Genomic DNA, 72,089 nt, shown 5'->3' on the forward strand with positions numbered 1-72,089 from the left:
CTACAGTTGCCGTCTTCAATGGATCCTCTGCATCAGAAATAGGTGTGTATGGTGTACGGTGATCTTCTCCGACCAGATTGGTAACGTCCCTTGAGTAAGGTGTGGGTCTGCAGACAGAGATCGCTCTAAATCCCGGCACACTCGGGTTACCTCCGGTCTGGTCCGAAAAGGACACCATTCATCATGCACTACGTTTACTGTTCCCATCTCATGCCAGATAATAGTCCGGTGCATCTCTGAAGGACGGAAGACATCCCTCCTGCAATTATGAGTTTACAACCTCCTACTGCTCCAGTGACTCTTAAATCTTCCCATGCCTCTAAGGTAGACTATTTATATGAACTCAATTATACCCCGGCTGAACAACAAATTCACCCAACCAACTTTCCCATCATAAACCCTTATGATGTTTTCCCCCAAACTTCTACCTCGGTCACCAGGAAGATCAGGACAATCATATCTCCTAAAAAGACTCAAGGTCTAAAGGAGTACGTCCAGGCTCCTCCTTTTTCCCAGAACCAGGTTACTGCTAGTGGCAAAGAGCAGTATTTCCCTATGAACATCAGTTCTGAGCTGATCCGGCAATGGATCCAGTTAGGTTACACCCATCTCCATCTTGGTGCCGTCAAAATAGCCGTTACCTTCCACGGTCGTAAAGGTCTCCCAGTAGCCATGCGCCTTAATCTTTTGGACACCAGGTTCCAGAATTTCCCGCATGCGACTATCACGGACGTTCAGACCACTCTGAACGATGGCACTGTTTTCTACACGGTGTATCCCAACTACAACATTTCTCTGCAAGATCCGAACCTGCCTGATGCTTGGCAGTTTTTGATCCAGTTGACAGGTGCGCCTCAGAAAGAGTCAGCAATAGCAGCCACTCTTCACTATCAGGTCTGCTACAGACTCCAAAATCATGCCATGAACCTTAATACTGGTTTCTCCAGTAATGATGCAGCCCTGTTCGTTCAGATTGGAGAGGACCGAATCCCTACTATCACTATGTCCCTCGCCAGATCGACAGAGCAGCCCTGCTCAAACTCATTCCTGAGTCATAGATCACGGCTTACGAGTCTACTCATAACATCCCAGCTGCTACTCCACCTCTGACGGCTACAAACCCTGTTTACAAGCCTCTTGAAGATGGCCGCACACTTGTCACATATCCAAAGCCTGCAGACATGTGCTCAATGATCCCTACGGCATTCCCAGCCTGGATGGACGACGTCGATGATCTCGAAGAAGATCCTCCACCTCCTCCACCTCCAAAGCCAAGGAAGAAAAAGCGCCAGCCAGACTCTCTATGGCTCCGCTACCAAGCCGGCTGTCCAAATGTCGGACCACTTGGAGAAGATCGTGGCAGATACCAGTTTATAGTGGACTATGGCAACCATAAACCCTGCTTTTTGGATTGCTGTTCTCCGCCACCAGCTCAATCTCCTCCACTGGTCACGCCCTACTGTAAACCAGAGTTACCTCCGGCTCCGCCTTCCCCTCCAACGGATCCCCCGTTGATGTTGTGGCAGACTCAGATCCAGCAGCCTATTCCTTATTTTATGGCTTCTAGTTCAGAAGGGATTAGCAGGAACTTCCCTCCCACTGCTGACTATGAAGATGCTGACCGTCGCCGCCACAAATGGAAAATCACTCCCCCCAATGTCCTTGACAACATGGGACAAATGGCTACCAATTCCACAGTTGAAGCACAGCTTAACTGGCAGGCAGAAAATGCTTTGGTCCAGAATCAGTATCTGAACAAGCTTCTTTCCTACCAAGAGCACCATACTCTTACACTCCGTCAGAATGAATCCGACATCCGTTACCTCAAAACACGGATTGAATCTCTCCACCAGGAGCTAATGACTATAGCTATGACGGTGAAGGACTCCTCTTATGCATCCTTTCTCATCTCTGGCCGAGAAAAGGAAAAGAAACTGTTGGAAGAACAGCTCAGGATGGCCCAAACTCAACCATTTCCATCCAGCCCTACTCTCTTCCCTGAATCATTCACAACCCCAGTTTACCATGAGTATTCAGCTCCACATAGTTTTCCCACTGCGATGTTTAAGGAGTTATAGGATCAACAGAGACATCTCGCTTCTCTGAAAGCCAGATCCCATACATCTTACCCTGTCTCTTCCCAACCTGTTTTCCAGCCTACTCCCATTTCCCTGCAAAAACCCATGGTTCAACCTACTTTCCAGCCTTTACCTGACCAACATACAGGACCCCCTAGTTTTGTTCCTTGGGTTCCTCCCAGATCAAAACCAGATATCCCTGATTCCGCCTGTCCTGTTATTCCTCTCCCAAAGAATAACACCCTCAGTACATTCCTCACTCAGTTAACCTTAACTCCACCGAAGACCATACCTGTATTGTCCATAGCCAAAGTTGCCTCTGTTACCTCCTTTTCGGACACGGACTCGTCCACTACTCAGAGTCCTCTACCTGCCTACCAAACCCATCCCCCGGCACCAGATGCCTCCCAGGCTCCAACTGAACCCATTGTTCACAGCAGCGACAGTGAAGTTGACACTGCACCACAGCAGCACCATCCCAGAGCCGCCCCTGCAGCTCCTCATATCCCCCTTCAGGCACCGAATCCTAGTCCTTTTGCCAATCAGGACCCCAAGTAACTATTCACCTTTGATGGTCTCCCTTTTCATAAATGGCCTGAGCGGATTTCGGAGTTTCATGCTTGGCTCACTGCAGAAATGTTAGTTGCTGGAGCCATAGACGGTACTGTTATTACCAAGTTCTTGGCCCGTACCCATGGAACCCTCAGAGAATGGTTTATGGCCCTTGGTGGTTATCGGCAACTCCAGTGGACTCAGATTCCTATTGATGTCTTCATCGCACAATTGTACAATGAGATGATTGGACCCATTGAGAACAACAGACTCAAGGCCCGAGAAGAGTACTTCCAGATGAAGTGTTGCTCATTTCAGAAGAATGATCTTGCTAAGCACTATACACGGATGTTGGACCAATTTTACATCCTTGGAGGATTGGATGACCCAAATATGAAGCAAGTGTTCCTCAATTCTTTCCCTGAGCCTTTGGGCAAAGAGGCCATAAAATCCTTGCACCATTTTGGTCTCCAAATTGACCAAGCTCCTATCGGTCGTCTTTATCAAGAGATCCTTAGTGCTCTGCAGAAGTTGTGTGATCAGCAAGTCTTCTTCAAGCAATGGGAAAAGACCACGCATAGACTCATTGATGCGTGTGACACATCTCATCTTAAGATCAAGTGCAAAGACAAAAACTGTTCTTGTCCATCCAAGAAGAAGTCCCACTTCTCCAAGATCAGTTCCCGGCCAGAAAGGATCCCCAGGAAAGATGGAAATCACAGATCTTATCGGTTCAAACGTAAGCATCAGCATCAACATAGGTCTCAGCAGCAGCCCTATAAGTTCTTCAAACGTAAGAAATTTCGGCAGAAGACCTCTACAAAATGCTATGCATGTGGAAAAATTGACCACTTTGCTCGCAATTGCCCTGACAAAGTTAAGCAAGCCAAACTAATGCATATGCTTGCCCCCTTTTCCATCACTGATGATCCAGATGCAGATGTTGAATCCCTCTACTCTGTAGATGATGACTTCTCCCCGGACTTACTATTTGTCCTTGAAAATTGGGAAGAAGAAGGAGAAGAAGAAGGAGAAGCCTTGGATACCTCTTCTACACTCGACCCCGAGTCCGATGGATTTGACCCCATCTACCCGATAGCCTCTCCTTTATCCCCTCCTAACCCTTCTAAGTCACCAGTTTTTACCATCACCAAGACCCCACTTCCTCAAGCTAGCCTCTCCATATCTCCTACCATATGGGCCCGTCCTATCAAAGTTATTGGTTACTTTGATACAGGTTGTTCCACAACCATATTAGCTCCCCATATCCTTCCTTCTGACTGTTGGAAACCTCATAAGCAGTTCTTCACTGCAGCCGATGGTCAAACCTTTTCGGTCAACCTCATCTCCAAACACCCTATCCGTTTCCAAATATTTCCCTCTCTTACCTTATGTCATACAGTCCTAGGATCCTCTCTTCCCGGTCGTGATGCCCTTATTGGTTTTGACATCCTTTGCCAACTACCCCACCTCCGATGGAGTATACATGGTCTCAGCCACAAGAAGCATTTCATCCCTTGGACAACTGTTCCTAATTTGCTACTAATCACTCCTATTGCAGATATTAAAGCACAATTGTTCCTCCGATGTGGTGCTGAGAATCATGCAGACTTCCTTACCAAGTGTGATCATCCCCTCTGGTAGAACCAGAAGTTCTTCATCCGGCTCCCTTTCAAAAAGAATGAGGATGCAAATCCTACCAAAGCCAGTCACTCTGGTATGAAGCCTGAACATCTCACCAGTGCACGACAAGAAGTTACCCTGCTAGAAGCACAAGGGCTTATCGAGAAGACATCTTCCCCTTGGGCTTGTGAAGCCTTCTATGTGAACAAAAGAGCTGAACAGAAGCGTGGCAAACTCAGACTTGTGATCAATTATCAGCCCCTCAATGCATTTCTGGCTGACGACAAATTCCCATTACCTACAAGGCCTGCCCTTCTACTTCAACTCTCCCAGGCGAAGATATTCAGCAAGTTTGATCTCAAAGCAGGATTTTGGTAGCTCGGAATTCATCCAGATGACAGGTCCAAAACCGGATTCTGTATTCCCGGTGGACACTTCCAGTGGACAGTTCTCCCCTTTGGTCTCAAGGTGGCTCCTTCCCTGTTCCAACAGGCTATGCTACAGGTTTATGCTCCCATTCAAGAACATGCTTTGATCTATATAGACGACATACTCCTCTTCTCCAGTACAGAAGAAGATCATGCTCTTCTACTTCAGCAGCTCTTAGACATCACCATAGCCTATGGTATAATGCTCTCACCCACAAAGATGGAAGTTGCAGTCAAAACTATTGACTTTCTCGGTGTTACTATATCTAAAGGACAATTCCAGCTACAGCCACATATTGGTCGCTCCCTCCTCGACTTCTCAGAAGGCCCCTTCACTCTGCAAGAGTTGCAGCAGTTCCTCAGCATCATCAATTATATGACCGAGTTCTTACCACACCAGGTCCGGTTCACGCATCATCTTCACCGACTCCTCCGAAAGGATGCGCCACCCTGGTCCTTTGTTCATACCCAGGCAGTCAAAGATCTGAAAGCCCTGGCCCAGTCATTACCAACCCTACAGATCCCATCAACAGGACTTCGTATTCTACAGTCTGATGCCAGTGATACCCAATGGGGTGCAGTTCTACTTGAAGAATCTCCAGACAAGTTACGACGTGTATGCGGATACCGTAGTGGCATGTTCAAACCAGCCGAACAACACTACCACTCCACATTTAAAGAGATTCTTGCAGTCCGTCGTGGAATTGAGAAATTCCAGCTTCTTCCTTATTGGCCATACATTCCAGATCGAGATGGATATGACCGCTTCCCAAAGATGTTACGTTCAAGAGCGGCTCCTCGAATCTCGCATTACTACGATGGGCACAGTGGTTCTCCCAATGGTCTTTCACGATTCGTCACATCAAAGGCAAAAATAATATCCTTGCAGATTTCCTCTCTCGGACCAGGAAGAATTTACCATTATCTTCTTCCATCCCTACCCTTTGCATGCCCCTTACCCCTGGAGCTTCCTCATCTTCTTTAGCTCCACCACAACCTGACCCACCTGACCCACTCCTTGACCTCTTACCAGCTCTCCCAGCATCCCTCTTCAGTAATATTTCTCTTCGTACCCTCAGGACCAATAGCATCTCTACCTACCAATCCGTTCTTATCTCTATGGTCCATAATAATGGCCTTCAGTTTGATTGGGTGGTCTGTCACCCAGATTTCCCTTTCCTTACTCCTTTCACCATCAACCCGGCCCTCTTCGATAAAGAATATGTCGTGTTCTTCTGGCACCTTCTTGCTGTTCACACAGTTGCTCTCACTTTCAACCGTCATACTCTCTATCACTATCTGAGTACAGTCTCCACCATCTTCTCTAATCCTATTGGCACTGTTTACTTCCGTCTCCAAAGACCCCAGTGTCTAGCCCGTTTTCTCCGTCTCTTTGCTCCCATACCTCAATGGCTTCTATCCCTCTCTGCTCTTCGGTACTGGTGCCATGGAGAGAGAAGGTCGGATCATAGGCATTACCGTAGGGATCATTGAGCACATGTCTGCAGGCTTTGGATATGTGACAAGTGTGCGGCCATCTTCAAGAGGCTTGTAAACAGGGTTTGTAGCCGTCAGAGGTGGAGTAGCAGCTGGGATGTTATGAGTAGACTCGTAAGCCGTGATCTATGACTCAGGAATGAGTTTGAGCAGGGCTGCTCTGTCGATCTGGCGAGGGACATAGTGATAGTAGGGATTCGGTCCTCTCCAATCTGAACGAACAGGGCTGCATCATTACTGGAGAAACCAGTATTAAGGTTCATGGCATGATTTTGGAGTCTGTAGCAGACCTGATAGTGAAGAGTGGCTGCTATTGCTGACTCTTTCTGAGGCGCACCTGTCAACTGGATCAAAAACTGCCAAGCATCAGGCAGGTTCGGATCTTGCAGAGAAATGTTGTAGTTGGGATACACCGTGTAGAAAATAGTGCCATCGTTCAGAGTGGTCTGAACGTCCGTGATAGTCGCATGCGGGAAATTCCGGAACCTGGTGTCCAAAAGATTAAGGCGCATGGCTACTGGGAGACCTTTACGACCGTGGAAGGTAACGGCTATTTTGACGGCACCAAGATGGAGATGGGTGTAACCTAACTGGATCCATTGCCGGATCAGCTCAGAACTGATGTTCACAGGGAAATACTGCTCTTTGCCACTAGCAGTAACCTGGTTCTGAGAAAAAGGAGGAGCCTGGACGTACTCCTTTAGACCTTGAGTCTTTTTAGGAGATATGATTGTCCTGATCTTCCTGGTGACCGAGGTAGAAGTTTGGGGGAAAACATCATAAGGGTTTATGATGGGGAAGTTGGTTGGGTGAATTTGTTGTTCAGCCGGGGTATAATTGAGTTCATATAAATAGTCTACCTTAGAGGCATGGGAAGATTTAAGAGTCACTGGAGCAGTAGGAGGTTGTAAACTCATAATTGCAGGAGGGATGTCTTCTGTCCTTCAGAGATGCACCGGACTATTATCTGGCATGAGATGGGAACAGTAAACGTAGTGCATGATGAATAGTGTCCTTTTCAGACCAGACCGGAGGTAACCCGAGTGTGCCGGGATTTAGAGCGATCTCTGTCTGCAGACCCACACCTTACTCAAGGGACGTTACCAATCTGGTCGGAGAAGACCACCGTACACCATACACACCTATTTCTGATGCAGAGGATCCATTGAAGACGGCAACTGCAGAGCATACTTAGGCCACATAAGTAGAAATCATCATCATCATAGATAAGAAGCCAAGGAGCAGAGCTCCGTCGAACAGAAGGCAAAAGGGATTACTCACAAGGCTTTGATACCATGTTCAGAGTATTCATTGCGATTGCGGAACTTGATTACAAACAGAGCAGACGAGCTGCTTAAATAGAAAAACTTGTAAATACAAACAAACCAAACCAAGGTTACTAACCAAGGTTACTTTAAGACCTTAGGACAAACCACAGTTACTTTAAGACTTTAAGACAAACCACAGTTACTTTAAGACTTTAAGATAAACCACAGTTACTTTACAAACCAAACCTGATGACAAATACAAATACAGGACAAAATAAGAAAAGACAAGACAAGCACTAGTCTATGTCGAAATCGGTGTCACTGGTGTAAGGGATGAACATGTCCAATGCATTATCCACTTCGAACTCCAGGTGTTCGCTCATGATTCGCTGAATGACTGGGTGCTGTAATTCATCGTTGACGTCCCAAGCTGTACGGGTGCTGCTGAGAAGGCAAGCTGGTAGGGTTGCAGGATCAACATGGTTGTAGGAGCACATGGTGGTCATGAAGGTGTACCATCGTTCTTTGTGAGCCTTGGAATCATCACGGTGAACAAAGAGATCTTCGGTACTGGTGCCATGGAGAGAACCCCAAGCCCATGTTAAAAATGATATGTCAAATAAAAAGAAAGGCCCAACCCATAAACCCTCACTCATCCCCCGGTTCGACTTACATGTGAAAAAGCATCTCAGACTCGCGACACATGGGTGAAAGGAGTCTCTCCTTTAAAGGGCTTACAACCCTATAGAACATTAGAACCCCATCCAAGCAATGTGGGATTAAAGCTCAAAAACAAAAGGGCATACGTTCTTAGTCTGGGAGCGCATTTGGGTGCCGGTGCGACCAGACACATGAGGCAGGATAGGACAGGGTTTGGGTCATTAGGGGGATAAGCCAGTCATTTCGCCCATTCTCCATGTGTCTGGGCGCACCTGCACCTCCAATGCGGAGAATTTTACACCAAAACAAAAACACCCATGGGGAGGACAAAAGTAAGGCATCAAGAAAAAAAAAACATTTTTGAAACTTTCCAAGAAATATGAAATAAGAGAAGTTGAGTTATAGAGAGTTAGCACCAACTTGTTAGATTTTTTGGGCATGAACTTCTTTATTCGTGGACAGCCAAGAGAGGACAGCAGGTCTTTCTTGTAATAAAAAAAAAAAAAAAAAAGTTGAGGTGGACTGATAACCAACCCTATTACAGCAAAGGAGTTTGTTGTCATGGTCCAAAAAATAAGGGATGTAGTTTTGTCCAAGAAGGAATGGAATGGATTTATTTGTTAGCATGCGGAAACAAAGAGATAAGGATTTCTGTAGTCAACAAATTCAGATTATATTGGGATTCTCTTTGCCTTTTCACACACAACACTCAAGGTCAAGGGCGTTTGTTGCTTTGCCTTAATGCTTGTTGGCAGTTTGCTATGGTGGCCAGTGACGGTTTGTTCTCCAGTTCTGCCTTTGGACTTAAGCCGGCGGTCAAAGTTGATCTTAGTCGTGTTTTGTGAAATGTGATTGCCAAGTTTTGATTTATTGTTTATCAAATTCTGGTAATAGACCGTCGTCAGAGATTTCTGCCATCGTCTCTGACATCAGGGGATCTATATCCTCTCAATTACACTGTCCGTACTTGACGTTAAGTACAACTAATAGAGGAGGTAGAAATGACTATTCTACCCTTGTCTGAACACACTGCCCGAGATGGGGTTCATGTGGAGTCCATCTCTCTCTATTAGATGTACTTGACGTCAAGTACGGACAATGTAACTGAGAGGATAAAAATTCGGGGGTGATTTGAGTTTTGTTTGAAAATTAGAGGGTGACGTGTAATTTATTTTATTTTATTTTTTAGTTTCTACCTAATGTGACTTAAGAAAAGAAAAGAAAAAAACATTTGGATAAATATTGCCTTAAATATAAATTTGATCATATTTTGGTACAATAAATGACATTTTTGTAATTTAATCAAAATCCAACTATTTCAAGGAACTTTTTATTTTTTGGTAAGAATTTCAAGGAACTTAATCCATATTGAAGTTTGATCAATGTGCTTAGTGTACAGTAATCTATCGAAAGGAACCATCCATGCCATTCCAACAACCTTGTGAGCTCAACAAATGAGATGGTTGTTGCCCTTATCATGACCCCAGTGACAAATTATACAATAGCAAAGATTGATCTCTGAATAAGGATGTAAGTGAGTAGGATTAAGGCTAGGTAGACAATACATGGCCTTAAGAGAGGGGAGGGGGGGGGGGATGGTTTCTAGGATATTTCGCGTGCGCTTCCATTGGCCCCCGTGCATGCCCAGGGGCCACACTCCCCATAGAGAACTCTCTCTCTATTTATATACTAGGAATACTTGATTTATTTGAGTATTTGAGTATTTGAGACTTTGAGTACCCAAAACTGTTAAGGAATCGAAAATGGATCATCGCTTTGTTAAACAAGACCAAATTCTAGTTTTGGGATTGTTTAATAAAGAAGACGGTTCTAGGATTGGTTCCCTTTGAGACCGAAACTAATAATGTACCATACTGATTACCCAAAACCGTCCCGTTTGAAACCCTTAAATGTGGCCACTGCTAATTTATGGATGGCTGGGTATGTAGATTATCTGCCAACCCTAACCCAGCCCTTAAATATCTGACCTTGGACGGGTAAAAAAAGAATTACACTAACTTAAGGGTTCAACTGTTTGGGCTTTAGACCGGCCCAGCCCACGTCAATCGTCTCTCTAATTTTATGATTTGGGAATGCGTTTTCTGGAATTTTTATCACCTCCAATTCGCTGCCCCCTCCGATTCCCTCCAATCCCTCACATAGGAGCAGAAATGACCACCCTACCCCACCTTAGGCAGTGTGTTTGGGTAGTGGATAAGGAGGTCATTTCTGCTCCTATGTGAGGGATTGGAGCGGGCAGGAATTGGAGGTGATAACGATTCGTATTTTCTGTCTAGGAACTGGTCCCTGCACCAGTGTGGGGCCAATGAGAGCGCATGGAAGCATTTATAATGTCATGATGAGACGATCATTTTGCCCCCTCTCTGTCTGAACACACAAAGGGCACATTCTCTGACAGAATTCTTTTTTCCTAATGATTTTTAATATCAGTGAACCTATAACACCACGTGTCAAGGGCATCTCCCTAGATAAAGGTTCCAACGCATGGGGGGGGCCACCGGCTTCAATGTCTCATTAAATAATGTGAAAACAATGCAGGGTTATATCTTTTCAAATAAAAATAGATTGTGCTTCTCACGTATGCACCCTACCACTTTTTCTATATTGAATCCCTCCATTCCCACTATAAAAAAATATTTAACAAAAGGAATTTCTTTAATTGTAACCAAACTTAGTTATAAGAAACCCATAATATGAAAGAAAATGGGTTCATATTTGTCTACCCTTTCATCTAACAAATATATTGAATGATCTAACATTTTAACCTTTACCATTGAATAGATAGAGAAATTTCTCAGGCTCATTTGGTTGTAAAGGAAATTAAAGGAAAAGAAAGTGAAGTCTTCAAATCTAAAATTCAGTAAAACATGAAGAACGTATAATTGTGGGGATACATGGCTCCTCTATCTTTTGTTTTTTGGTAAGACATGGCTCCTCTATCCATGGAGTAGAATTCGGTCATGTTGTCGTACACATTATTGACATGTCCTTCCTTGTTAAGGAGTCAACAATCTTATTGGTCTCCCAACAAATACAGAAAAAGATCAGGAACAAAGTATGTTGGCAAATGGATAAAGTCCTCTATTATCGGTCAGGCCACCAAAGATTTGTTTGTCATTGAACCCAACTAGTATAAGTTTACGACAGTCCGATGTCACCAGTAAATCTTTGATACAATCCGAGATCGCTTCCAACATATGGCTTCCGATCGCCATTGCTTCACCTACTAAGGTATAAATTAAACAATTTAAATTTGTTACTATATTTAGTAATAATACTTCTTAAATATGATTTTTATTTAATTTTTTAAATTCAAGTGATTTGGATGCAAAGTAAATCAAACAACAAAGGATTTCGAGTCAATGGTTCAAACATGGCAGAAATACTGTCATGTCCCAAACCACTCCCTGGGAGGATTCGGCTAGTGACCCAGATATCCTACGATATCCGTCAATCCTTCAAAATCCAAAAGCAATACTTACATATCACAAACCACATAATGTGGGGAGAAAGATAATAAATATATATTAGACTGCAATGGAAGACTTGAACTACCCATTGATGATTTATATTATTTATAGTAAATTCCTAAATACCTATGTTATATCATATACATCACTATTTATGTTCAAAAGTATAATATTCTGATAATTACATTTCTTAAAAGAAAGAAACTCAAATAATCACAAAATCATCGCTAAACAACAAGATGAAGACAATCTATAGTTCCATCGACAACGTCATTGCCCAAAAGTAAACCAATACCTGTAAAATCACCTAAAAGAAAGATTCTACGAGTGTGAGCTCCACCGAGCCCGTGAATGAAACATAAACCATACATGCAAATGCAACACAACCATAAATCTATACGCATGAGGTTCATTTATATTAATTAATCCACCTAACAACAAAGTTAAGTCCAGGTAAAGGTACTATTACAATCCCCAATACATGTATTCTTGGTGCGGGTTTCTGAACCCTTTTTCGCGATATACTCATTGAGTTGTCGGAGAAGAGTAGTCGATTCCAAAATTCACTCCTTAGTCAACTTGACCAACCCCCTTTTTTTGAAGGACGGGTCCTTGACCAAATAATACCTCCGGATATTAGTAATACCCTAAACATTTGGGATAGTAATTACAAAAAATTCTTTTTTAGGTTTGAAAACTTCACTCCCTTCCCTTTAATTTTCCTTGCAACCAAATAAAACCTATAGATAGTACACATATCAAATTTGGTTACCATATTTGGTTACAGTTGTACCATTCATTTTCAGATGGTCCTCATAATTAAATTAATCATAAAATATTTTTAATTTTTCAAAATTTTTTTTTATAGCATTACAATACATGAAAAAAATATTACATGAAATTTAACAACTGCTTGGATAATGACATGTACTACAAGTTCATTAAATTTGACCTTTAGCCAAACTGCACGCTATGTGAAAGATATAGTTGTCATTATAGGAAGGTAGGTAAGGGGTCCATTGTGGGCAAGGTGGTACCCACCATTCAATGTGAATGTCCAAAACCTTTGAACATAAGGGTCAACCATATTTGACAGCCCACCCATAGGAAGGGCCACCCATAGGAACCCTTCCTATATATGGCTCTATATCTTCCACATGGTTGGCTACAAGTCAAGTTCACCCAAATTGAATTGGCATTGTACATGGGAAAGTAATGCTTTGAAAATCCATTTAAATGTCGAAGGTTTCAAAAACAAATCCTTCTAGATTTCGACCAAATGGATATCAAGGAACTGTCCTAGACTTGTCACATGTTAAGCTCTAGACTTTGCGTTGATTTGGTATACTTTCGATTTCAGTTTCGGATTGATTTCATGAAATAATCAATAAATAGATTCTTGGTTAAGAAATTGAAATTGTTTTAGTTGCAACAATCTGAAATATTTTAGGAATAAGAAATCCTCCATTTGGTAGTTCTAATTCTAAGAATAGATTCTCTATATTTCTTTGAGACAGGCTAGTGATGGTGGCAGTGAAATATAATGATTTTCTTTTTTAAACTTGTCAAATGACACATTTACCCATGTTATTAACATGCTCATTAAAGTGGAGCGCAAACTAGACTTGAAATTGATTTCAATTTAAATATTGAAACAAGTCCTTAGCTATTTCACTATTTTAGATGAAATTGATTTCAAATTTTCATAAATAAGATAAAAAAATCATACCAAAAACCATGATTTCAATTTATTACCCGATGAAATTAAAATAGAAATCATATCAAAACAACCCTTAGATTAAATCATATATGTGTGTGCAACTCCATTTCAACTGAAACTTGACTTGTTGAGCAAGGGATTTTGAGGGTTTACTTGTTCATAGGATTTCAGTTCTATTCAAATCGTGGAAAAATATTTTTGTCAATACCATTACTATCTAGACCTGCTAAACTATAAAAACTTTTTCCTTAGGAAAAACAAAATCACTAAAAGTACAAAAGGAAAATGCAAATACATGTAGGATAAAATGATAGAACTTTGCTCCGAAATTTGGTCTTTGGCCAAATCACCCTTCCACTTAGCAAATATGTGGACTGTATAAGGAGGCATCCTTGGGTGGATTGTTTGAGGAAAAACCTTTCCCTTTTATATATGAACTATTTCTTTACTAAGTTCAATTATCTTTCCAAAGAAGCTAAAGTACATGGTATTGGAGTGTAGTTTGTGTTTGTGCAATCTTCAAATTCAATGTCGCCGTCATCAACATCATCATCGTTGTTGTTATTATTATTATTATTTTGGGCTTCTCATGTTGGTCGTCATCATCATTGTTGTTGTTATTATTATTATTATTATTTTTAGTTTGAGCGTTTCATATTGGTTGAAGTAACTATTCTTCATGTTGACCACATAAAGGTTCGTTATGGAAATGATAGGTCATTATAATATATGGAAGGAAGTGGTCTACATATTGGACATGTATTGCCATAATTCATACGTTAGAAGTTTCATTTTGAATGTTAAAAAAAAACCTAGCATTTGAAGTATGACCATATATCAAATGGAGCTCAAGACATGTACTTTCCTTTGATGGTAGGGAAGTTACAATGGTTTATTAAAAATAAAGGTTAGAATGAGTTCTGGCTCTTATGCTGTGTTTGGTATGCATTCTAAGTCAATTCGCATTCTTGGATGATAAAAACAACTATTTTCATCCAAGAACGCAAAATCGACCTAGAATACATTCCTAGAATGCATACCAAATGCAGCCTTTGTGTGTGCATTATGAGAAACACCATCAATTGTTGTAACTATTGGTGATAGACTGTAAAGCCAGAGAGCAACCCCGTGAGTTTTGGTTCATTGTACTATTGGAGACAAGGAACTCGCAAGAGAAAAGCTACGGTAGTCGGAGATGGGCTGCAATGTCTTGAGGTAACATGATGGGCCCTAATGAAGGAAAGTGATCCTCCACCCTCAATATTTTTCTCTGCCATGAATGCTTTAACATCTCTTTGTTGGAAATTGGGTTTAGGGAAAAAGATTTCTACTTGGTGGTGTTTCCTATGCCCTCTCATAGGGTACCGTGAGATGACGCCTCTACCCCTGGATAGATACCTAAGTGTGCTCATCCATTGGCCCAAACGCTTGTGTAGAGACCATGCAACCAATTCAAGTAGAGATCTCTTAATCAAGACAAGATGATTCATTAAATAACACCAATTCTTACAAAACACGGACTAGATCATAAAATGGAACCAATCAAGTTATTAATTTATATTTTCTTTAGTTAAGTATCATGTAATCTATCTTGGAGAAAGTTTTCCTACACTGAGGGTGAAGGAAAAATATACTCATCTAGGATCATAAATACTCTGTTCCCCTATAAGATGAAGTCGATAATACTCCTATTACTCCCTGATACTCTTCGCATTCCATCTGAACCCCTCAGTCAAGGGATTGACCATGGGTGAAGGAAAACTGCCCCCCTCTATCTTTACTAACAATTTGAATTCACATGTTAGTGCTGACCATGTTCATAATTGCACAAATCAACATGCTAAAGTCAAACATATCATCCTCCCCTCAAGCAAGTTGAAGTTGAATGGAGTATAGGCCAGGCAATGAGATTCCTTAACTTAATAAATTAAAATATTGAAATGAATCAGATAGAATAATAAATACTGCTATCATACAAGGTTCACTTTTTTTATGTTTTTTGGTGCAAAAGTCTCCAAAACCCCCTCAGGGAGGGGGAAGGGGGGGATCGATGAAAGCCACAAGGGGCAGAAACTGCTGTACAGTTCTCAAAAGATCCTCCGGAAAGGAGGACAACCAAAAACCCTGTCTAGGGAAACTGATAGCCCACTTAGCAATAGAATGGGCAATCACATTTTCTGACCTAATTACATGGCGGAAACTACAAGAAACAAACTCATTCTTTAACAAGAGAATATCCTTAACGACAGTAGCAATTTCTCGAGGAGGCACCAAAGAAGCAGACGAGAGGCACCTAACCAACACTTGGCAATCTGAAAGGATCCTCACATGAGACAAGCCTGCTCTTTTTGCCAAGCAAAGGGCCAACCTGACAGCCAGTGCTTCACCCACCAATGCAGGCATCACAACAAGATGGTCAGAAGCAATGAACTAGAGATCCCCCACATGGTTGAGAACAATGCATGCAATCCCTAAGGCTTTGGGGTGGGAGGAGAGAGCTGCATCCGTGAAGATGATGAAGGCCCCATTAGGAGCAAGAGGGTGCACCTCAGGCTGTTGAGGGGGCAGCTGCGAGGAGGAAGTCTCATGGATCAATAGAATGGTTCACTTAGATGGCCAAGGTAGTGACATGTAAGTTTTTATTTGATTTAATCTCAATAAGTTCCATAAGGCAAGAATTCCAAAGAAATTGATCCATAAGAGTTACATATAAAGTCAACCTAAGTTATGATGAATTCTATCCTTGTTGTTCATATCTCTTCTACTTTTGTTAGTGAGTAGTCCATTTTGTGATGAAAACTATTTGGCCTCACTCCACTAGAATCTTTCAATATAGATACTATATATGGTGATTCTCTATTTATTTGTTTTTAATGATTCTAATCTAGGGGTGTAAATGAATAGCCGAAATCCGTTTCCATATTCGTGTCTATATCCGTTTAGAACTGTCCGAATCCATCCGAAAACTAAACGGATGCGGATACGGATAGTCTATAGCTATCCGAAAAGCTATATTTGCATGTAAACGGATAAAATATTCGCTCCGTATCCGTGTTCATATTTATTTAATTTGCATTATCCGAATCCGTCCGAAAGCTAATCAGATGCGGATGCGGATATACCAGTATCCGAGCCGAATCCGATCCGTTAACATCCCTATTCTAATCCCTTCCTTTGGTCAAAAAAATACTGTCATTGCTTCCAGACTAAGGAGAGTGATGAGCATGGGAGAAAGGTCAAATTGAATGTTCAATTTAATATTCCTGTTCAAATCAGTTGAAAGAAAAAAAAAAGAATTCCTGGTTGCTTTATTGCTAGTTCTTCTATTTTGTTAAATTGTTCCTGATATATTTATTTCATTTGATGACTACTGTTGTTTCTATTGTTCCCTTAGACTCGTTGGGCAGATTTTTTTTTTTTTAAGGTAAAGTTAGGCAGATTTGTTGCCATGGTTGTTTGGTGATGGATACTTTTATTATCTTATATTTTGTTTTTGTTTTTGTTTTACTTATTAAGCGTCCAACTTTAGCTCGAAATGAAATTGATGAAGATTCATTATCAAAAGAAAACAAAAACTTTATTTGTTTAAAAGGACGTGAGCCAGTGGACATTAGACATGGTAGCAATCTGCTAACAAAGCAAACATTTCATTTTCATTGTGGAATTTACATTGATATGGGATCAAAATTTGCGCTGCAACTACAAAGGGTCTATAATGTGATGCAAAATTCCACGCCGAAGCACAAGACTAGAACTCGAGACATGTATCTTAAGAAGTGATGCTCTTTTTGTCTTTTGTTTGTTTGATACCATCTACTACCACGGTTTGAAGTTTGAAGAATCGGTATCGAATTGGTCGGATTAGTCGTTTTGTATTCGTATTTGCAGAGGCCGATATAGATTCCTAATGGATCCCGTATCGGTGGATCAATAAGAACCAAAGGTAAAAAAGTTAAAAAAAAATCGATTTTGAAGATAAAGTGTGCAACTCCGCCATACCCTAAATCCCTAATATAAAAAGTAGAGAAATATAGAGAAAAAAAAGTTTTGCACAAAAGAAAGAATAAATTTAAGAAGCAAGAATATACACTTACATGAAGAATCTTTATCTTCTTTAAAAGATCCTCCAAAATGTTGAAACGTCTGATCAAAACAAAAATGCTGAGTATTACTTACAAAAATAAAATGAATCCAAAATTCTCCCATACCGTCAAAATTCGGTACTTCCCTATAATGTTTCCATATTTGATGTCATGCTTTTTTTTCAATTTGTATTTACAAAAATATCCTTATATTAAAAAAAGACCAAATGTTTTCAAGGATGCATCGAGACACATAGGGGTGGGCGAAATGACTGCCCCATCCCCCTAAATGGCCGAAATGACCGGCCAAGTGTTTGGGCGCAGCTTACGTTCCCGGCTAGAGAACAATTGCCCTTAGAAAAAAAATACATAATGTATATATGAAGTCCAGGATTTTAGTAATCGGTATCCAGGTCGGGCTGTATCAATTCGAAACTCTAGATCAGACTGTTCTACCCCTAAATTTTAATAAAAATTTGTTTTATTTATATTTTTACCCTTGGTTAGTACCCTGGGATCAATATTGTATTGGTCTCCACCGCTATCAATACGAATTCACCGATCCAATACCGATTCCTCAAACCATTATATGAACTCAAAATTATCTGATTGGTTGAAGATGAGAAAAAAAAAATTTGTTGAATAAAAGTCAACCACTAAATTTATAAAAGATAAAAAAAATAAAAAAATCATGTGGATAAATTAAAACCCTTTCACTCTTGTTCACACGACTTCCTAACTTTCCTCAATAATGAATTTTTATCGAATCTCTGTTAAAAATGATCAAAAACTCTTTAAGTGGGCCCACCCTTCTGGAATCTTTGGATACCTTCTCATATTAAATTATGGATCTATTATTTTATTATATATATTTTCTAACAAAGATAATCACAAACCCCTTTACTCAAACAAATTAATATTTTCACCGATCGACGCTTTCATATCGAGTCCAGATAGGAAATCAAAACTATTGGTCCATCAATCGCTTAAGCCAACCACAAAGTTATAAAGAAAGAACAAGTTGAGTTCTAGTAGACGTTTGAATATACCCCTTCAAATCTCTTATAAAAAGAACTCTAGAACTGGGAAGTGTTTCAGTTTCAAACTTTTTAGCCTAAGATCCCCTAAATTCTCCAATTCAATGGCGACTAGGGATGAAGGTTTTTCAGATCCCCAACTAGTGAATCGTCAGGGATCAAAGAGGAACCAGAGGAGGGAAGAAGAAGAAGAAGAAGAACAGCTTAGTGTGGAACAGATCTTTGAGAGCAAAGAGGTTCCTTCATGGCAAGAACAGTTAACCCTAAGAGCTTTCATGGTGGGATTGGTTCTTTCAGTTTTGTTCAGTTTCATTGTCATGAAATTGAACCTCACTACAGGTATCATTCCTTCCCTCAATGTCTCTGCTGGACTTCTAGGGTTTTTCTTCGTCAAGACATGGACGAAATTTCTGGAGAAAACTGGTTGGCTCAGACAACCTTTTACAAGGCAAGAGAATACCGTTATCCAGACCTGCGTCGTTGCAAGCTCCGGCATCTCTTTTAGCGGTACGTTTTCCGTTATACCTTAACCCAACTTGTTTTGTTTCGTTGTTTATTTATCGTAGGATTGGAATTTTCCGATGATGAATGAGTTTCGCCGCCGGTAGCGGCGGTTATAATGGTAGATCAAACTGGTAGGATGGAATTTCCATTCTTCCTAATAGGATGGTAAAAAAGTGTACTTACATACACTTGTCAGTTAGTTAGCAGCTTTCTGAGTAATTGTTATCATGCAACCACAGGTGGTGGGAGTTGGGAGTGATTCGTTGTTAAATGTGTTCACGTTTTATGCGAGTTGAGCTCACGTTTTTGAACGTACGAAAACGGTTCACATCCGTTCAGATGGAATCCACCCGATAGGTCTCACGGGGTGGATTCCATACGGTTGATGGCTGTTCACGTACGTGAGCTTGAACCTGATTTGTTTTGTTTCTTGAAAATAGGAAATATGGAATTTCTATCTTTTATTTTTTATCCAATGGTTATGATGTACTCTGGGATGTGTGCCCATGATGCATAAACATTATGTCAGCTCAACCGTTGGATGCGCATTAGAAAGGATCCTCCATAAGGATAAGTCTCTTTCTGTTCACAGACTTCTCGTGATATGTTATAGTCTTTGTGGAGAGTAAAGTTAAAACTTATAAAGCTGTGATAGTGTAATGTTTGACCTAGTGTAGAAACTTGTAGTCTTTTTGGATGTATGTAAATTAATTTCTGTTATTTGTTCTTTTGGTTTTTGAAAACTAATTATCCAATGCAAAGGACCGTCACACCTCCGAAGGTTGAACCCAAAAAATGATCAGGGGTGTGACAGTCATTTTACGTATCCTTATGTCAGAACACGGGACGCCATGTCTGGCGCAATTGGATGACAGATGTTCTTTCTTTGAAAAAACTAAGCTCTTATATGATTTTTGGTTTGATTTTGATTTCCCCATGTTGTGTCTTAAACCGAACCGAAATCAAATCGATTGACACTCCTTATTTCTGTGGGACCCATGATATCTTAACTCTTGGAAGCAAGCGATGTGACCTACCAATTCCCCTTTTGTTTTAGGTGAAAGTCTATGAGTGGTATTGTTCCTATAAGCTGAAAGTGCGTGAAAATGATTTAACTTTTTCGGTGCTTTCTACTTCAACTTGTTGGGTTTGTTAGCTGTTCCTTTCTTAGCGATCTCATCACATGGGTGGTGAGATTCTCAATCCAAACCGGCTACACTTGCAAATATCTTCGTTCTGTTTCGTCTGCAATTCGAACCGGTTCATTTGTCTATACTTTTTTCTCATTCCTGGTCCGGCCAGAGTCTAATCTTGGCCCTCCGAATTGAACCTGGACAAGTGAAATCCTAGAAAATCTGTACAAATCACAGTTTTAGTAATCGGAATTGGGATCGCCCTGAATCGGGCTAGATCAGATGGATTTACCCGTGTTTTTTTTTTTTAAAGAATCAGATTTTTTTACTTTTTTACCCTTGATTCAGACTGATCCATCGATACAAGAATAAGATTGCCCCATACTTCGGACTGATCCGATATTGATTCCTCAAACCATGGAACCACCCCAATTTTATGGGCCTAATTATGTTTCTAGAGTGGCTTGGATCAATTTGATTATCCTATTTTTAAACATTATTTAAATTTGGTTTTTATTACTTATTTTCCATAGCTGCTATCCCAATTAAGAGTTTTAACTTTTCTTTTGACAATAAAAAAAAAAAAATTCAATCACTCAATTTAGCTTTTAATGGCCGCAATTCTAACAAAGTCAAGTTTGAGTTGGAAAAACTGCTCAACCACCAAAAGTGTGAGGACTGAGGATCTTGATATGCTTGACTTTGACATCTATAGCAATTGCATTGAATGGGTCAAAATTGAACCAAGGGAATTGTAGTTTGTGTCACTTTCTTCAAGCCCATGTTCGACCACTGTATTCTGGGATTTCTTTATATTAATTGGTGGAGCTCTTCATGTTTAGTGTGAGACAGGATTTTAGTAATTGGTATCGGTCTCGGCTGATACCGATATGATATCGATCCTTATTGGTCTAAATCGGACATTTTACCCCTAAATTTCAAGAAAAATCAATTTTATTTATATTTTTATCCATAGTCAGTACCCCTGGATTGGTATTGGTCTCTACCGATAGCGATACAAATATTGGGTTGAGGGATTTACAGAATCACAGGTATGTAAGGGGACAAAAGGTCTCCCTGATAACCGATGGACCGGTGAAAACCTGCTCAGATAACATGTAGATATCTAACCTTAAAGCTCGAAGTATTGGGTAGAGGGACTCATAGGTGGTAAATGAGGGGACAGAAGGTCTCAGAGGTAACCGAAGTGAGACTATTCTCTTAAAAATTTCTAACCAATGCCTAAACTAGGCATAACTAAACCATACATTTTATGCTTTTGAACATGATTAATTAGGACATTTCTTTACATGTCTTGTTAATAGGTTTGGAAACTTCATTATTGTTAATGGTGTTATATGGTTTAATTTTAATGATGATGAACAGGTGGTTTTGGGAGTTATCTCTTTGGAATGAGTGAGGTTATAGCAAAGCAATCAACAGATTTTAATGATGCTCAAAATGTTAAAAACCCACAAATTGCATGGATGATTGGGTTTCTCTTTGTTGTTAGTTTCATTGGCCTCTTCTCTGTGGTTCCGCTTAGAAAGGTAATTTCAGTTAAACCTTCAAACTTGAATTATTTTTTCTGTTGGGATTATATGGTTTGATCTTAATTTTATTTTATTTTTTTGTTTGTTTTTGTTTGGTTTCAGATCATGGTCATTGACTTTAAACTAATCTACCCAAGTGGCACTGCTACTGCACACCTTATAAACAGTTTCCACACTCCTCAAGGAGCCAAAATAGCTAAGAAACAAGTCAAGACTTTGGGCAAGTTCTTCAGCTTCAGTTTCTTGTGGGGTTTCTTTCAATGGTTCTTCACTGCAGGAGATAATTGTGGATTTGAATCATTTCCTACATTTGGTCTCAAAGCTTTTCAGAACAGGTAAGTAAAAGAACTGATGGGTTATACATAAATATCCTTATTGTCTAATTCTAGGGTTTGGATATTGACATTTACTGTTCTTTGTTTGGAAACACAGGTTTTACTTTGATTTCTCTGCAACTTATGTTGGGGTTGGGATGATCTGTCCACACATCATAAACGTATCTGTGTTACTTGGATCAATTCTCTCATGGGGTATTATGTGGCCTCTTATAGGTGATAAAGCAGGTGTTTGGTATTCTGCAAGTCTTTCATCTAGCAGTCTCCATGGCTTACAAGGTTACAGGGTTTTCATTTCAATTGCCATGATACTAGGAGATGGTTTATACAACTTTGTGAAGGTGCTGAGTCGAACATTCATCGGCTTGTCTAGAGAAATTCGTGACAAAAGAAATGCAGTTCTCCCTGTTGCTGATCGCAACTCGCCTGCAAGTACAGTCCCCTCTTATGATGATGAACGACGAACCAAACTCTTCCTCAAAGATCAAATTCCACTCTGGCTTGCAGTAGGAGGCTATGTTACTATTGCTATTATCTCTATTATTACACTTCCACACATCTTCCACCCTCTCAAGTGGTATTACATCTTGGTCCTCTACATCTTTGCACCAATTCTAGCTTTTTGTAATGCATATGGGTGTGGTCTGACTGACTGGTCCCTAGCATCCACATATGGAAAGCTTGCTATATTCATAATTGGTGCATGGGCTGGGGCATCACATGGAGGGGTTCTTGCAGGTCTTGCAGCTTGTGGTGTCATGATGAACATTGTTTCCACTGCATCTGATCTCTCACAGGACTTCAAAACAGGGTACCTGACCTTGGCTTCACCAAGGTCAATGTTCATAAGCCAAGTAATTGGGACTGCAATGGGTTGTGTTATCTCCCCATGTGTCTTCTGGATCTTCTACAAGGCTTTCCCTGATATGGGTCAACAAGGGACACAATACCCTGCCCCTAATGCAGTTGTATACAGAAGCATGGCTATGTTAGGTGTTGAGGGGTTCTCATCTCTTCCTGACCATTGCCTTCAACTTTGCTACGGGTTCTTCGCTATATCAATTTTCATAAATGCAATCAGAGATTCTGTAGGAAAGAAATGGGCTAAGTATATTCCACTCCCAATGGCCATGGCAATACCCTTCTACCTTGGCTCTTACTTTGCCATTGACATGTTTGTTGGAACTGTGATAATATTTGTGTGGCAGAAGTTAAACAAGGCCAAAGCAGATACATTTGGACCTGCAGTAGCTTCTGGTTTGATCTGTGGTGATGGGATATGGACTTTGCCCAGTTCAGTACTTGCTATGGCTAAGGTGAATCCACCCATCTGCATGAAGTTTCTGTCAAGGGCAACAAATATTAAAGTTGATGCTTTCTTGAACCCTAGTTAAATTGTAAGTCTCTGTTGGATAATGTCCTTATAGATTTTATTTTTTTTTCCAATTGTTTATGAAAGTTTTAGATTTTAAACAGTAAAGTTACATTCCAACTTGTAAGTTGAAAGGATTCTTCTCAACCCAATCTGAATAGATAAAATATCTTGATAGTTAAAGGGTTTAGAGAATTTCAAATTTCCATTCTATCCAAGTTCATGTAATGTTATGGTTTCAAAACATATTGGATCACAATCAAACATGTCACTATCCTTTTCTTTCATTTCTTCACAATTACCTCTAACACAACCTGTGTATCACAATTAACTCCATAGTCCACTATTATGCCCCTCAAAATGGTTGATAAGCAGAATTTGGCTCTCCTCCAGCCGTGGCGGGAGCTGGAGGATCCAGCCCAGCCAAAACAGGGGTGTTTGGGACATTTCACAGGTTCCCCCCCCCCTCCCCCCATCCCCCCTAAAATGACGGAACCCTCATGTTCTGGCTGAGCTGGATCCTCCAGCTTCCGCCATGGCTGGAGGAAAGCCAGGTCCGGTTAAGCATTAGTTTGCAACAACGGTGAGTGAAACATAAGACCCTTGTTGAAAAAGGACCTTGAGTTTCATTTCGCCCATGGCGAAGGGATTCCCTACCTTAATCATCCATGAATCAAACTTAAATGGATACGAAAGACTTCGTACAATAGGGGCAGGGCCTGACATATTTGACCATTGATTTCCTTCGCAGCGGATGAACGAAAACTTTCTACAATGAAAAATCATAAAATTGAGTATAATATACACACCATTTCTTTGGGTGCCCAATGTATATTTTTCACTAGATGATCCACTTTGATAATCATAGCAAGGTGCTTTGATCAAATCTTCCTCCAATGTTGAAGACGAGACAACTATGTAACTGTTTTGCAAGCAAATTGTATAAGACAACTATAAAGACTATTGATGTTGAATGAAGCCATAGATTAAAAAATTGAATTGGAATCGAAGGTGGACGATTTGATCCTGAATCGATCAAATTTGGCTCTCCTTCAACCGTGGCAGTAGCTTGAGGATCCAGCCCAGCAAAAACATAGGTGTTTGAATCATTTCACAAACGGACCTCCTTGTGAAATGATTAAACAACCCTTGTTTGTGTTGGGCTGGATCCTCTAGCTCCTGCCATGGTTGGAGGAGAGCCAAATTTCAGTCCCTATTCCATTTCCAGCCGATTCCTCAAGTCACAAACTGAATCGATAATCCGATTTGTATTCGTCTCATTCATCCCCAATTAAAAAGAAAGTTTAATAAAGGGTAATCTTTTGCGTCCCGGTGAAGCAATTCACTTCACTATGACAATTTTGAATTCACGAATGCTTTTGATGATATGGAATGAGGGGTACTTATTGTAAGGGAAAAAAGATGGGTACATTGCCATTGTACAGATTCCTCCTTTATAACCTTCTCACATAATAAATAGTAGGGCTCACATTGACGTTCCTTTTTCCCATTGTGACCATGTGGGCCCCATAGGGATGATATCTATGGGGTTCATAACTTCTCTTAGTTCGGTTTCGGTTATTCAGTTCGATTCTAGAGAGTGTTGTTGTGATCCGGCACTGAAAATCGAAATCGAAGCAAACGGTAAGAGAAATTGTGATTCGTTTCCAGATCGCAACAACACTCTCTAGAATCAAATCGAAACCAAAACAAAAGCGATTGACACCCTTAGTATGAGCCTACGAGGATGGTGTCCTAATACTAGGACCACTCACCGGCAACCTTTCTTACCGAACTTTCATTCCTTTTCTTTCTGCCCCATGAAAACTTTCCCCAGAAAGAATTTAGTGCCTACAATGAAAAAGACAAGGTCAGATTTAAGGGTAGATTGGGAATTAATCACGCATTGTGCTTCGTCATAAGTTCTTTCTCCCATTGCCTCTCACCCATGAACATGGTTCTAAGTATCGGATATCGTATCATCCATATCGGGCGATACGTACCGGTTTTGCTAGTCACTGATATCAATACCGTATCGGTAGTACAGTACGAACAAGGTGTAAAACGGTCAGAAAACTCATTTTTTAAGAAAATTCAGCGGTAATTTTATTTGATATAGCCGATCTAGGCCGATACCGTATCAGCATCGTATCAGTTTTGCGTGTTGCCGATAGCCGTTCTGATACCATGCACTAAAACCATGCCCTTAAACAAGAGTCCTCCATTATAAATTATGGTCTTTTGGCCCTGGAATCTTGAAAAAGATTCTTGATTCATATGTAAGTCCAACTATAACTCTTTTCAATTGGGGAAAGAAATCTGCTGCTTCGAACGGGTCAACAGCTTAGTTCGCAATATTTTTGGATTGATAGTACTGTTATGACGAGTTGGAATGGAGTCTAGATCACATCCTTGTACAATGACATTAGTGTTTCGGGACAGAAAAAGAAAATAAATGTATGGTTACAAATTCTGTTTATAACAAACAAAACCGTTTTTACATTTCTATTTTAAACTTTGAGCTTGTGAGTTGGACATTTGAAAATCAGTTACAACGGTTTTGGAATCTAAGGTGATTCCAACCAGAAAAACACTAACTAAAAATAAATATTCTCTTCTGATGGTTAAACAAGTATCATTTTTGCTGCTTTCAAGTTGAAACCAGCAAGGAAATCAAAACAATTGTGAAGAACCCTAAGATATAAATAAACATCAAATTGAGTTTTGAAATTAGTTTTGAACATCTCCCCCCTTCAAAACTCATAAAGAAAGAAGAACTTCCAAGAGGAAGAGATTCAGTTTAATCAACTTTTGCTCCCTAGTTCTCCAAATCAATGGAGAACAGGGATGATGATAGCTTGGAGAACAACAGGTCATATGAAGAAGCTACTTCGAATACACAATTAGTGAATCGCAAGAAGACCAAAAATGAAGTAGAAGAAGATAAAGAAAAAGAAGAAGAAGAACAGCTCAGTATTGAACAAATATTTGAGAACCAAAAGGTTCCTTCATGGCAAGAGCAGTTGACCGTGAGAGCTTTTGTGGTGAGTTTGATTCTTTCAGCTCTCTTCAGCTTCATTGTCATGAAGCTGAGCCTCACCACAGGTATCATACCTTCTCTCAATGTCTCTGCTGGGCTTTTGGGGTTCTTCTTTGTGAAGACATGGACTAAGTTCCTCGATAAGACTGGTTGGCTCAAACAACCCTTCACTAGACAAGAGAACACTGTCATCCAGACCTGCGTCGTTGCTAGCTCCGGGATCTCTTTCAGCGGTATGTCCTCTTTTCTCTCCCAAAACTATTGCGTTCGAATCCTCTACCCACATGAGGGAAGGCCAATGAAATAGAACCTCCACCCATCTAACTCAAAATGGGGTAGAAATTCCACTTCATTAGCCCTCACCATGTGGGGTGTCACCCCACACCCCACATGGGTAGAGAAACCAGACTCTAAACAAACAACTTGTTTAGAGTCCGGTTTCTCTCTTTGCTAGAAGCAAATATGCAGTGATGGATGGTTGTTTGAATCCAATTACTTGTCCTATTTTTTAATATTATTTAAAGGGAAAAAGAACACTGCTTGGTCGTATGCCCCTATGCCCAGACACAGGGGGTGGTGAAATGACCTCCTCGCCCCCATGTTAGATGTCTGCCATATGTGACCGTTGACCTCTACGCTGGTGCAGGGGCCACGCAACCAAGCCGCATTCTCTTTCCCTTATTTAAATGTTTATTTTGCATTTTACTTCAGTGGGTTAATCCTAAATCTACCAAGTTAGGCTCCTGTCATCTTATCCCTATTGTAACTCACCCAAACCCACCTGACTGCTACCACACTCTTAACCTGAAACACATAAGAGAGAGAAAGATCTTAGGCTCTAAGATTGGCAGTCACTATTTCTTTACATGTCTTATTAACTGGTTTGGAAACTTCATTATTGTTAATGGTGTTATATGGTTTAATTTAAATGATGAACAGGAGGTTTTGGGAGTTACCTGTTTGGAATGAGTGGGGTTGTGGCAAAGCAAGCAACAAGTTTTAATGATTCCCAAAATGTTAAGAACCCACAAATTGGATGGATTGTGGCGTTTCTCTTTGTTGTTAGTTTCATTGGTCTCTTCTCTGTTGTGCCTCTTCGGAAGGTAAATTTGATTTAACTCATTCATAGATTACCTTTTCTTGTCAATGGACTTTGGATTTGTACCTTCACATGCAATGTTCCTTATGTTTCTTGTTTGTGTTTGGTTTCAGATCATGATTATTGACTATAGATTGACTTACCCAAGTGGAACTGCAACTGCACACCTTATAAACAGCTTCCACACTCCTCAAGGAGCCAAAGTAGCCAAGTAAGTTTCTTTAAACAAAGCCTTATTTTGCATGAAACTGAACAGAGCAAGGAGGGTTCTCATCAGTTATATTTTCTCATGTTCCCAGGAAACAAGTTCATACATTGACCAAGTTCTTCAGCTTCAGCTTCTTATGGGGTTTCTTTCAATGGTTTTTCACTGGAGGGGATGGTTGTGGATTTGTAAACTTCCCAACATTTGGTCTTGAAGCCTTTACCAATAAGTAAGTAGAAAACAAATATATGAAGCTCTCTTGATTGTCACACAGCTTAATAGGGTTTTCTTCTCTGTCACTATGCCTAGTGAAGTATAACGTTTCACTATTTGTCACATCATAGTACATGGGTTAGTCAATGTGAGAGGACTAGGCAAGCATCTCATTGTTACAATTTCAGCTTCAAATGATGCTATTTTGTAGTTTTCATCTTAATTTGATAGTATTTTGGTAATTTTACTAAAAATTTTAATCAGAGTTTGAGTAATTTTCCTTGCTTACTTTGGACTAACATGTGGCCATTGAAATGAATGTTGGGTTCTGTATCACATAGACTAATCCATGTATTGCCAAGTGCCAAATAGTGAAGCGTTATACTTCACTTGACATAGTGACACCTAGAAGGACCCTAAATAATATCCATGTTGCCTAATTCTAGTTTTGGAATATTGATATCTACTGTTCTTTGTCTGGAAAAACAGGTTTTACTTCGATTTCTCCGCGACTTATGTTGGGGTTGGGATGATCTGTCCATACATCATAAACATATCTGTGTTAATTGGAGGAATTATCGCATGGGGTATTATGTGGCCTCTTATAGAAACTAAAAAAGGTGATTGGTATCCTGCAAGCCTCAAAGAGACCAGTCTCCATGGATTGCAAGGTTACAGGGTAAGGTTTTGCTTCTAAAACACCAATTGTAACCTAAATATCCTGATTCAATCAAATAAAATCACTAAAACATCATCAATAGAACAAAGCAGGAAGCAGGGGCATGATGCCCATTTTATGTGTTTATCCAATAGTATCATAGAAGGTGATTACTTCATAATGATCACCATTGTCTGTCATGGGCTAATCTCATTATATGAGCTTCACCTGTGAATTAAATGATTATAAAGGGTCAAAAACTATCTCACAATCTTACTAAATGTTGTAACTAAATTTCACTTCACTTTTCATCTAAATCACTTGCATTTGCATAGGAATGGTTTTCATTTTTTATTTCCCTTGATTCAACTTGTAATTAAAACTGCAGGTTTTCATCTCTATTGCCTTGATACTAGGAGATGGTCTATACCACTTTGTGAAGGTGCTGAGCATAACAGTCATTAACTTTTCTAAAGCAAGCAAGGACAAAAAAGATGAGGGTCTCTCTATCTCCGACCCATCTCTTTCTTATGATGATGAACGACGAACCAAATTGTTCCTCAAAGACCAAATTCCAACTTGGTTTGCAGTAGGAGGCTATGTTCTTATTGCTATTATCTCCATTATTGTACTACCTTTCATCTTCCACCCACTCAAGTGGTACTTCATCTTGATCATCTATATTTTTGCTCCAGTTCTAGCATTTTGTAATTCATATGGATGTGGGCTTACTGATTGGTCTCTAGCCTCCACATATGGGAAGCTTGCCATCTTCACAATTGGGGCATGGGCTGGGGCATCACATGGAGGGGTTCTAGCAGGTCTTGCAGCTTGTGGTGTCATGATGAACATTGTTTCCACTGCTTCTGATCTCTCACAGGACTTCAAAACAGGGTACCTGACCTTGGCTTCACCAAAGTCAATGTTTATAAGCCAAGTAATTGGGACTGCAATGGGTTGTGTTATCTCCCCATGTGTCTTCTGGATCTTCTACAAGGCTTTCCCTGATATAGGTCAACCTGGTTCAGCATATCCAGCCCCTTTTGCACTCGTCTATCGTAGCATGTCTATGCTTGGTATTGAAGGGTTCTCATCTCTGCCAGGCCATTGCCTTCAACTTTGCTATATTTTCTTTGCTGTAGCGATTGTCATAAATGGGATCAAAGATGTTGTAGGAAAGAAATGGGCTAAGTATATCCCACTCCCAATGGCTATGGCAATACCATTCTACCTAGGGACTTACTTTGCCATTGACATGTGTGTTGGAAGCTTGATATTATTTGTGTGGCAAAAGGTGAACAAGGCTAGGGCAGATATATTTGCACCAGCAGTTGCTTCTGGTATGATCTGTGGTGATGGGATATGGTCTTTGCCCACTGCCATTCTTGCTTTGGCTAAGATAAATCCACCCATCTGCATGAAGTTCCTTTCAGCTGCAGCAAATGCAAAAGTTGATACTTTCTTGGCGGGTTAAGACCATCAATCTTTTTATTAAACTGTAACTGGTGTAACTCTGTCAAATAATGTTCATATATTATATATAAATTTCTAACTGTGAGGAGTACTCTTCTCAATCCATGTCTCAATAGACAAATTAGTTTGATAGTTGCAGGGTATCGAATATTTGTTCAATTATTGTTGTACCCCAAAACTCCTCACATTGAATTCTGCCAGAGGATACTAATTCAATCCAAGTTCTCCAAGTTCATGAAAAGTTATGGCCTCAAAGCAGATTGTATAGCACAATCAAACATGTTAATCTCCTGTTCTTACACTTATTTCACAATTACCCTTATGTATTGCATTGAGAAGGAAAAGTGATCAGTATCTACTGTTCTCTATCCATTGAAGAAACCAGGGAGAGAAATCACAAAACGTATTGGCTTTCGTGGTTAAAGTCACAACACATAGTTAGCTCCTTTCAATAGATGATCCACTTTGATAATCACAGCAAAAAAAGCTTCGATCAAAGAAGCTTGATAATCCTATTGAACAGTGATGGCCACTGAGAGGGGGGTGAATCAGTGGACTATAAAAATCTTTTCCCTCAAGCAGGTTCACCTCCTAGATCACCTGTTGAGATCTTTAACACTCACCACAACCAACCACACAGTCTTCTTAAAAGGCAAACAGGCACACAACCACACTCTAACTAGCAATCTTGACACAGTTACATACAACCACAATCACTGATACTGCTGCCAAGAGCTGCTAAACAAAGTGCTGCCAAGAGCTGCTATGTCAACTGTTGGAGATCCCTCACTCAAGCACACTGACTCAATCACAACTGGAGGATCTGAATACAAACCACAAAATCGTGTACACACCCCAGCCAGACTCAAAGGCTCTACCAAGTGTGTACACCCATCCTGCAGAAAGGCACTTCTAACCAAAGCAAGCAAGCATCCACAACACAGAGATATACGTGCTTCGGCAAGTTGCCTACGTGCACGGAGTAATGGTCACTTGGACCTCAGCATCTACTCATCACTAATTTTCCCAGCATAAAACTGAGAAGCCGCACCCACGGCAGATGATGTTTCAGTCACACCTATGACTCAGGACATCTGACCTGCTTCTATCTCTAAGTATAGAGACAAGGGTGTTACCCCCAATGGTTTTCCCAGCACCCACTGGTAACCAGCACTGTGTCCAGATGCAACTGGACAACTCAATAAAAATAATTGGGCTTATATAAATGCCATACAATGAAATCCACATAGCATAGGTCTATGGCAGTATAACCTAGCTAGCATATGCAATGGAAATACAGTATATCAAACACAACAGGCAATAAAGTGTAGAAAATCTCACAACCATGCACTGTCTTTGATCACTGATGTCCGGTGATGGAGTCTGGCAACTTTGGCGGCTCACTGGAATCTTCAATTTCTCCCAATTTGATGGAGAACTAAAATCTTCAAGTGTGCTCTGTCACTGGAGTCCTGGAGTGGTTCCTGGCAGTGTGGGAAGCCACTGTCTTCTTCCTTTTCTTTCTTTTCCTTCTATTTCCTTCCCTTTCTTTTCTTTTCTCTTCTTTTCCTTTCCTTTCCTTTCCTTTCCTTTCCTTTTCTTTTTCTTTCTTTCTTCTTCCTGTCTTTCTTTTTGCACTAAACATTCCCTCCTTCTTCTTCCTTTCTCCTTCTTCTTTCTTTTTCCTTTTCTCTTTTCCCTCTTCCTTCTTGGCTACAACCACCTAAAGAAGTTCTGGTTCTATGATTTCAGAATATCAATGGCATCAAGGAAGGGCTGGAGACATGAGATAGAGAGGAAGACTCAAATCATAGATGCATACAACACCTCATAGGGCTTAGGGCTGCAACCCCTTTTTTTTCTTCTTCCTTCCTTCTCTTTTCCTCTCCTTTTCCTTCTCCCTTTTTCTTCTATTTTTCTCTACACGATTCTAAAGCTTCTTTTTCATTTTGGAGAAGAAGAAGAACCATTTCTCTCTTCTTTCTACAAAAGATAAAGTAAAAGACTAAATAACCCTTTTTAGATGGATCAATGGAATTTACATAAAAGGAATCTTCAATCAAGCATTGATTAAAGTACTTCTCTTAAGGTAGAGAGAGATTGGCACAGTTTCCAAAGTACTTTTTGAAGAACCAATCAAAAGCTTTTAAATGGAATCAAAGACTTTTTGAAAAGCTTTTTAACTCATCCATTCACAGCCTTCACGTGGGAGAGTAATGATTTCCTTTTTTTGAAAATCTCTTCAACTTTGATAATTTCAAAAAGAGCCCCTCTAACCTCACTTATTTATGTCATCATAGACATTAATTATATTTATTTGCATTTAAACCCCTGAGACCAAAAAGTGATCTTAAGCTGCTGGCCGAGAGCAAAATTTGAAATCCAACTTTCCAGATTTGCTTCTAATTTGCGTATCCAAACGGAAAAAATCATAACTCCCTCATTTGACGTCGGATTGACGAACCGTTTGAACCGATGGAAAGAAGACTCGACGAACTAAAATATTCATGTAGAATACTCCACCCAGTTCTATCAATATACCCTCCAAAAATACCGACGAACACGCTGCTAGTGCGAAAACCTATAAAATCAATATTCTTAATGCACCTAGCCTTCACCCAAGGCTGTATAAGGCATCCAAACACTGCAATGAACAATCTCATGCTGCCACATAATCCCCGGATGCTCCAGTGTCATTGCCAACATGCCACGACACTGTCAAATGACCAAAAAGCCCCTGGATGACTCCCAAACACTATGGGACCTCTGTATACACTGCCATACCCCTGTAATGATATCACTGCCGTAGTGAACACTGTAAGAACTACTGGGGATGGTGAGGACAGAATCCAGTCACTGCCTGCACTGCCATAAGCATGTCCACTCAACTAGAATGCTGCTTGACTGGCCTGAGCGTTATAACTGCACCAAGATGCATTGTGTTGACCACAACAACACACATGCACTGTGTTGACAACAATGACAACCAACACACAGTCACTGCCATCTGCACTGTGTGTTCAACAATCTCCCCCTTTGGAATTGTTGTCAACACATCATGAGCAAAATATCATCAAAAGTCATCCATGCTCATGAGTCTCTCTCTCTCCCCCTTGACAATAATTGCAAAGGGCTGAAGTGGACTGCCTTCCACCTTCCATAGAGACTCTCTCCACCTTGGACTCCCCCTAAGTCCAATCTCTGCTCTCCTGAGAATACTCCCCCTCCCTGGGATATCTCTGTGTCCAACTGGTGTCTCTATCTCCTGTATATCTGAGAACACCATCTTTGGTCTCAGTACCAAAGAAATCCATCTGACTCCATATGAGTCCAATCTGAAAGCAACAAAAAATATATTCTAAAAAATCCATCTGTTGCCTCTATCAATCACATCACCTGAGCAATCTCTCCCAGTGTGGGATACAAGCACCTATAGGAGTGCCCACCGCATCTTCCTATCCTACAGGTGTGAATTCTCAAACTACATAGGAGTGCCCATGCGCATCTTCCCTATCCTATGAGTTGAAAATTCAATTGCTCACCTCAAACTCATATCCACCCAACATTACTCAACAGAAAGAGTGTTGTCACAAGTGGATACATACCAACAAAAACAACTGCAGCTCACAGCTACAGCACCAACACCAGCTGTCTACCATAAACCTCTGCATCCAGTCAAAATAACATATCACTCCCCCTGTCACAAGTGCTGAAACATCCAACTCTGCCCAAGTCGACAATCACTATGCTCAATCAAGAATCGCACTCGACAATGTCTCTCGAAAATGATACCAACTGAAACTTTGACTCATATCGATGCACATAAATCGATCTGTTGGCTGCCACACTCATCAACTGCAAACCTCTGACATCACCACTAACTGCTCTGTCCTCTCACTGTCCTGAAATTGCTCATCTGATGACTGCCATATCCACCAAATGCAACAACACACTGTCGAGAACTACACTATGTGTCAACTGATGTCTCCAATCCAAGCACTATTACAGGAACTCTACTACCATAATCTGAGTCCTGTTGGGGGCACTAATGAACATCTAGTGAGCTCCCCCTCCCTTGTGCACCTAAGTGCACCTAGTGCCTGGGAGGTGTGCCCACTCCCACACCCAAGCTAGGTGGTGTGAAGGTAGTGAGTGTAGCTGCACACACCTCAGTGTGCCTCTCTCTCCAAACTCTCTGACCAATTGCCTTGGTCTTCTGTCTGGGCTTCTTCTCAAAAACTCTCCTGCTTTGTTGCTTATCTCTCTGCTCAGTCACTACTCTGCATCTCTGTCTGTGCCTCTGTCTCTGCTCAACTGAACCAACTGACCTCTCTCTTGCCTGCCCAACTGATGGTCTAGCTGTACTGGTCTGTCTCACTGCTGCATATGTCTCTGATGAACCCTTCACTCTCCACACACAACACAAGGCCCTCTAAGACTGGTCACTAGACTGTGACTGATGCTGTCTCTCCTGTCTCTGCTGCTGTCTACTCATCTGCTGCCTCCTAGAACCTCTTCTAGGTTTCCTGGTTCTGGAGTGTAAATAATCTCTCTGCTGCTGAGCAAGATGAGGGGAGAGAACAATCCTACAATGTTTGGCCTAATGTCCAAACTGGTGACATCTGAGACACTCCACTGACTGTCTGCCTAATGGTACTATGGGAGTCCTCCCTCCATAGCTAGTGGATCCTACTCTCTGAGTGCACTTTGCACTCTTATGTCCATACCCACTGCACCTGTGACAATACCCATGAAAATGTGACTGTCTCACTAGGGGCTGCCTGTGCCAACTTGTAGGAACCATCTGCCTTTGATGGGGAAATCTACTGAACCTGCCATGCCCAGCTAATCTCTGATATAACATGCTATATCTCCCTGTGTCACCATGTCTGCCCTGCCTCTGCTGGCCTCTACCTCCGAACTCTATACCTCTCCTCTGTATCTGCTGGGTGGTACCTCTGATCTGCCTCTGCTGAGGACTACCTCCACACTGTGCCTGGTGTGCTGGAGGTCTCATCTGCCTGTGCCTCTGATCTCTCTGTCTCTGTCTCCTCTCGAGCTCTGCTTGAGTCCTCCTCTCGAGCCGTGCTAGTGCTCAATCTCGTGGTCTGCTCAAGTCTGTCTCTGCAGCTCTCTTAGATGACTCACCCTGCTCTGTAATAGAATCAGAACTAATGATGGGTGGTCTCTGACAATCTACAAACTGAGCTGGCTGTCTATTAATACCTACAACCACAGATGGGATGGATGTCTGACTGCTCTGGAGCTCCTGCAACTGTGTCTGCAATGCTATGACTTCTGCCTGAAGTCCTCTGCATCTCTCCTCAAGCTGACTATCACACAACTCCTGTACTGATGTCTTCAGTAATGATCTCAGAGCTGTAGTCTCCTCCTGCAGACTGCTGTACAGGTCATCTCTCCTGATAACCTGAGCCTCAAGCTACTCCACTATAACTGTGGCCTCTCTCAGCTGAGCTCTCAAGGATTGGATGGTCTCTCTGGCATCTGTGAGATCTCTGGAGATCTCCTGGTGTTTATCCTTCTCCAGTCTCAACTCACTGAGAGCAGATGTCAGCTCTCCTCTCCAGTCAATCTCTACATCATCTACCTCATCCTCAGACTCCTCATGTGAACTCTTAATCGCCATGCTCTCTCTCTCATCAGAAACCATACATACTGGCCTATCCACCTCTGTCTCTGAATGAATAGAAGAACACTCTCCTGATGATCTACTAGCTACCTCTGATGCTGACTCATCGCTAGCTGACTGTATAACTGCTCTGTATGGTTCACAACCATATAAGCTCTGAAGTCTATCCCACATAGACTTGGAGGAAGTACATCCACTAACCTTAACTTTAATGCTGTCACTCAATCCATCAAGTATAAGAGTTTTGGCTTTGGAATCAAACCCTTTTTCTTTCTTTGACTTTCCACAGCCTTTCTTGACTACCTGATACACATCATAGCCTCCTTCAGCTCCAATGCATGAGTCCATCCTGCATCTCCAGAAAACATAATCTACACCATAGAAGATAGGTGCTCCTGAATCAGAAAATCTGGGACGTCCAAGGCTATCGACTGCTGCCATCACTACCAAGATCACCCTAAGCTGCTGAAGCTAACTGCAGGGACCTTGCTCTGATACCAATTGTTGAACAGTGATGGCCACTGAGAGGGGGGGTGAATCAGTGGACTATAAAAATCTTTTCCCTCAAGTAGGTTCACCTCCTAGATCACCTGTTGAGATCTTTAACACTCACCACAACCAACCACACAGTCTTCTTAAAAGACAAACAGGCACACAACCACACTCTAACTAGCAATCTTGACACAGTTACATACAACCACAATCATTGATACACTGGCCGCCAAGAGTCGCTAAACAAAGTCTTTGCACAAGAGCTGCTATGTCAACTGTTGGAGATCCCTTACTCAAGCACACTGACTCAATCACAACTGGAGGTTCTGAATACAAACCACAAAATCGTATACACACCCCAGCCAGACTCAAAGGCTCTACCAAGTGTGTACACCCATTGTCACACCCCTATTCCAGACAAGGAATATAACGTCATATAAAGGGTGACTAGGACGACGCGTGTCATCCTACTAAACCGCCCGGATCACTGACACAGTGTCCCAACGCACAGTCATATCCAATATTAACACAATATAATATCAGAATGCAGAAAAGAGGAATATTACATTCCAAGGATCAGTAGTATTGCGGAAGCGTATAAATCGAATAGTTACAAGATGTTCAAAGCTAGATGATAAATACAGTAATTAGTTACATTTCCAATGATCATCTAATAACTATCAAAAATGGTATTACAGTAAGTATTTCACCATAGGCCTTAGCCTCAAAAGTAATCAAAAGGGATCGAGTCCCGAATATCCTCACGGCCCGTAGGCACAATCATCGCAAGGACACCCGTCGCCATGTTCCTCAAACACGGCCTCCGGTTCCTCCTCACCGATCTCATCGTATCCCGAGGGCTGAACTCCAAGTCCCGCGAGATATCCGTCACCTGCACCATAATCTAAAAAAAATGTGCGCACGAGGGGGTTAGCTCCACTGAGCCAGTGAGGGGATGGGAATGCACAAACACGCAATTCACATAGTCCAATGATGCATGCACATGTTAAGTCCATTTTTCCACCTAACAAACAACTAAGTCAATGGCATATGCTCTGTGACAACTCGGGAGACACTCGTGGGTCACTTAACTTATCGCCACAATGAAACCTCAATTGTCACGTGGGACCTACGCCGATCGAAGCCTCCAAGACCACTCAGTGGCAGACCCCTGATAACCAATACTACCATGACTGGCCTCTCCCACCTCCACAGAATCCGGTGTACTGATTACCCAACACCTAAACCCCTGTTGGTAAGGGTCGTAGCATAAGGGTGTGAAATCCTAGCCACAATATACTACATGCAAGTCCTATCGCCCCGAGAGGTAATCCGGCGCATCAACTTTTCATCCGGTTTAGTGCCCGGTTACACAAGACGGCACTGGCGCATACGATTCAACATGACATTCAACAAAATTTCTTCATAAAGGTATATAGTGTTCGGGTTTAGCACCGGTACCCACCGGCACCGAGACCCATCAAGGTACAACATTACCAATCCACATTATAACAAATAGATATAAAATTATGCAATATGCGCAAACATGCTTATTAATTATAATGATTACATAGTATATAATGCAATAATAATAACAAGCCCAAACGACCAAACCCACTCACAACGTATACGCCAAGCACCACGATTATCAGTTGTCGCCTCGATCAAGCAATAAGCCACAAAAGTGAATATTTTAACCTATACAAAGAGTGGAATAAGGTTAAACGAGCGAAGGGAACGGATCCCCAAAAGGTCTCCCATAAACACTTAAGTATAAGGTTTCAGAGACGAAGTGGTTGCAGGAGTGGTTTCATGCCCAAATTCTGCAACCACATGTAAATCCTAGGAAACCGGGGGTTCGGGACAGTTTTAGTCAAGGTCGGATGCAGATGTGGTTTCAGGAAACTGAAACCGAGTGTAAATCCGAGCTTCACAGGGGCTCAGGACAATTTTTGTCAAGGTCGGATGCAGATGTGGTTTCAGAAAAACTGAATCCGAGTGTAAATCCGACCTTCACAGAATCCTTCTCGGGAAGGTAATTTCAGGGTGGTTTCTTGCAGGTCTGAAACCACACGTAAACCCTCACACCTTCAGGTCCAAAATCCGAAGGATTCCCCTCCAAGGACCCCATTTCAAGTGGTTTTAAAGCACAAGGACTTCTAGAAAACTCCATCCTAAGCTCATTAGGGTCCAACCTTAAATCTCCCAAATGGCAATGAGAACCCTCACATTAGAGCTCATAATGGAGTGAACTAACTCCACCATAGCTTGGCTTTAAAGCTCCATCTACTCCCTAGGTTCCAAGAGAGATCTAGGTCAATCTCTCCCATTACCCAACCCCTTTTAAAATCCAAAATAGAAGAAAGAAGAAGGTTCAATAGCTTACCTTCCCCCAAGATGAGAGCTCCACGATTTCTGGCCCAAGAGATGGGGTCTCCACCTTCCTCCAAGCCTCTCTCTCCTTCCTCTTTCTCTTTCTCTCCTCTTTCTCTCCTCTTTCTCTCCTCCACGATTTAGGGTAGAAGAGGATGTTGAAGGAGAAGTGATGTTCTCTCTCTCCCTCATGGACTCATTTATAATAAATGGGTATATGGGTACCTCTAGTCAAATGGGTCATGAGGCCTAATGGGTCAACCCATTAGTCCTATGTGGGTATGTGGATGGAATAACCCATCATTGGGTCAATAGGTTAAATGGGCCTGCCCACAACCTTAATTAGGGAAAAGCCCATTCTTAGATGGGTTCATAAGAGATGGGTATAAGTCCCCAAATGTACTTCCTAAAGGTACGTGGGACCCGAACTTAAATTATTCCCTTCTCTCATGAAATAGCTCGAGCGGTTCAAGCCCGGACCCGTACTTCGAGGTTACCAAGGGAAGAATAATTAATAAGTCTTGAGGCTAGAACTTACTTTTCCCCCTGTCATGGTTTATTACCCATGACCCCGAACAGCTTCGCCACGGCAATGCTAAGCTCATCACCGAACGAAATATCTAGCTGAGGTGACGGTCCAGGATGCTCTCTCCTGAACTCCTCGCTTCCCGGGCTGGTACTTGGAGGGTAGTCGACGAAGTCGCCGTCCACGAACTTTCCCCACTGGCGGTTGAGGAATCTTTCCTCCACAGGCAAACCCGTGCTGTGGTCAACGATTTTGTAGCTAGGTTTGACCATCATGGAGAACAGGTCACCAGCATACATGGAAGCGGTATCTACACGTCACGAGAAGAAATGATATTTAATTATATCCCGGGGTACGGGTATAACATCCCCCCCCACCTTATAAGAAATTTCGTCCTCGAAATTTGACGTACCTTGTAGATAGGCAAGAAAAGGGTATTTCGCCCGCATCTCTACCTCTGCCTCCCAAGAAGCTTCCTCTTCCGGATGGTTGCACCATTTTATCTTCACATAATGAATGGGCCGGTTGCGAAGATGAACAACCTTGCTGTCCAAAATCTTTTCAGGCAGCTCTTTATAGGACATGTCGGCCGCAAGTTCTGGTGGTTCATGCGTCAATACATGGCTTGGATCATGGACATACTTCCTCAACATGGATACGTGGAAGACGTCGTGCACACCTTCTAAAGATGGAGGGAGTGCTAACCGATATGCCACCGGTCCAATCCGTGCAAGGATCTCAAAAGGTCCTATAAATCTCGGACTCACTTGCCCTTCTTCTGAAACGCATCACCCCTTTGGAGGGTGATACCTTAAGGAACACTTTATCGCCAATAGTGAACTCAAGGTCTTTCCGCCTCAAGTCTCGCATAACCCTTCGCCGGATCGAGCCGCCTTGATCCGCTCACGAATCAAGTCCACCTTCTCGCATGTTGCCTGAATCAACTCGGGTCCAAGAATACGCCGTTCACCTACTTCGTCCCAATATAACGGTGTCCGACACTTCTTCCCATACTGAGCCTCAAACGGTGCCATGCCTATAGTAGCCTGGTAACTGTTATTGTAAGCAAACTCAATAAGTGAGAGATGCTCGTCCCCCCCGCCTTGCATATCAATGGCACAAGCTCGGAGCATATCTTCCAATGTCTGAATAGTCCTCTCCGACTGTCCGTCGGTTTGAGGGTGGAAGGCTGTACTAAAACTCAACAGTGTACCCATTGCCTTCTGAAAACCCCCCTAGAACTTAGATGTAAATCTGGGATCCCGATCGGAGATGATGCTGACAGGAACTCCGTGTAGACGAACTACATTATCAATGTACAAGCGAGCCAGCTTGTCCATCGAATAGGTAATCTTCATGGGGATGAAGTGAGCCGTCTTTGTCAATCATCAACGACAACCCATATGGTATCGACACCTCTAGGCGTGCGGGGCAACCCGGTGACAAAATCCATGGTAACATGCTCCCACTTCCACTCTGGAACAGGCAATGACCGTAAGAGGCCATGGGGTCATTGTCTGTCCGCCTTCACCTGCGACAAGTAAGACATTTTGCCACATACTCAGCCACATCCTCTTCATTCCACTCCACCGTAATATTCCTTCGGATCTCTATACATCTTCGTACTACCTGGATGAATAGAATAGGGAGAGTCATGGGCCTCACTAACACTTCCTTCCTCACGAGGGTTACTAGGAACACATAGCCGTTGTCCGAACATGAGAACACCACTCTCTGTTAAAGTAAAATCCAGCTTCGCGTGTCCCCCTTGATAGCCTCAATAACCTTTTGAATCTCCTCATCGAAGCCTGGGCTGATTGAATTCGCCCTACCGGTGTGGATTGTACTGATAAAGCCGATAGAGATAAGGTAACACCTTCAACCAGTAATTCCAGTCCATCCTTCTAGCTTCCTCGATGAGTTTCTCACTGGCTGCTAGTGATGCCAGTGACAAGGACTGAGATTTTTGGCTCAGCGCATCCGCTACTACATTTGCCTTGCCTGGGTGGTAATGGATAGTACAATCATAATCTTTCAACAACTCCAACCACCGTCGCTGCCTCATATTGAGCTCCTTCTGTGTAAAGAAGTATTTGAGGCTCTTGTGATCACTGTATATTTCGCTCTTCTCACCATATAAATAATGTCTCCAGATCTTCAGAGCGAAAACCACAGCGGCAAGCTCCAAATCATGGGTCGGGTAGTTCTTCTCATAGTCCTTCAATTGCCGAGAAGCATAGGCCACTACCTTCCCATCTTGCATTAGAACACAACCCAAGCCCATTTTAGATGCATCACTGTAGACTACCATCCCTCCAGTACCATTAGGAATGGTAAGTACTGGAGCGGAAACCAGCCTCTGCTTGAGCTCTTGGAAGCTCTTTTCACAGCTATCAGACCACTCGAACTTCACTCCCTTTCGGTCGGTCGTGTCATAGGAGCGGAGAGCCTTGAGAAGTTCTCAATAAATCTCCTGTAATAGCGCTAGTCCCGGGAAACTACGAATGTCGCCACATTCTTGGGTATCGTCAACTCATCGACTTCACCTTGCCAGGGTCAACCTCTATACCCTTACCGGAAACAAGGTGTCCCGAAATGCCACTGTTGTAGCCAAAACTCACACTTACCGAATTTGGCGTACAATCTGTTTCTCCCTTAGGCGTTGCAATACTAGGCGAAGATGGTCCGTGCTCCTCCTCGCTCTTGGAATAGACCAAGATGTCATCAATGAAGACAATGACATACTTGTCTAGAACATCGTGGAACACCCGGTTCATCAACTCCATAAAGGCGGCGGGCATTGGTCGCCCGAAGGACATGACCAAGAACTCATAATGACCATAGCGAGATCTGAATCTTGTCTTGCCGATATCACTATTTCGATCTTCAATCGATGGTACCCTGACCGGAGATCAATTTTCGAGAACACCTTCGCACTGTAGTTGATCGAATAGGTCATCGATCCTAGGCAAAGGATACCGGTTCTTGATTGTCAATTTGTTGAGCTCACGGTAGTCAATGCACAGACGCATACTACCGTCCTTCTTTTTCACAAACAACACAGGTGCTCCCCAAGGAGATACACTGGGTCTAATGAAACCCTTCTTCAACAGGTCATTCAACTGCTCTTGTAGCTCCTTTAACTCAGTTGGGGCCATCCTGTAAGGTGCCTTGGATACTGGGGCTGCACCAGGAATCAGATCTATCATGAACTCTGTCTCGCGATCCTGGTGGCAACCGCGTTAGATCCTCAGGAAAGACATCTGGAAAGTCTTTCACCACGTACAACTCTTCCAAAGGCCTGCCTTTTGCTTCAGTGTCTATCACAGATGCTAGATAACACTGACATCCCTCTGCCAATAACTTCTGTACTTGGAGGGCAGAGATGATAGCCTTCTTGGGTCTCTCCCGCTTAGTACCCATAAACACAAACTCTTCTCCTTCAGCTGGTTTGAATAGAACCTTCCTCTCTGAACAGATTAGACTGGCTTTGTGAGTTGATAGCCAATCCATTCCCAAAATCACATCAAAGTCTTTCATATCCAGCAGTACTAAGCTTGCTTCGAGTCCGTGACCACCCACACCTACCGGGCAAGGATCATAAACCGAGTTAAGTTCAACCTTGCTACCCGTTGGTGTACTAACTATCAATTTCTGGGCCATTAGCTTTGGTTCAATGGACATCTTCTTAGCAAAACTAGGGGACACAAAAGAGTGTGATGCCCCCGAATCAAATAAAGCATAAGCAGGCTGAGAGCAAACAAGAACGACACCTGACAAGCAACAGACAACCAATCATAGAAACAAAAGCTATAATATGCACATCTTAAGAGTAGAGTGCATTACCTGTAATAACACTGGGATCGGCCTGGGCCTCTTCATTTGTCACAGAATACACCCGACCTTGAGATCTATGGGCCGGAGCAGGAAGAAGAGAACGCACAACTGCCTTGGCTTGGGGTGCCTTCTGTGTAGCTGCACCTGGAGGACCTATCATCCGCGGATGAGGACAGTCTCGAACCATATGCCCGGACTCCTTGCAATTGTAACATATGAGAGTCTGGGAACCATAGTGAGGAGTTGATGTAGGCCTGGGTGCTTGCACCGCATCTGACCTCCGGGACTGGACCGGAAAAGTAGTAGTGTAGGATCCTCTCTTTTGGAATTTTGTGGATCCCCTAGGTTCATGAGAGGTCATGGGCCTTTTACCAGCCTGAATGGCCCTGTAATTCTCTCTCTGCTGGTCCTCAATCACCTTAGCGGCCTGGACCGTCTCAGCATAAGTAGGGTACTTGTGTAGCACCACAGAAGTACTAATGCTAGGTCTAAGCCCCTTCTCAAACTTCCTAGCCTTCACATTCTCGGCCTTCATGTGTACCGGGGCGAAGTAAAACAGCTCCTCAAAAGCTTGCTGGTACTCAAGGACCGATTTGGATCCTTGAAAGAAGCTCATAAACTCAGACTCCTTCCTATCACGGAAGTTTTGAGGGAAGAAATTTTTGAAGAAGACTTCCTTGAATTGAGCCCAAGTTGCCTCTGGGTGAGTTGCCCAAAAATGGTCTTTAGAGGAGAGCCACCACGCATCAGAATCACCCCGGAGCTGGTAGGTAGCACACCGGATCTTGTCCGTGTCATTGCACTGTATCACTTCAAAGATTCTCTCAAGATCCCTTATAAATGTTGCCGGGAAAAAGGAATCATGGGCCATCTTGTAGAAGGTTGGAGGACGATGTTTCTGAAATCTCTCCGATAACCTAGCAGCATCCACCCAAGCCGGAGTCACCGCTTGGACCGAAGGAGCCACAGAAGTGGAAGGTAGAATAGGTGCTGGCACCTCTTGTGTCAAAGGAATTCCGGCAGTGGCTTGAGCCAGAGGAACACTAGGTACAGCAGAACCCACAGGGGCAGGTGGGGGAGGATTGACTTGCACAGGAGGAGGCACTGGCTGCCTTTCCCTAACAAAGGCTTGGAACATAGCCGTCATGTTTTGCATAAATTGGCGCTGCTCTTGTTGCGCCTCCCTATGCTCTCGTTCCATGGATTGCAACCTATTGCTCAACAACGCGGCGACATCCGCATTATTACTAATTGGCGGTGCTACCGGTAGAACCGTATTCGAAGCCTCACCGGCCTCTTCCCTAGCAGGAGAACGGTTGGCATTTGACCGTGTATTAACCATGGTTCACACTGGTTCTGATCAACACCCACATTATAGGCACAATAGCAGTATTAAGCAAACCAATCAAAAATCGATTTGCAAAGGTAAACATAGGTTACACGAGGGGTAAGGAAAGCAATAATGAGGGTAATAAACATTAGAAACAAGTTGGTTAAGCAAAACAGGGTCAAAAAACCCTTTCTGGCCGGGTCGGATTTACATGCGGTTTCACTAGGCTGCATCCGAGTGTAAATCCGACATTCACAGGACCAAAGTCTGGTCTCGGGAAACCGCGGATTCACAGTCGGTTTCAAAATTGTGCATCCGAGTGTAAAACCGCATGGTCAAAAAAATAGAATTTCTAACTCGAAACTCTCTTTCAAAACCCAAATTCCTTTTTCCAAACACCCCCTACGCTCTGGAGAACCCAAAACCGCACTCGTTCCTTGCTCCCTCTCCCTTCTAGGTGGATTTTTTGGCACTCAATCCACTCACAACAGATCCGATCGAGTTCAGGTATGCCCTCTTCCCTCTCTATCGATCTATCTCTTTCTCCTTTCGACTTCTCTTATGGAGAAACCCCAAAATTGATTTCGGGTTTACAAGATTTGGGTTTTTTTTTGTTTTCTCCTAGCTAAATAGATGGATTATTGTCCATTCTCCATTCGTTTCCCATCATATGCAACCTAGTTGAGGTATTTCCCCCAATTTTGCACCTTCACCATGGTTTTGGGTTGGATTTTGGAGAAATCCCAAAACCCTAACCGAAATTCTATTTCCTTTTTGCCCAAATCAGGTTCGGTTTTGCTAGGTAGGCTTGGTGTATATAATTTGGGGTTGTCTCAAGCCATTACTTATTTACTTCTTGCAAATTGGAACTTCAAGAATCACATCTGAAATTTTCTTTTAGAGATTCAAGCATGATTTACTACAAATTAGCTCCATATATTGCTTGAACTAGGTATTTAGTATAAACTTCATGTGTTAGGTGTACTATGGCCATGTATGTATATTGTTTACTATGTCATCCAACTTCCAACCAAATTCTGAAAATTTCCTCTTTGGATTTCTTCGTATATTATTTATCAATTCAGTCCAATTGTGTTTGAACTAATTACTTGTATGATATAATGCTCTCCAAGCATAATGTGGCCATGTACCTTTATCCTCTATGATTGCATCTACATAGTGGCCATGCATTCCCCTTTTTCCTAACTCCCTAGACCATTCACAACCAAATTTTCTAGTAAATTTCCTGCTGTAATTTGGTTAATCTGTTGTAGGAATCGAGGTCTAGGTTCAAATTCCTTATCTCCTTTCATTGTATATCTGCTTAGACCTTAATATCCAAGCATGGACTTAATGTGTTTCTGTATTCTTGGCCTTCCTTGGTTGCAGGTTAGGGAATCTAAATGGCTCCTAGAACAAGGCGTGCACGGGCCGAACAAGCTGCCCCAGCTGCTTTGGATGCACTGTGGTTCCAAGACCTAGAGAAACAGGAGATGTACCAAGACCACTTTCGCTTTAAGAGTATCTTGGAGGGGAGAGATGTGGTACTGGAAGACCTCAAGGCCTACAAGGTAGGGCCGAGATTTGAAGCACTGGGGTGGTCCAACCTCCTCAACCTTCCAGAGCCATTCTATCCCAAGCTCATTCGTCACTTCTACGCCAACCTCGCACACCGAGAACCTAGGCACGCGAGATTACCGGATCCTCTCTTATGTCAAGGAGTCACCATATCCTTCACAGGGGCACGGTTGGCGGGCATCCTCAATGTAGCTATCCTGGGAGAGAAGACCTACTGCGCACCATGGAAGAATCCCTACTCCTTTCTCAGGAGAGAGGCATACAGGGAATTATACAGGGAGCTTACACGTGGGGCATTCGAGAAGAAAGTGCCTGAGACTTCTTTTGCCAATTCTCCCAGGATATTGAGCCGGATTGTGCAGCACAACATCGTGCCTATAGCAGGTCACCGCACCATGCCTTCCATCTTCGTAGGCTATGTGGCCTATCACCTCTACAAAGGCATTCCCATCTGCCTGCCCTACATTATCATGCGGACCATGGATCATGCGGGGCGAAATCCCAGGAGGAACTTAGATTTACCCTATGGGAGGTTGCTCACCACTATTTTTCAGCATTTTGGAGTTGACTTGAGTGAGGAGGATCAAGACTTAACCGAAGATCCACCTCTAGATCGTAACACAGTGGCGAGGATGCGAATTGCGATGGATGCATATAGTGATGGGGAGCCATTGGTCCCAGCAGAGGGTCACGGGCCTGAGCCTCGGTGCAGGAGCCTCCTCCTCGCCTGTGCATGCGGCCTCTTCATCCAAGATCTTGCTCCTAGTGGGTCCGACGTCGACGGATTCTTGCAACTCGGGCCGATGAGCACCAGCATGGCTCGGGGGTTTGAAGGAGTGAACACTAGGCTCGATGCATCGCACGACGCATGGAGAGCCTCGAGCGGCAGATGGAGGACTTGTACTCCTACCTCCATGATGAGGGCACAGAGGACGAGCCCAGTAGTGATGATGAGATGGAGCAGTAGACCTCCTGTCCATTCCCACCATGCTCTCAATGGACCCCTAGCTATTTGTCTTACCATGCAGCAAATTTATTTTTCTTTTTCTTGGTTGTAAGAATTTGAAGTCTACAGTTCAGCTGAATTTTGTTGTAATCACTCATTTGGCTTATGGAAAATGTATTCACAGCTGGACTTAAGGAATATATATATATAAATATATACACATGTCTTTCCTTCCACTGTTGTCTATTATTTGCTATTGTCTTCGACTTTCTCCCTAAACTAGTCTTCTCCCTAGCATTCGCACACATTCCAATTATGCATTGTTGGAAGCTTTTACTTTAGCAACCTATTGTGTAGAGTAAATCACAATTCCGCTAGACTGTGGCTGGTGCAGAGCATCTCGCTCTGATACCACGCTGTCACACCCCTATTCCAGACAAGGAATATAACGTCATATAAAGGGTGACTAGGACGACGCGTGTCATCCTACTAAACCGCCCGGATCACGACAAGTGTCCCAACGCATATCATATCCAATATTAACACAATATAATATCGAACGCGTAAAAGAGGAATATTACATTCCAAGGATCGAGTAGTATTGCGGAAGCGTATAAATCGAATAGTTACAAGATGTTCAAAGCTAGATGATAAATACGAGAATTAGTTACATTTCCAATGATCATCTAATAACTATCAAAAATGGTATTACAGTAAGTATTTCACCATAGGCCTTAGCCTCAAAAGTAATCAAAAAGGGATCGAGTCCCGAATATCCTCACGGCCCGTAGGCACAATCATCGCAAGGACACCCGTCGCCATGTTCCTCAAACACGGCCTCTGGTTCCTCCTCACCGATCTCATCGTATCCCGAAGGCTGAACTCCAAGTCCCGCGAGATATCCGTCACCTGCATCATAATCTAAAAAAATGTGCGCACGAGGGGGTTAGCTCCACTGAGCCAGTGAGGGGATGGGAATGCACAAACACGCAATTCACATAGTCCAATGATGCATGCACATGTTAAGTTCATTTTTCCACCTAACAAACAACTAAGTCAATGGCATATGCTACTGTGACAACTGGAGACACTGTGGGTCACTTAACTTATCGCCACAATGAAACCTCAATTGTCACGTGGGACCTATGCCGATCGAAGCCTCCAAGACCACTCAGTGGCAGACCCCTGATAACCAATACTACCATGACTGGCCTCTCCCACCTCCACAGAATCCGGTGTACTGATTACCCAACACCTAAACCCCTGTTGGTAAGGGTCGTAGCATAAGGGTGTGAAATCCTAGCCACAATATACTACATGCAAGTCCTATCGTCCCGAGAGGTAATCCGGGCGCATCAACTTTTCATCCGGTTTAGTGCCCGGTTACAAGACGGCACGGCGCATCTGATTCAACATGATATTCAACAAAATTTCTTCATAAAGGTATATAGTGTTCGGGGTTCCGACACCGGTACCCACCGGCACCGAGACCCATCAAGGTACAACATTACCAATCCACATTATAACAAATAGATATAAAATTATGCAATATGCGCAAACATGCTTATTAATTATAATGATTACATAGTATATAATGCAATAATAATAACAAGCCCAAACGACCAAACCCACTCACAACGTATACGCCAAGCACCACGATTATCAGTTGTCGCCTCGATCAAGCAATAAGCCACAAAAGTGAATATTTTAACCTATACAAAGAGTGGAATAAGGTTAAACGAGCGAAGGGAACGGATCCCCAAAAGGTCTCCCATAAACACTTAAGTATAAGGTTTCAGAGACGAAGTGGTTGTAGGAGTGGTTTCATGCCCAAATTCTGCAACCACATGTAAATCCTAGGAAACCGGGGGTTCGGGACAGTTTTAGTCAAGGTCGGATGCAGATGTGGTTTCAGGAAACTGAAACCGAGTGTAAATCCGAGCTTCACAGGGGCTCAGGACAATTTTTGTCAAGGTCGGATGCAGATGTGGTTTCAGAAAAATTGAATCCGAGTGTAAATCCGACCTTCACAGAATCCTTCTCGGGAAGGTAATTTCAGGGTGGTTTCTTGCAGGTCTGAAACCACACGTAAACCCTCACACCTTCAGGTCCAAAATCCGAAGGATTCCCCTCCAAGGACCCCATTTCAAGTGGTTTTAAAGCACAAGGACTTCTAGAAAACTCCATCCTAAGCTCATTAGGGTCCAACCTTAAATCTCCCAAATGGCAATGAGAACCCTCACATTAGAGCTCATAATGGAGTGAACTAACTCCACCATAGCTTGGCTTTAAAGCTCCATCTACTCCCTAGGTTCCAAGAGAGATCTAGGTCAATCTCTCCCATTACCCAACCCCTTTTAAAATCCAAAATAGAAGAAAGAAGAAGGTTCAATAGCTTACCTTCCCCCAAGATGAGAGCTCCACGATTTCTGGCCCAAGAGATGGGGTCTCCACCTTCCTCCAAGCCTCTCTCTCCTTCCTCTTTCTCTTTCTCTCCTCTTTCTCTCCTCTTTCTCTCCTCCACGATTTAGGGTAGAAGAGGATGTTGAAGGAGAAGTGATGTTCTCTCTCTCCCTCATGGACTCATTTATAATAAATGGGTATATGGGTACCTCTAGTCAAATGGGTCATGAGGCCTAATGGGTCAACCCATTAGTCCTATGTGGGTATGTGGATGGAATAACCCATCATTGGGTCAATAGGTTAAATGGGCCTGCCCACAACCTTAATTAGGGAAAAGCCCATTCTTACATGGGTTCATAAGAGATGGGTATAAGTCCCCAAATGTACTTCCTAAAGGTACGTGGGACCCGAACTTAAATTATTCCCTTCTCTCATGAAATAGCTCGAGCGGTTCAAGCCCGGACCCGCACTTCGAGGTTACCAAGGGAAGAATAATTAATAAGTCTTGAGGCTAGAACTTACTTTTCCCCCTGTCATGGTTTATTACCCATGACCCCGAACAGCTTCGCCACGGCAATGCTAAGCTCATCACCGAACGAAATATCCAGCTGAGGTGACGGTCCAGGATGCTCTCTCCTGAACTCCTCGCTTCCCGGGCTGGTACTTGGAGGGTAGTCGACGAAGTCGCCGTCCACGAACTTTCCCCACTAGCGGTTGAGGAATCTTTCCTCCACAGGCAAACCCGTGCTGTGGTCAACGATTTTGTAGCTAGGTTTGACCATCATGGAGAACAGGTCACCAGCATACATGGCAGCGGTATCTACACGTCACGAGAAGAAATGATATTTAATTATATCCCGGGGTACGGGTATAACACCCATCCTGCAGAAAGGCACTTCTAACCAAAGCAAGCAAGCATCCACAACACAGAGATATACGTGCTTCGGCAAATTGCCTACGTGCACGGAGTAATGGGCACTTGGACCTCAGCATCTACTCATCACTAATTTTCCCAGTATAAAACTGAGAAGCCGCACCCACGGCAGATGATGTTTCAGTCACACCTATGACTCAGGACATCTGACCTGCTTCTATCTCTAAGTATAGAGACAAGGGTGTTACCCCAATGGTTTTCCCAAGACCCACTGGTAATCAAGATCGTGTCCAGATGCAATCTGGACAACTCAATAAAAATAATTGGGCTTATACAAATGCCCTACAATGAAATCCACATAGCATAGGTCTATGGCAGTATAACCTAGCTAGCATATGCAATGGAAATACAGTATATCAAACACAACAGGCAATAAAGTGTAGAAAATCTCACAACCATGCACTGTCTTTGATCACTGATGTCCGGTGATGGAGTCTGGCAACTTTGGCGGCTCACTGGAATCTTCAATTTCTCCTAATTTGATGGAGAACTAAAATCTTCAAGTGTGCTCTGTCACTGGAGTCCTGGAGTGGTTCCTGGCAGTGTGGGAAACCACTGTCATCTTCCTTTTTTTTCTTTTCCTTCTATTTCCTTCCCTTTCTTTTCTTTTCTCTTCTTTTCCTTTCCTTTCCTTTCCTTTCCTTTTCTTTTTCTTTCTTTCGTCTTCCTGTCTTTCTTTTTGCACTAAACCTTCCTTCCTTCTTCTTCCTTTCTCCTTCTTCTTTCTTTTTCCTTTTCTCTTTTCCCTCTTCCTTCTTGGCTACAACCACCTAAAGAAGTTCTGGTTCTATGATTTCAGAATATCAATGGCATCAAGGAAGGGCTGGAGACATGAGATAGAGAGGAAGACTCAAATCATAGATGCATACAACACCTCTTAGGGCTTAGGGCTGCAACCCCTTTTTTTTCTTCTTCCTTCCTTCTCTTTTCCTCTCCTTTTCCTTCTCCCTTTTTCTTCTATTTTTCTCTACACGATTCTGAAGCTTCTTTTTCATTTTGGAGAAGAAGAAGAACCATTTCCCTCTTCTTTCTACAAAAGATCAAGTAAAAGACTAAATAACCCTTTTTAGATGGACCAATGGAATTTACATAAAAGGAATCTTCAATCAAGCATTGATTAAAGTACTTCTCTTAAGGTAGAGAGAGATTGGCACAGTTTCCAAAATACTTTTTGAAGAACCAATCAAAAGCTTTTAAATGGAATCAAAGACTTTTTGAAAAGCTTTTTAACTCATCCATTCACAGCCTTCACGTGGGAGAGTAATGATTTCCTTTTTTTGAAAATCTCTTCAACTTTGATAATTTCAAAAAGAGCCCCTCTAACCTCACTTATTTATGTCATCATAGACATTAATTATATTTATTTTCATTTAAACCCCTGAGACCAAAAAGTGATCTTAAGCTGCTGGCCGAGAGCAAAATTTGAAATCCAACTTTTCAGATTTGCTTCTAATTTGCGCATCCAAACGGAAAAAATCATAACTCCCTCATTTGAGGTTGGATTGACGAACCGTTTGAACCGATGGAAAGAAGACTCGACGAACTAAAATATTCATGTAGAATACTCCACCCAGTTCTATCAATATACCCTCCAAAAATACCGACGAACACGCTGCTAGTGCGAAAACCTATAAAATCAATATTCTTAATGCACCTAGCCTTCACCCAAGGCTGTATAAGGCATCCAAACACTGCAATGAACAATCTCATGCTGCCACATAATCCCCGGATGCTCCAGTATCATTGCCAACATGCCACGACACTGTCAAATGACCAAAAAGCCCCTGGATGACTCCCAAACACTATGGGACCTCTGTATACACTGCCATACCCCTGTAATGATATCACTGCCGTAGTGAACACTGTAAGAACTACTGGGGATGGTGAGGACAGAATCCAGTCACTGCCTGCACTGCCATAAGCATGTCCACTCAACTAGAATGCTGCTTGACTGGCCTGAGCGTTATAACTGCACCAAGATGCATTGTGTTGACCACAACAACACACATGCACTGTGTTGACAACAATGACAACCAACACACAGTCACTGCCATCTGCACTGTGTGTTCAACAAATCCACCTTCGGCATTGCCATCAGTAGATCACCTTTGGCATGACCATTTAGCAGGAAACCCTTAGAAAAAGCTCACACTTAGTGATCATTCTTCTGAGAGATTGAAGAAAGATACTGCCTGTCATAGTTCCATTGCTACAAAAATATCTAGGCCAGGGGATGGAATAACTAACAATGCATGACACCATTGCATTTGAATTCGCCTATTGGATTCTTTTTCTTTTGCAAACTTTATGCCAATGAAGAAAGCATTAAATTCAGCAATGTAATTTGTTTGAATCCACAAGTAATGAGAGAAACAACATTGAGAAGCACCTGCTGAATTTCTGAAAATACCATCTGTGCGTCCATGGTTTGGATTCCTCAAAGAACAACCATCAATATTTTGCGCCATTGAACTTCAATAATAATTTGAGAAGGGGAGTGAGAAAAATTTGCACTCAAATCTCACTTGATCATCATCATAACTTATTTTGAAGTTCTTCTTTTCCATTCAAATTTTCTTAGATTCCGTTCGTACTGGATGAGCAAGGGTAACTGTTAAGTCTCAACATGAGCAACCCGATCACGTTTGTTGAGCTCCTTCGTCTGTGTTATTTGCAAAAGGCATACTTTCAAAAAGGCGATTCAAGTTGGTGGGATGGGCTTTCTCCTTGGACAAGCACAGAACTTAGTGAAGTAAAACTGGGGTTGCGTTGCTTGCTTTACGCATCGTTTCTAACAAAGTTACATAGACTGGTTGGCCTAAAGTGTGAAAACTCCATTGGATCCTCCCTTTTCGGAATAAGAGAGATCAATGTTGAGTTGACTGCTTTCGAAATGTTGCCCTCCCTTTACTTTTTTGCCCTCTGAGGCAACACATTTTTTTTCTATAATGAGGGTAAATCTTGTCATTTCACTTAAATACTGCATTAAATAACATTCAATTTTTTGAAAACCCTTTTTCACTCATTCATTAAATAACTTTTGAGAATTAGACGAAGGGCAATTAAAAGAAAGTTACAACTTCTTAGTTCGCCACTTTGGTGACAATAAGTTGCACCCATAAGACAACTATAAGAATATATACTACTAGGAATTTTTATCTCCTACAATTTTGACACCCTCCAATTCCCCTACAATCCCTCACATGGGAGCTGAAGTAACCACTTACCCACTGCCTGGACACACTTCCCAAGGCAATGGGTAAATGGTCATTTCACTCCCATGTGAGGGATTGTAGGGAATTGGAGGGTGTCAGAATTGTAGGTGATAATGATCTATACTACTAGTAGGGGTGACAACTATAATCTTTTTATGATTGGGTTTCTATTCTTCAAACTCAATTTCGAGAAATACTGTATAAGAAAGATTTTGATATTATTTGGTTTTCTCTTATGTGGCAAATGAGGAAAACATGTAACCCAGCCATTTTCAATTATGTTGACCTATGTTGGGCATCTACCCTTTTGTGATGGATGGGCATATTGCTGCTCATTATTCTTGTTCTCTACCTCCTAGGCCTCCTGATCCTCTCATCCTTGTACTTCTTCCATTCATATGGATGGTGCTTGGTCTCTATGAAAGCAGGTGTAAGACTGTGTACATTATGATCCTTCCTAGCCCCATAGTGGTGGGAGCCTCGTGCATTCTGGTTAACCTTTTTTTGTTGTCATATCATGGTTCCATGACACTAACTGAGAAATGAGTTGTTGATCGGGCGAGTCATGAGTGGATGGTTGATCGGATCAACCATTCTTATATAGGCTACGTTTGGTATGCATTCTTGGAATGCATTCTAGGTCGATTTTGCGTTTTCGAATGATAAAAAATAATTGTTTTTATGGTCCAAGAATGCGAAATCGACCTAGAATGCATACGAAGTATATCTATAATATTGACGCTTAGTAGATTTACAAAACGACAATATTTCAAGGATTACAAACTGACAAAATTTTTAATTTTTTTTCTTTAAATGGTATACTAAAAAATTGCCTATTATTTTGTCTCACAGTAGATTATTATGAATCATAGTGTTAGATTTTTTATAAAAAATAATAATAACAAAGAATGCAAACTATAATAAGGTGTAACAATTTAGGAGTAAAATAATTACCCATAAGAAACTTGCTAATTAATTATTTTCAAGAGTATTAAAAAAATGCCACGTGCCGCATGATTTCGTTGAATCAACTAAACTTAATGTTTATATATAATATATATTCATGTTTGTCTTACTTATTCAAAATTTTTTTTTTTTTTTTAAAACTTTGGAAGTCCAAGGAAAAGCAAGTCAAGAGGGCTAAAAATATCTTACAATACAAACTTTCAAGTGGGACCCACTACAGTATTTTTCAATTTATTAGGCCCTACAGGTCCTTTCGTCAAAGTCTAATGCTATGTTTGGATATCAAGAAACGAAAAAATATAATAAAACGAAGGAGAAATGTTTTTCGTGGGGGAATGTACCCCCTACACCCAAATACATTGGGCGGTGGGGGGGTGGGGATGATCGCTTGCCCCATGAAATTGGTAGAAACCACCTTATTGATGACTTCATGTGCACCTCATTGGCTCCCGCACGTGCGTAGGGGCCACACTCCCCCATAGAGGATGCTCACCACTTAAACAAAAATCTTAATGACACAATGATTGATTTATGTGTCTAATCTCTCCTCAAATTCTTTTTTTTTTTTACTTTTTTTTTTTCATTTTTGGTATCTAAATATAGCCCAAGAGAAACTTGACTAAAACTACAAGAAGCCTTCTAATAACGAGCCTATTATTCACACTAGAAAAAATATTTTCTACAAGAGAGTATTATTGATAGAGGAAAGATTATTACCCATTTTTATCTTTGCCAGTTCGAGAGTGAAGATTGTAATTAAGTGTATGTATACGTGTTAAATAACATCTTCTGTTGTGAAATTTATAAAAGTAACAATAAAAATTGGACCAGGATCCTCTGCAGTACCGCACACCCGACGGTACTACAAAGAATTTTTATCCATAAAAACTACATTTTACTACAACTAATTGCTATCAACCATAAAAATACACAAGGGTGCACCAATGAAGTGCCATGGAAATGAGTTCGAATATGAGAGAGCAACGAGGTCATTTCATGTAAAGGATCTAGTGTACCCTCCCCAGGTGGCTCAAATAAGCTTTTCCCACATTAAATTCTGGTTCTTCAAACTATCAAAGGCAATTGTTTATTTGTCTGCTATTGAGAAAAAGCCTCTCTACATGGGCTACCTTTTGAGGCACATGGAATGCAAATTTTGATAAACCATTGGTTGCATGAGCATTGTACCAGTATATCCCTTAGAAATGTAATTTTTTTTTTTGATAAACCCTTGGAAATAGTTTAAATAATTAGTATGGCATCGTTCGATCTCTGTTGATACAACAGCTGATATCGATTCTTGACCAATACATATCGGTGTAACAATAAGGGCAAAGGGTAAAATTATTCAAAAAATTGAATTTTTTTTAAAAATAAGGCCAAAACCATCTGAATTAGACCAATTTGGACCAACCCAGATTGATATTACATTTGTATCGACAGAGACTGATACCAATATTAATTACTAAAACCATGCCTTGGATTATCCACATGTTAAATTTAAGATCCCATATTATTGATCATATGCTCCTTTTTCCTGAGCTCTAAATGTATCTTAATTCTCAAATGGTTGAATTCTCTAATTTTCAATAACATTTTTCCAAGCTATAACTCTCACATGGATGTGTATGTATACAGTATACTTGGGTTAGATTTTTTAGACGGCCAACAAACAAATATTACAATTGGAGTTAGGCAAGTGGGACCCATCTATTGGGCCCCAGGCCCATGCATATGACTTCAGTAGTTCAGTTGCTTCCTGCCATAAAATAATGGAGGTTTCTTCCTCCACTACTCTTTCTTTTTGACTCGTATGAGAAAAAGAGGTCTTCCTTGCGGGCAACCCAATAGAGAGAATCGTCCGAAAAAAAAAAAAACAAAAAAAAACCGCAGATAGTCTCGGAAGGGGTCAAATCTATGTCTTCTTTGGATCTTCTCTGCTCTGAACGAGATCAAGAGCATTTTTTTAATCTTACCCTTTGAAGGACCACATTGAAGGTACGCTTTTATTCATGTTCTCATAATCTTTGTGGGAGGATTCATTGTTTTCTATTTTCATTTTCGATTACATGCTCTTTTTGAATGATCTGGGTCTTTGAATGGGGGTATCTGCTATTACCTGCAACGGAAAACAAAAAGAGAAAATGTAATTTGTGAGGTATTGGAAAGCAGGAGGAAGGAATTGTTTGTTTAATTGGTTGATCAGCAAAGTTTTTATGATCTTATGATTTATATTAGTGGTGTGATTCTTTCTTCTATTTAGATGTTTCTTTGATTCATTCTTTATTGTTATCTTCTGTTTGATAATTGATATGATGGTTTGAACGAAATGGAATTTCAAAAAACTAGATGCCCTTCCATTATGCTACAGTCATTGCCGTATTATGGTGGTTGAAATGTTATGGCTTGAATTTTATGGGTTTTCTGTTATGTTTTTTAATCCTAATTTTTATCTATTTATTATGACTAGCTCGTCAGTTTCGTTCCTTTGTGCTTTGTAAGTCACTTCTTGCTGGGAAGTGAAAAGCCCATGGGGGCCTCAACCCAAATCTCCTCTACCAGCTAGTTGGCAATGAGGTCAGATCTGAGATTTGTCTTTTCATTTTGGAGAAGGGGAAATAGCTGCTTCCTATAACACCTATAGACCTGACTTCCCCATTTATTCTCTCAACTCAGTGATTAACCTCTAATATATGGTTCATAACCTCTACCCCTTGTAATGACCAGGTTACTCCTTTTGAAAGAAGATTTTATTCATGAACAAGAGCCAATGAGGATGGTTAAATTAATGGTTCGTTTTTGGAGAAAGGCCCAATGCTTCTTTTAGAAACTTTGCCAAAATTTTGGATTACTTATTGGTGAATTTTACATTATCATATCTGAATTACAATAAAGTTGCTCTTCACTGTTTTGAAGTGTTATATTCACTGAAAGTTATAAAGACTGTTCACTTTTGGGATTTTATTTTGATGAACGGAGTACTTCCTCAGCAGTATTTTGAAATCCAATTGGAGCTTTATTGAGAAGTAGCTAAAGAACGAGTATGGGTTGTGTAGTTTTTGACTCTAAATATCCTGGAATGATGTTATTGGAAGTTATAATGGAGTCTTTAGGGGATATATATAATATCCTTTCAAAATGGGAATGGTGATTGAGATTTGGAAGATGATTGGAGTCAACTGCATAAATTAGGTGAGACTTAGTCATATTCATGTAGATTGATTTAGCGCTATGATATTTTGAAGATGCAAGATCTTTGTTCTTGTGTTGCAAGACTTAATAGAGCGGTTGGGGGCACAAATGGTTTTCTGCATATCTTGATGCATCAGAATTTGGAAATTGTTCGAGCCTTTGAGGAAAATCAACCTGATCATAAAGTTTTATTTATTGGGTAATCAGGACAAAGTTCAATAAATGCAAAACATATAGATAATCATATAATCATGCTGAATTTTTACTTATCCAATCTTTAATGTAGGATATACTAAATGGTGGGTCATTGATCTGTTATGTAGAAGCAAGATTTCCAAATCCCACGAAGAGTAGGAATAGAGATTTCCACTTTGAGTAGGACTGCAATAAGGAGCTCCGAAAAGCAACAAAAAGAGTAGAATTTGAATTGAGGACTGTACTAGATAGACAAAAATTCAAGTAAGATTAAGAAAACTGGTAATATCTCAGGAAACTAAGAAATTCAGATTAGGGTTTTGGAGCAATTTAGTTAGTTAAAATCTAATGATCATATCGATCTGAGATTTGAACAGAAGGTTCAGTAGAGTCAACTTTACGATATTGTTTAGCCGGATTTGAAATCTCAGTTAATATGCAAAGTATGATTTACCCTTTTGCCTAATCGGACTTCAAAAGTAGGGTTGCAGAGAATATAATACATAATAAAGAACTTGAAATATGAAGTAATCATAATTGAATTTAACTAAGAAATAGCTTGCGGATTTTCAAAGAGGAAGTAACACTAGAACTAAATAGCAGTTTCAGATCAAAGAAAGAGAAGAATTGCAGAGTATAACTCAGACTATAGAGGTAAAGCTTTAATCTCACCTGACTAGTGACTGTTGTAAAAATGAAATTACTCTCTGAAACTTCTGATAATTATGCTGGACCTTGAATGACAGAACTAAGAAAGGAAAAAAAGAATTGATTGAGAATCTATCTAATCCAGTTACGGAATCGGCCTTTGCTTAAATAGAAATCCATCGACATAAGAAATCTCCTACTTGGACTAGGAAAACCTGCAATTTCCAAGTAAAGCTTACAAATTAAAGAAAAAGACTAGGTTAATACTGATATGAAACTGAAAAGAGGCAGAAAGAATAAAAGATCTTACAGCTTAAGCTGTTAAGCCTTTTCCCTCCTTTTGTTTCCCACGTGTGGAAGTGGAGGGGCCTTTTTCAACTATCTGTGATGCAGTGTCACCCAGGAATAATAGAAGGGCTAGGAACTAGCGTATGCTAGTTTTCCTAGTTCAAGGAGTTCTTTAGTCCAAGTTGTGGTCTCAGTTTGTTTATTTTTTATTTTCTATTTCAGTTATATGTAAGTCCAAGATTCAATAAGCATTTCTAGTCGGGTTTTCCTTTTGCAACTAATGTTATTGATAAAAGGAGTGCAAAAGTAAGTTGCGTCAGATCAGGTTTTAGCTTTCTTTATTGTATTTTATTTCAAAACTAATTTCCAAATTGATAAGATTCAGTACTGAAATCTGTGAATAGGTTGGAAGGCCAGAGGCCCTTATTCCATTATTTCTTCCTTCAACTTTGTGCTGTGTGGACTCACAGCCGACTTAGGTGGACTCTCAAGTCTCTAGTTTCCTTGGTGACTCTCCAAGGGCTAACTCTCAGGTTTCCTTGGTGACTCCGGGGTCCAATCTTGCAGGTGGACTTCTGTTCTTCTATCCTTGTTTCTTCTTTTATTTTCAGGTCAGTTCTCTAATCCTCTTTAGTAGCTAACATGCCTACTGTTTTCACTTGTTTTTCTGAGTTCTTAGATTGCTCATATCTCTCTTATTAATCATCAGTTAGCTCCATATTCGTTTTGGGAGCTTAATTTGCAAGTGTTAAGATTCTAGGGGTATTTTGGGTGTTTCTATTTACTTTAGTTTTCTCTTTGTAAGGCTGCGCAAGATATGTGTGTGCAGAGCAGGTGTTGTTGATCTGAAAAGGATCCGTTTTCACACTCAGAGGAGGGTAATCCTCAGTGATCTACCGATTTGCAGGTAGTCTTCTGCTATGAGATATGTAGTTGCCGGAGATGGCAAGGTCTTATAAGAAAAGAAAAGAAGAACAAGAAAAGGAACACTTATACATATATCTAAGTGTCATATACCTTTACAGATAGTCGGAGATGAGTTCTCCTCTTTCACTCTGCTGCAGATCGGAGAATAGAAGCGACGATCAGGAGTAGAAAACAGTGTCGTGACCGAAGGATTCGCGTTGACCTGTCTGAGGTTGGAAATCCTCATCAGTGTCCAGATGGTTGTTGTGTTTGCCCATCTTACGCTTGGAACTTTCATCGACAGTGGGAGTACTGTGGGGAAAGGCTTCTGATTCTGAGTCTATGGAAGAGTCAGAAGAGGAAGATGATTCTTTGTGAATCTCATCTTCGTTATCAGTCTAGTCAAATTTTTTAATGAATTGCAGGACATCACCTTGGAGCGAACCACTAAGGTATTCCAGGAATTTGTCTGCTTTCCAAGTAGCTTTATTATTCGCAATTAAAATGGCAAAAGTTTGTGCCCATTCATTAATCGCTTTATCATAGTCTTTAATAGCTATGTGGGTAAGGTCTAGGTATGGTCCACCTGAAGATGGGTATTTTTGTCCCCCTGTATATTTTTACTTATATATATATATATATATAATATAATATAAGGGGGAGAGACCTGCTGCAATACATATAAGAATTAGCCGCAGGTAGCCTCCCACGACTTGGGCTGTCTCTCTTCTCTTCTTTCCCTTTACTACTAAGAGTGTGTGGGATGACTTGAAGGACACCTATTCTTAGGAGAAGAATATGACCCATATCTATGACCTTTATGAAAAATTGTTTCAAGTTCAGCAATCTGACAAGTCTCTCAAGGATTACTATAGTGCCTTTAAAGGCATGGTTGAAGAGCTGAATGTTTTTCAGCCCCTTACCACTGATATTGAGAAGCTCAAGGCCCAACGCAATGAATTCTTTGTCTGTAAATTCTTGGCTGGTTTGAACTCTGACCTGAAAGCTGTGAAGAGTCACCTACTTACTGGCGAGTCAGTCTCTACACTCACTGATGCATATTCTTGCCTTCAGAGGATTGTCTCTCATGCAAAATCTAATTCCTCTTTTAAGGACAGCTTTGCATTTACTGCTGGTAGTGGCCGTGGTTTAGGGGGAGGCCGTGGTTCTGGTGCCTGGAGTTCTGGTGGACAGCATACCAATCGTTCTTCTCGACAATGTTCTTATTTGGCAAGCTTAATCACTCTGTTGAGACTTGCTGGGCTAAGCATGGCAAGCCAGAGTTGGCACACCAGTTAGCCCATCATGCAGTGTCTGATGGTGGTAATAATACAATGTCTTCTAGTGATACCATACCAGGGACCTCCTTAGGTGATTCATCTGACAATTGTGATGATATTTCTCAAATATTACAACGTTTATAGAGTCTTGAGACATCCACTGCTACATCTACTGGGACTTCTACTTCTACTACTACCTTAGCTCATGCAAGTACACCTACCTTCTTTACTACTACCTCTACTCCATAGATCATTGATTCCGGGGCTTCTGCTCATATGACTAGTAAGTCCTCCCCGTTTTACCACTAAGAATACTTCCATGTCTGTAACTCTTGCTAATGGCTCTTCTATCTCTGTTTCTGGTCATGGTACAATGTTCTCTACCTCCTTAATCCATCTTTCCTCTGTTTGCATGTTCTTCAATTTCCTTTAAGTTTACTTTCTGTTAGTCAGTTAACTAAGTCTCTAAATTGCTCTGTAATTTTTTTCCCATCTCACTGTGACTTCCAGGATCTTCAATGTGGAAGACAATTGGTGGAGGGCATGAAAAAGATGGATTGCACTACCTCAACCATGCTGCCCCGACTTCTTTTGTTGCTGCCCATACCGTTGGTGGTGTGACTCCCTTCCAGTAGCATTGTCGGTTAGGTCATCTGTCTTTGTCTAGATTGAAACTCTTGTTTCCTAATTTCAAGTCTTTGTCTAGCTTAGAATGTGAAGCCTGCGAGTTGGGAAAGCATCATTGTGCTTCCTTTCCTTCTCGTTTTATGGCTCGTAGTCCACCTTTATTTTCTTTAGTCCATTTAGACATTTGGGGTCCTTGTCGAGTGAGAAATAGACATGGGTTGATGTATTTTGTCTTTTTTGGACGATCTTTCTCGTCTCACTTGGTTGTACCTCTTGAAGTATCGTTCTGAATTTGTATCTGTGTTTCAAAATTTTTATAATGAATAAAGACTCAATTTGGTATCCCAATCAAAGTTTTTTTATTTGATAATGCTTTGGAGTATGCTCAAAAAGATAGTTATGATTTCGCATATGATCTCTTTGTTTACGGCTCTTTCTTCCTTCTCTGATTGCTATTTGTTTTCCATATGGTGGAAGGTTGATTTGGTTTAGTAATCAGATTTCTCTACTCCCCTTTTTCAATTTGAGTTTATTGTTGCCCGTGGCATGATTTACCAAACCAACTGCTCTTTATACTCCATAACAAAATGGGGTGTTGGAGCGCAAAAACATACATTTATTAGAGGTAGCCCGTGCTATTATGTTGCATATGCATGTTCCTAAGCAATTTTGGTGTGATGCAGTTTTAACTACTTGTTATTTAATAAATTGCTTGTCATTTTCTGTTCTTGCCGATAAGTCTCTGTTTTCCTTTGTTTATCCTACTTTACCCCTCTTTTCTTTACCTCCTCGTGTGGTTGACTGTGTGTATTTTGTATACAATTTGCATTCTCATTCTGATAAGTTGTCCCTTCGGTCCACTAAGTGTGTTTTTTGGGCTACCCTCGTACTCAAAAAGGCCATAGGTGTTGTGATTCGGTTACTCAGAAATATTTTGTGAGTGCCAATGTATCCTTCTTTGAGGGTACTTTTTGTTTCTTCCAGGCATGTTCCTCTGGGGATGAGTGGACCACTCTTCACACTCTTGAGCCTCCTCCTATTCCCTCCTTAATTCCTTTCACGCCACCTATACAGGTATAGTAGTGACAGAACAAATCGGTGCCTCTAGGGGAGGCGTCTACTGCTCCAGTTGCTTTACCTCCTGCATCATCTTCTTCTGTTGGTGGAGCTCCAGGTCCCTCTTTATCTGATGACTTACCAGTCACCCTGCGTAAAGGTACACGCTCCTGTTCTCAAAAGTCTATGGTTGTGTATCCTATAGATCAATATGTTTCCTTGTCTCATCTTCCTTCTTCTATTCATAGTTTGCGTTATCCCTCTCTACTAATAGTAGTCCTAAGAATCATACTGAAGGTCTCCATCTTCTTGGTTGGAAAGCCACTGTGGATGTTGAAATGGATGCTCTTTTGACCCGTAACACCTGGAGTTTGGTAGATCTGCCTCTTGGTAAGGACTTGGTTAAGTGTCGCTGGGTTTATACTATTAAGTACCACCTTGATGACTCTGTTGAGTGGCTGAAAACCCGTCTGGTTGCCAAAGGGTATACTCAAACTTCTAGGGTTGTATACTTCGAAACCTTCTTTCCTGTTGCCCGGTTGAATTCGGTTCGCCTGCTTATTTCCCTTGTTGTTAACTTTGATTGGCCATTATTTCAGCTAGACATTAAAAATGCCTTTCTTTATATTGATATGGAGCAACCTCTAGGGTATGTTGCTCAGGGGGAGAGTAGTGGTCATATTTGCAGATTACATAAAGCCATTTATGTCTTTAAACAGTCTCCTAGGGCATGGTTTGGGAAGTTCAGTGCCATTGTTATCTCTTGTGGTTTTTCATAGTGGTACTCTGATCACTTTGTCTTTGTTCCTCACCAAAGGGATAGATTAATTGATTTGATTGTTTATGTGGATGATATCATCTCTAGTAATGATGTGGTTGACATTACAGAGGTAAAAGAGTATCTACAACAACATTTTTTTTTTCAACCAAGGATTTAGGTTAGCTTCACTATTTCCTTGGTAATGAGGTTGTGAGAAGCAAAAGAAAGTATGTCTTAGATCTCCTATTTGACACTGGTATGCTTGCGTCAAAACTGGTGGATGTTCCTATGGACCCTCATCAAAAGTTTGGGGTTGATGATGGTGAGCCTCTCAAAGGTGTGCATCAGTACAATAGCTTGATTTGGAAGTTGATATATTTTAAAGTCACCAGGCTAGACACTTCTTTTGCAGTTGGTGTTCTTAGCCAGTTTATGCAGTCTCCTCAGACTCATTGGGATGCCGCTGATCATATCCTTTGGTACCCCTAGTAAAGGGCTTGTTTATCGACCCAATAAGCATATACAATTGGTTGCTTTCTCTGATGCTGATTGGGTTGGTTCGGCCAGTGATCGTCATTCTACTACAAGATATTGTACTTTTGTTGGAGGTAACCTAGTTACATGGCGTAGTAAGAAACAAACCACAATTGTCAGGTCTAGTGCATAGTTGTCACGGCGTCACGGCGATCCAAGTCTGTGGAGGGGTGTCACGTCGATATATCGATATGTCGCTCGCCATGGCAACGCCATGGCGAGCATGTCGACCATGCTTTATTTTTTATTTTCTCTATTTTTAATGTGTTAATAGATGTATACTCAAGCCATGTTTTATTTTTTCTCTATTGTTTCTCAAGTTTTAAGAAGAAAATTCAGAAATCGAAGAAGAAATCGAAGAGGGAAAGAAGAAATCGAAAGAAATCGAAGAGGGAAAGAAGACAGGAAGAAGAAATCGAAGAGGGAAAGAAGATAGGAAGAAGAAATCGAAGAGGGAAAGAAGAAATCGAAAGAAATTGAAGAGGGAAAGAAGAAATCGAAGAGGGAAGAAGAAATCGAAGACAGGAAGAAGAAATCGAAGAGGGAAAGAGAGACAGGAAGAAGAAATCAAAGAGGGACGCCATGCAACCCTCTCCAGCGCCAGGACGCCATGGCGACGCCAGGACGCCATGGCGACGCCATGACAACTATGGTCTAGTGCTGAAGCAGAATACAAGGCTATGGCTCACACTATTGCCGAATTGATGTGGCTCCGTTTTCTTCTCCTTGAGATGGGTTTTCCTGTGCCTACTCCTATGAAGATGTATTGTGACAACCAAGCTGCTATATATATTGCAAGTAATCCGGTCTATCACGAGCGGACCAAGCATATTAAAGTGGATTGTTACTTTGTTCGGGATGCAGTTTTAAAGAAGCTTGTTGAGACTTCTTTTGTTTCTTCCAAAGACCAGTTGGCTGACATGTTTACTAAGTCTTTGTTTGTTCCTAGTTTTCGGACTTGTTGTAACAAGCTGAGCATGGGTGATGTCTATGCTCCAGCTTGAGGGGGAGTTGAGATTCTAGGGGTATTTTGGGTCTTTCTATGTACTTTAGTTTTCTCTTTGTAAGGCTGCGCAAGATACAGGGGTATTTTTGTCCCCCTGTATATATTTTTTATATATATAAGGGAGGGACCTATGGCAATACATATAAGAATTAGCTGCAAGCAGCCTCCCACAACTTGGGCTGTCTCTCTTCTCTTCTTTCCCTTTGCCTTTTGGTTGCAGGATTCTGGTTCTCTAACAGTAAGGTTTATTTGGAAGGTGCAATTGTTTTAGGTTTCCTAGTTCAACTAGGAGTGATCCATGGTGGTGTGGATAGATCTACAAGCTGAGGTGGATTCCTTAACTGGATTTGGTGGATTCTAATCAATTCTTCGCTTCTTTTCTTAGTGTTGTGCCCTGTTTTTGTGGGTTTTACACTAACAGTTCAATAGCTTCCCTCCCGGGACCCTGCATAGGTGGGACCAGCACTGGGTAATGGCCCTTTTTAGTTCAACCTCTCCTATCTTTCCTGGAGACATTCTGATCTGTTTGAGCAGATAGATCAGATACATCAGAGGGCTCTACATGAGTTTTATGGTCACAGATCATTATTTTCAAAGATTCATCCTTAATTATCCCTAATCTTCCTTTATTATGGTCTGCTATTTTTCCTTAGTTAATTCTGTTTTCTTATTCTGATCATCAACATTCCTTTGTTTAGTCTTAGTCCCATTCTACAGCTGTTCTCTATTTTAATTTTGTTATGGAGATTCCACCCTGCAGGTCCTATCCACTAATTCTTAATTCTAGGGTTTAAGGGTACTGATTTGCATTAATCTGCCTTTCTTCTGGCAATAATGCTTTGGGCAGAGTACCTCATTTATTGGCACTAGGTTTTCTTTCTAATGAATTTATGCATATGGGCCCCTTTACAATCATTTATCTCTGTACAGCCATTTTAGATCTAAGGACTCCTAGGTCTTGGAAACCAATGTAGATCTATTGTTTTCTCCAAGTTTATTCAATATTTTATCCTGTCTTTCTAGCAGATAATATGGCATAAATACTGTATTCTCTGTTTCTTTGCATTTCTTGTAATGATTAAGTTTCTTCTGTTTTCTTATTTGCTTCATCACCCTCACACCACTTGATAGTTGTCTGGATAATGGAAGCAATTACAGTTGTTCACACAATGAATTAAGTATTAGTCTTTAAATTGCCAGTTAGCATTAGTGAGAGGTAATCAGATTCACATCTTCAAATTGGTGCTGTGAGAAACTTGTTGTATAAGCTTAAGATTAGTGTGTGATACCGTGCTTAGTTAGACTAGAACTCAGTTACTTGTGGCTGGAAAAGAATATGGTTTACGTATCATTCAATTTGGTTTATTATGATTATTTTTTAATTGACTTTAGTTTGCAGTAGGGTTTCTCCTCATTTATGACGTGCCATGCAACTTGGGGTGTTCTTTGATCACTATCTTGTTCTATATTTCTTAATATATTAAACTATGGTTACGTTTTGTTGCAAACTTTTGTATCTTCAATCATGTACAATTATTTCTAGAGCCCCCCCCCCCCCTCTTGCGCGTGTATGTTTAACTTCATTTAGCCATCACAGAGTTGTAGATGGCAATCATCAACCCAAAAATTGCATCATCAACTATGGATGTTGCAGTTCGGATTGCCTTGTGCAAGAAGAAGGCTGATGAACCAAATCTTACTCAATCCGATCTTCTGAAATGGCTTCAAGACGTTTACAATATAAAGGTGACCCAAAGTACAATTTCCAATACTCTTAAAAAATCAAGGGAGCTTTTAGACAAAGACATTGGTCGTCCATGTCCAACTATGGATTACAGGATTCGAATTGCCTTATGCAAGAAGAAAGCTGAAGAACCGAATCTTACCCAACATGATCTTCTTAAGTGGCTCCATGAAGTGTACAATATCAAGGTCACCCAAGGTACAATTTCTAATACTCTTAAGAGGTCAAAAGAGCTTTTAGAGCAAGAAAATCATCCCCCAAACCTTAATGTTAAACGTCAGAAAGCTGTAAAGTATCCAATGATGGAGCAAGCACTTTATGAATGGTTTGTTTCTTATGAGAATGAAGTTGACTTAAATGGAGAATTGATAAAACAGAAAGCAAAGGATTTCTTATTTAAGTTTTATCCAGATGCTAAGGCTTTTGAATTTTCTAATGGATGGCTTCAAAGCTTCAAGAAACGTCACGGGATTAAATTGTTTCGGAAGCACAAGGAAAGAGGATCTGTTGATATGGTGCAACTTGAAACAGAGCTTCCTCGTATCCGTGAAGTGCTTGATCAGTACAAATGGGATGACATTTATAATATGGATCAGACTGGATTGTTTTACCGGATGCAGGTATGATCAGCTACATGTAACTTTGTAATTAGGCCTAAAATGCCAATCTAAGCCACTCTTTTTTTCCTATCCTTCAGGCAGACAGTTTTTTAGCCACTAAACAACTTGAGGGCAGAAAAGCAATCAAGGAACGTATCACAGTTGTCCCATGCTGCAATGGCGATGGTTCCGCTAGGTTGCCTTTGTGGGTGATTGGGAAGTTTTCAAGTCCACACTGTTTAAATAATGTAAATCTTGAGAATCTTGGGTGTATATATCGTGCAAATACCAAGGCATCAATGACAGTTGCCCTATTTATTGAGTGGCTGAAATGGTTTGACAGTCGAATGCATGGAAGAAATGTTCTCCTCATTTTGGACACAAGTAGTACTCTTGTACCCTTAAGAGACATTCCACAACTAGAGAACACTCAAGTTTTCTACCTTCCAGCTAACACCACTTCAAAAATTCAGCCTCTAGATGTTGGGATTATCAAGAGCTTGAAAGCTTGCTATCGAAGGCGTTTCAACCAAAAACTTCTTCGTGCTTTGGAAATTGGTGTGGACCTTACGACTGTTCGTCCAATCAATATTCTTGAAGGTATTGGGATGTTAGTTGAAGCATGGGAGAAAGATGTCAAGCATTCAATACTAGTAAATTGTTTTCATTACTGCAAAATTAAGTCCATGTCTCTTCAAGTGGATGTAACTGAAGAAATGTTAGAAGATGCAGAAGTAATGTCTGAACTAATGGAGCAAATCCATCAACTACCTTACTCTAGCCCCATGGATATCAAGGATTTTATTAATTATCCAAGGGAGAGTGATGTAGCATATTTTCCAACAGAGCTCGAAATAGTTCAGGCAATTGGGTCACATAATGGGGAGATTGAAAGCCAAAAGGCTCCCAGCTCCGAGGACCAAGAAGATGATAGTGAAGAGCTTCCCGAGCTAAAGCCAAGTGAAGTAACTAACATGCTTAGTCTTTGTGAGGGATTCTTTTTGCAGCAAATGGAAAACCAACAGCAAAATATTAAAATGATTCGGGAGTTGATATTTAATGTACAGCATCGCAAATAAAGGGTTTCGACCTGCTCTTGTGTAACGTAAATTTGAGGTTAGATGTATAATGTAAGTGAATGTTAATAGTATGAAGAGCTCACTAAATATTGGTACATAGGTTTCTTAGTCTTGCATCTTTGTCTCAACATCGATATCGCATCTTTTAAAATACCTAGGTTATAAGTCTTAAGTAAGATTACAGCTAATACTAGTGTATAAGTATTTTGTTGCATCAGTATATGTAAAAATAAATTCTTGATGAGCTATTACATGTACATATGTTTTCCTATGTTGTAAATATGTTACTATCTTGTATTTATTCTGCTTATGTAAAACATTTTGAAATTTATCAATTATTTAACCAAGATATGTTTGCTATCTTAGCAGCCTCACTCTCTTCAGGCCCCTTGTACATTATGGTTTGGCTTTTACATTGACCTGTAAGTTCTCTCTCTCTCTCTTTTTTTTTTTTTGTGGAGAGATGGGGCTATGCATAAACCTTATACAAACAAAGATTACAATCCTAGGTTGGGGGGAGTGCTGTAGCTAATGCAGCATTCTTTCCTCTAATATTAAGCACTTTAATGTTTTTTTCTTAAAAAATATGGGTTGGCCCCACTGGCAGGTCCCATCACTTAGGTTTCACATGGTCCAATAATGGGAGGGAAATGTAAACAATTTATAAAACATGCCCCACAAACCAGATTTTTAAACAAACCCATATAGAGGCTAAAGCAAATGGGGCCTCAAAACAGCTTTCCTTTCAAAAAAAATGGGGAGGGGGAGGGGGGTTGTGGCTGCCTGGGATGGGCTAACCTGCCCTGGGTCGGCCTGGCTTGGGCTGGCCCAGTTGGATTCAGATAACCCAGCAAGCAAAAGCTGAAAAGCTGTTTTTAAAAAATAACAAATCCGAAAAGATTTTTTAAAAACAATATGGGCTAAAGCCCATGAGGCTTTACGTTAAACCCCAAAATGACCAAAACCTGTCCAATGAGGCCCAATAGGAATTAGAAAACCTACAAGCACCAAATATGGTGGTGTCTTTCATCCCCAACCTCCTGCCGCTCCTCAGGGGACGAAACACCGGAAGTCTCTGCCTGGCAGGAGCCCTATGGCCGATAGCATCCGTAGCGAAAGGTCACGGGTGCCTGCAATTGTGACCGCTAGCACCTGCAGCCAAGGCCATGAGTGCCTTACAGCTGTGGCCGCTATCGCCCTGCAGTCAAGGCCAGGATCACAGTTTAGGGTTTCCAAAGCGTAATACATCCAAAGGAATACAACACTTGATAGAAGCTCCTTGCAGAGATGAATGGGTACATTTCCGATAAACCTGTAGGGTTGAAACCCTAACACTCACTCAACGATGAGAGAGAGAGAGAGAGGCCCATTATCTCTTTTAGGTGCAACCCAATCTAATAAATGCATACTACTAACTCATAAGTACACCTTATCATGGATATAACAATTGATTATAAATAGTCTATCCATTTAACAATATTCCATAATAGACCTAAGGGCATGAAATAAATTATTGTCACTACCCTAGTCCATCGAAACAACTTATTTAGAGAATTTGGACTGTTGATTAGATGCTAAAACTTATGTAACTCTTTTTAAATATATTATTAATAACTAATAAAATTTTAAATCGTTTGCAAACTATTTACAAAACTGGCACCAGCCTGAAATTTTGTCTAATCATAGTCATATGTCTCTCTCAAGATTAACTCTATTTGTGAAGTGGACTTCCATTAACAAACATGTACTGTCAATCCCGCGTATTGATATATAATCAATGGGTGCATCAACCATTAGTATACCAAAACATATAATGTCTGGCTGCAACGATAAGGATCTCTCAGGTCTGGGGACCAAACAACTATAACAAAGAACCTTGCTTCAATAATAACCGATAGTAATCCATACAATGTTTTCAACTGATCCTGCTCAATACACAGATATATGAGTATCTCTACATTTGTGTCTGGAATCACCATTTTCATGAATGCACAATGCGGCAACCATGTAAACAAAACACTCTATTCCGTCCTTAATTGTGAACAATCTAATACAAAATGAAAAAAGGAAATAATTCAAAATTAAAAAAATGCCCTTTGCACATTTGATCTATAATTTAATTTCATCATGTAGATAATTACAATTTAATCATAATTTGTTGATAACTTTTTTTTTTTTTGATAAGTATTTGTTTATAACTATTACAATGATGCCATTTTATCACAATTTCATTTCCATCTTTGGGTAAATTTCACAATTTTGTAGGGTTAAGAAGCAATAATCATTAATCAAGGCAAAAGGCAAAGAGGGAAGTTCCAGGAGTAGAGTTCAGTAAAATTGCTGCAAGTGTTACATTAAATCCATTCCCAACGTATATGCAACCATTGCTTACCAAAATGCCACCATATACTGTTGCACCTGTCTCATAAGACCACAATATCTTCCCTTTCTCTGCACTTAATGCATATATGTTCCCTTTTTGAGTTGTTGAGCCAGCAAATAAGACACCATTAGCGACAGTTACTGGACCATTAGCTGTGGCATTGCTTGGGTTTGCTGTTGACCAAAGTACTTCTCCTGTGTTTGCTTCCATAGCCACCCATCCACCTGCTGTTGTTGTTTTATTTAATGGTGAAAGGGTGAAGTTCCTATGTTTGCTGTTAGCAATATTTGTGTAGACTCTCAAACCATCTGTTGCAGCTCCTGAGATCCCTCCTCCCATGATACCACCAGGGCCAGCTACCTACAAGAAGATATTTTGTTAATCACTTTTCATCTTTCCCGATAATTTGTTAGGGTTCTACGCGGAAGGCAGAAGTAATAATCCTACATTGGATGTAAGTAGTCCGATGTGGAAACTTTAGGTACTTGAACACTGACAAAATTTGGTAGCAATCAGGATTGTAGCAATGTTCCTACTGCCCTAGGCGCCAACTTGGAATAATCCCCTTCCCATTTGGGTTTACAAATACCCCTTAGGTTTTAGTATTTTACAAAATACCCTTTGGTATTCCAAATCGGTGCCTACAATTGCAGCAGCACGAATATGGATTTAACTTGAGAAGCAGCCAAATTTTATCCCTTGGACACCCTCTCTTTCATGGTTACCTTTTAAGGATGAGTTCTACCCGAGTCCTTAAAGTGGTATAACTAAAGTTGTGGTAGAGCCTAGGTATGGTAACTTGGTGTGGCGGTGTAGGATTAAGTCGGAGAAGATCTTGATTGCTCCCACATGGTGGGGGAGATGGGGAAGATCTAGTTGCTCCCATGTAAAGGGAGAGATTGTTTGGGTTCTACGTGGAAGGTAGAAGTAATAATTCCACGTCGGATGTGAGTAGCCTGATACGGAGACTTATAGGTACTTGAGCACTCTCTCATTAACGACTAGCTTTTAGGATGACTAAGTGGTATCGAAGTGAAAGTTGTGGTATAACCAAGGCATGATAAGCCAGTATCTGAGGAGGATCCTATATCCCCTCCAGTTCCCTACCCGGATCAATTCCCCAGTGCCTCTAAGAAGGGGAGGGGGGCAATGACCACCTTACCTATACTCGAACACTTTGCCCGGGTGGGGTTCACCTTCCCCTTATTAGAGGTACTAGGGAACTGAAGGAGATAATTTTCCTTATGAGGATGAAGACCGAGAAAATCTAGGTTATTCTGGCATGGAAGGGGAGTTTTATGGGTCTGATGTGGAAACTTATGGGTACTTGGACTCCCACAATTAGCTTTTAAGGATGAGTTCTACCCAAGTCCCTAAAATAACTTACCGTAGACCAGATAATGTCACCGGTATCACGGTCCAATGCCCAAGCAATTCCACTTTTTTGTACTGCAGTCACAATATCATGCTTGGTTTCATTAACAACTATACTAAGAATCATGGGTGCTTCACCAAAATCAG

The 72,089-nt window shown here is 41.2% G+C and overlaps 4 protein-coding genes across 7 annotated transcripts in view; 3 read left to right on the plus strand and 1 right to left on the minus strand.

The window, feature by feature from the left end:
* The first annotated feature begins 18,559 nt into the window (after window positions 1–18,559).
* On the plus strand, window positions 18,560–23,371 carry LOC122646238 (probable metal-nicotianamine transporter YSL7). The gene is made up of 4 exons (XM_043839741.1): window positions 18,560–18,943; window positions 21,460–21,623; window positions 21,729–21,961; window positions 22,059–23,371. Exons 1-4 carry the CDS (start codon window positions 18,712–18,714, stop codon window positions 23,353–23,355), a joined length of 1,926 nt encoding a protein of 641 aa, XP_043695676.1. The 5' UTR covers window positions 18,560–18,711; the 3' UTR covers window positions 23,356–23,371.
* Window positions 23,372–26,364: 2,993 nt separating this feature from the next.
* On the plus strand, window positions 26,365–30,024 carry LOC122646239 (probable metal-nicotianamine transporter YSL7). The gene is made up of 6 exons (XM_043839742.1): window positions 26,365–26,606; window positions 27,313–27,476; window positions 27,586–27,683; window positions 27,772–27,906; window positions 28,380–28,569; window positions 28,937–30,024. Exons 1-6 carry the CDS (start codon window positions 26,417–26,419, stop codon window positions 30,020–30,022), a joined length of 1,863 nt encoding a protein of 620 aa, XP_043695677.1. The 5' UTR covers window positions 26,365–26,416; the 3' UTR covers window positions 30,023–30,024.
* A 26,141-nt stretch (window positions 30,025–56,165) lies between these two features.
* LOC122644642 (ARS-binding protein 1-like) lies at window positions 56,166–68,256 on the plus strand. 4 transcript variants are annotated; one of them, XM_043838026.1, is made up of 5 exons: window positions 56,172–56,269; window positions 65,524–65,633; window positions 66,361–66,705; window positions 66,919–67,127; window positions 67,205–68,256. In XM_043838026.1, the coding sequence occupies exons 3-5, from the start codon at window positions 66,369–66,371 to the stop codon at window positions 68,183–68,185; spliced, it is 1,527 nt and encodes a 508-aa protein (XP_043693961.1). In that variant the 5' UTR covers window positions 56,172–56,269; window positions 65,524–65,633; window positions 66,361–66,368; the 3' UTR covers window positions 68,186–68,256. The 4 variants fall into 4 exon arrangements, with proteins under 4 accessions (XP_043693957.1, XP_043693961.1, XP_043693959.1 ...); XM_043838024.1 differs by having other exon boundaries at window positions 66,363–67,127; XM_043838022.1 differs by lacking the exon at window positions 65,524–65,633 and having other exon boundaries at window positions 56,166–56,269; window positions 66,361–67,127.
* A 2,190-nt stretch (window positions 68,257–70,446) lies between these two features.
* LOC122645152 (polyvinylalcohol dehydrogenase-like) overlaps window positions 70,447–72,089 on the minus strand; it is a 5,279-nt gene continuing 3,636 nt past the window's right edge. The window contains exons 3-4 of the mRNA XM_043838488.1: window positions 71,956–72,089; window positions 70,447–70,928 (exon numbers count right to left, since the gene is read on the minus strand). The exon at window positions 71,956–72,089 is cut by the window's right edge and continues 479 nt beyond it. Coding sequence (XP_043694423.1) covers window positions 70,470–70,928; window positions 71,956–72,089 — 593 coding nt within the window. The 3' untranslated portion in view covers window positions 70,447–70,469. The remainder of the gene's footprint in view (window positions 70,929–71,955) is intronic.

The sequence above is a fragment of the Telopea speciosissima genome, chromosome 11 (assembly GCF_018873765.1).
Source record: "Telopea speciosissima isolate NSW1024214 ecotype Mountain lineage chromosome 11, Tspe_v1, whole genome shotgun sequence".
Lineage (NCBI taxonomy): Eukaryota > Viridiplantae > Streptophyta > Magnoliopsida > Proteales > Proteaceae > Telopea > Telopea speciosissima.

Excerpts from the sequence above, each read along its gene's own strand:
- LOC122646238 (XM_043839741.1), top strand. The coding sequence starts at position 18,712 with ATGGTGGGATTGGTTCTTTCAGTTTTGTTCAGTTTCATTGTCATGAAA. Across the intron at positions 18,944-21,459 it reads CTCCGGCATCTCTTTTAGCG|GTGGTTTTGGGAGTTATCTC; the intron begins GTACGTTTTCCG and ends GATGATGAACAG. Across the intron at positions 21,962-22,058 it reads CTCAAAGCTTTTCAGAACAG|GTTTTACTTTGATTTCTCTG; the intron begins GTAAGTAAAAGA and ends TTGGAAACACAG.
- LOC122646239 (XM_043839742.1), top strand. The coding sequence starts at position 26,417 with ATGAAGCTGAGCCTCACCACAGGTATCATACCTTCTCTCAATGTCTCT. Across the intron at positions 27,684-27,771 it reads CAAGGAGCCAAAGTAGCCAA|GAAACAAGTTCATACATTGA; the intron begins GTAAGTTTCTTT and ends TCATGTTCCCAG. Across the intron at positions 28,570-28,936 it reads ATGGATTGCAAGGTTACAGG|GTTTTCATCTCTATTGCCTT; the intron begins GTAAGGTTTTGC and ends TTAAAACTGCAG.
- LOC122644642 (XM_043838022.1), top strand. The coding sequence starts at position 66,369 with ATGGCAATCATCAACCCAAAAATTGCATCATCAACTATGGATGTTGCA. Across the intron at positions 67,128-67,204 it reads GATTGTTTTACCGGATGCAG|GCAGACAGTTTTTTAGCCAC; the intron begins GTATGATCAGCT and ends CCTATCCTTCAG.